This window comes from Phaseolus vulgaris, chromosome 8 (genome assembly GCF_051622355.1).
Source record: "Phaseolus vulgaris cultivar YP4 chromosome 8, ASM5162235v1, whole genome shotgun sequence".
NCBI lineage: Eukaryota > Viridiplantae > Streptophyta > Magnoliopsida > Fabales > Fabaceae > Phaseolus > Phaseolus vulgaris.
Genome location: NC_143505.1, coordinates 60,183,075 through 60,242,835, shown reverse-complemented (window position 1 = coordinate 60,242,835; position 59,761 = coordinate 60,183,075). Strand labels below are relative to the sequence as shown.

Below are 59,761 nucleotides of genomic sequence, written 5' to 3'. Positions count from 1 at the left end.
ATTCTCTGATGCTGACGTCATCGACTACCGATGACCAATCGGATCAGCTTTCACAAATAAAAAGATGCTTGTTACATTTTTTACAGAAAAACATCTTTGAGTTTAGGTAAACTGCCTTAGTACAAATGCAAGCAGTACCAAGAATTATAAATGTGTCACCTGTTTCAACACTATAAGACTAGTAAATCAAACTCCCAAGACAGATAATCAGATGAAAACATGTTATCATATTTACTTCTTTACAAGCCCTTGTATAGTGTTTCTGGCAGCCGTGTGAAGGAACTCATCTTCAGGACTCTGTTTTTCAGATTCAAACAGTTGGCTTCACCCTTAGGAAGGCGAATTCATACTAGCTAACATCATGTACAATATAAACTACATTATATTCACTTCAAAATGTGTTTTCACTACACAAATTAATGTCATCTGTCAAAGTATATCTTCTTTAAAAGTATTTTTCAGAAAATGAAAAAAACTTCGAGTTTTGGAATGGAAATGGGAAATTAAGACGAGGGTGCGAGTGATAAACAGAGACACTAGCCGCTAAGGTCTCTTTCATGGTGATATGGTGTTTGCAGCCATTGTACATGAACAAGAGCTTCAGAGAGAGACATAGAGGTTACGCAGAAGGATAATGTTGAAGTTTGGAAGAAGAAATATCATGCAGCGAAGGCTAATATGAGGAGAGAGAGGGAGGAAGAAGAGAAAGAGTGTGACGGATGAACATAAAAGGAGAACCAGGAAGGGTATATTAGGAAATTCCTGTCACCCAGCCGTGTATAAAAGCTTGGGCCTAGAAATTTCTGCGAATTGGGCCAATCATTTACGGACTAGAAATTTCTTAGTGGGCCTAATGATTTATGGACCGAGAATTTCTTCTTCCTTCTCTGTACATTTATCCTGTATCACATTAGTATGAAAATTATCACTTTCTTCTTTTTCAGATAAGTGTTTTTCGAGTAATAAAATTTGAAAAAGTTTTTTTATTGCAAAAGTTTAAATATTATTTTTAATTTTTGGATTACAAAATTTAAAACTTATTCTTTTATTTAAAAAATATATATTTAAATTTCACAATTTTAAAATCATTTTATGTTTCTAAAGTGTATAATTTAGAATTATACAATTCAAAGATAAAAAAGGATTTTTATATTTTATAATTCAAAAGTAAAAATAACTTTTAGATTGTGAAATTTGGAAGTTATAACTCCTTATTTTCATAAAGGAACTTGGAATTTAATTATGGTAAAGAGTCAAAATTAATAATTTTTATCAAGACAAAGGTGTATAAAAATGATTTAAAGAATTTAATTATTTGAAATTTATCTCCAAAAGTATTACATTCTTTATTCTAGCTATTTTAACTTAATCTTGCTGTTTATACCTTGTTTTTATTAAATAAAACTGAAATTAACATGCATGCCTACAAATTTCTTAGATTTACATATTTATGACTTACATCTCAAATATACATATATATATATATATAAATAAATAAAAGTTACACAATACCATCAAAGTTTGTGTAGATTTTACCATCTTATTTATCATTGTTAATTGCCCACATTCAATAACAATATATTTACCATTAAAAAGTACATAAAAAAGTAAACTAATGCCAAAAGACAATGAATGTGATTAAACACATTTAATATCCAATTCCTTGTGGCCTAAACAAGTATATAGATTTTGTAAACATTCCCATAGTTGAAGCAAAATTGTTCTCTTAATTATTAATAGAAACCTAAGAAACAATCAACAAACTTACAAAATTAGAGCCTTTGCATTTAAAATCAAATTTTAGATGACCATTAACTTTTTCATCTCCTTGGCATATGGATCACATGAAATATATCTATATTTAAATAATACTATGATATTTTTAGCATGATTCAACAAATTCAACAAATAGCTTACTAAATTCATTTTCAATACAACATGTGACTTTACACAAAAACTCTTCCTATTTGCAAAGCAAGTTTAGTTCTATTTCACACACGACAAAAAAAAAAATCTTCTTATTTTGTTTATTCTAAAAATAATAATATTTTTAAAAAAAATTTCAAATGGATAGAGCTATTTAAAATCATTCAAACACCAAAAAATCAACGACATATATAGCTAAAACAATAATTCAAATGACATTCATATATCAAGAAAAAGTGATAATTTAATAGTATTTTTTTAAAATATGTGTTTCGTTTTCGTATGAAAACTTAAAATTAACTTTTTATCTTTAATTCAAACTTTTAAACTTTGTAGATAAATTATTAAATTATTAGAATAGATTCTATCAGGGTTTTTTTACCTAACAAAAGAATGTTCAATGTGTGTAACGTGAAAAAAAAACTAATAATAACTCATTCTAAAAAAATTTAAAATTTGAATCGTGAAATTTTTTTTTTTTTACATAAATGTATAAGAAAAAAAACATATTTAATATTAATTTCTTTTACTTCTTTTCACTTTAAAAAATGATATACAAACGAAAAACATTGATTAAGTGAGACCTACATGACACTAGAAGATGAGAAATGAATATGCTAATTGGATAATTCTAATTACAATAATGCTATTAATTCATAATCATTCTCGTTCCTTAATAATAATTTAAAATATTACTAAATATCCCTTAAATTGTTTAAGAATTTATTTAATATAAATAAATTTATTCTCATACAACTTATGAGCGTATTCTTATAATTTTTATTTTATTTTATTAAATAATAAAGAAAATTTATAATTAAAACTTCATTTTTTCTTCAATTTTCAGGATATGTAATATTATACATGTAGATTGTATTTTGAGTCCACTCTTAATAATTAGCCTCACTTTTGTTGATTAATTCGTAATTAAGCTTAAGAGAGTTTACAGAGTGAACATTGAAAACATCAATTTGTAAAGTAGTTTGAATCAAAACACACAATCATGGAAACTTGTGAGTTGTCCTTTTTATATTCGTTACGTGCTTAGTTGCTTTTTGTTTACTTCGATTGCTCCTGCACCTCTTTCATTTCAATCATTAATGCCTCATAAATGACAAATGTAAGGATATCTTTCACATACTTCAAAAATTACTTTGATTTTTAAAAAATAATAACAAACCAAAAATGTATTATTATTTCATTATTTTATACATTTTGGTTTTACAAAAATTAAATGTATCTTAATAAGCTTTCTTTTATTTTAAGAAGCCAAAGGAAAATGAAAAATTTACTAGTGTTTCATTTTAGGTTCGTAACCTTATTTTGAAAAAAAAAAGTGATTTTTTTTTTATCAAACATCACTACAAGAAAATTAATAAATAGAAACTAATTTTAGAGACAAAAATAATTAGTCACTTTATTAATTAAATTAGAAACCATTTTATAAATTAAAAAATTATTGATATCTAAAATAATTTTTATTATTATACAAATTTATAAAGTAGTTTCTAAATTGATATATTAACTATTAAGATTTTAGCTACGGACTACTTATGTTCTAAATTAGTCTCTATTAGTTATTTAGACTAATTTGAATATAAAATATTAATAACTAAAATTTTGGTAACTAATTTAGATATAAATTTATAAATTATTTTATAATGTTTGATTAAGAATAGAAATCAAATTATATATCAATAATTTTTTAATCTCTAAATTAATATATAATTTAGTTTAGTGACTAATTATTTTTTATCTCTAAATTTAATTTATTTAATTATTTCTTGTGGTGTATTAGCGATTTTATGAAAGTATAATGCTTTTTTTTTCTAGATTGTTTATCCTTATCTTTTTAGTATATCTCTTAGAAAAGTTTCAACCATAGTATCAAAATCAATGAATAATAAGATATTGATATTACATATATATGAATCTATTCTATTTAGATTTAAAAGACAAAATAAAAACTAAAAGTAGAGAAAACATTACGTGATCCTTAATGTTATCGTGTGATTTTTAACAACATGAATTTGAAAAAAGAGTAAAAACACGTTTATTTAACCTAGGTTATATAGTTAAATACGTATTATTATGTTTTTAGTTTAGTGAGAGAATGAAGTAAGAAAGTAATGGATAAGGTTGAAGGTTTGTGAAGTTGAGTCGTGCGGCATGTTTGATGGAAGTGGGGACGACTCATTAATATTTGATACAGAAAGCACACCAACCACAGAACCTCCATTCTCAAATTCCTCTTCCATCTTTTCAAACATGCAATGTATCAACAATTATATATCTAATTCATCTTGCAGTTACACTTCAATTTATCATAATGGATTTCATAGTAAAACTAAATACTTATCCATTTTATCCATTTTAGGTTCACAATTATTCTATGACATATTTGGTGGGTGAGGTAACTGTATTTGTTGGGTTTTTTATCTTGTCTGAAATTTTATCTTTGATCTGTAGTGCAATGTTTGTCGGATTCCTAATTGGCAGGCTACTAGGAAACTTGATTTTGGGGTTTTGTATAAGGGTTGGGACACCCCTGAAGTGTCTCATTTTATTTGATCTGGAGTGCAATGTTTGTCGGATTCCTAGTTGACAGGGTACTAGAAAACTTGGTTTTAAGATTTTGTATAAGGGTTGGAACACCCCTAAAGTGTTTTATTTTATTTTATTTATTCTTTGCTGATAAAAAAAAAATTCACAATTATTCAATACTATATTTTCACTGCTTAGGACAATCCATTTTTAAAAAAATAATATATTTCAAGTTTGGAGAAAATAGGATCTGTTAGAGTAAGACAGTGTTATTATATTATGTAAAATGTTTTTGATAACTATATCAGTTTATAATATAATATGATAGAATGTAATTTCAAAATTGTTGAGTATTACAAGATAATTATTAAATAAAAATTAATTTTAGAGATTAAAATAATTAGTTATTATTTGATTAAACTAAAGAATAATTTATAAACTAAAAATTTTTTAGTATTTATATTATTAATAAAAAATATTAAATGATTTATAAATTGGTATCCAACCATTAACTACAAAAGTTTTAACTACTAATTATTTTAGATTCTAAATTAGTCTCTATTAGTCTTTTAAAGACTAATTTAAAATTTAAAATATTAGTATCTAAAACCTTGTTAACTGATTTAGATATCAATTTAGAAATCATTATATAATTTTTTATTAATAATAAAAACCATTTTAGATAGTAATATTTTTTTTTCTAAAATAGTATATAATTTAGTTAATATAATGACTAGTTATTTTTATCTCTAAATTTAGTTGTTATTTAATGATTTTCTTGTAGTGATCTTTTGAAGTGAAACTAGTTTCTCTTTTTCCAGCTATAATTTGGTGTATTATAGATATACCTGTAAATAATTTTTTTATTAATTAATATACTAAAATATTTTTATAACTATTAATTAAACTCTTCTGATAGTTATTTAAAAACCATGTTTAAGATAATTTTTTTAACTAATTGAATTCTTAAATGTAACATTGATGATTTATTAATAGCAGTGACTTATATTTCCTATGTATATTTCTGAATGTGTTCGAATTTGTACCTTGATTATAATATATTTTTATTTTACATTTAACTTGTTCTGTATTTTTTTTTGTCAAAACTTTGATTTTCTTAAGTGGTTTTATGAAACACTTTTAATTTTTTCTTTTGATTCCTAAATTTTTATTATATATTTTTCACTGGTAGTGTAGCAATAGAGATCAAATACTAGGTAATTTTTTGAAGTTAAAAGAAAAACAAAAGTGATTAAAAGTCAAAAGGAAAATTTAAACATATTTTAGGAATGAAAACATATATTTTAAAGTCTATTTTTAATAAAATAATTTATTTTTGAGCTCTTTAATTATTGCCAAAGAATAGTGAGTAATAAACAATTTTTGTATAACAATATTTCGTTGTTATGTGATGGTGAAATCCAATAATTAGTTGATATTGTAAAATAATAGTAAAAGTTTCGTTGTCTTCAATTATATAGGCAATAAATAAGTTGATCTTGGCCAAGATTCCAAAATATGTTCACTTGTTACTATCAATCACTTGTGAAAGCTCACTCACCTTATTGTTGGTGAATGATGAAATCAAATGAATACATGAAATTTCAATTCTCTTTTCATTTCCTCTAGCACAGATTTAGATGCTCACAACAACAAAAGAACTACATAAATGAGAGCATGAAGCACAAAAAGAGAAGGATAAAGAAAATTTTACAAGTTTTCTTAGGATCTTTTGTGTAGTTTGGTAGGTTGTTAACATCACAACCTAGGTGCCTAATTCAGGTTGGCCAAAAGTTGTTCTTAACAAGAAATGAAAGGGTTGCTCTAAGTGAACTTCAACTGTGGAAATTTGCACCCTCAAAAACTGTGTTTTTGGTGGAAAACTTAGCTCTTTTTCTATTATTGGATGTGATCATAAGGTCAATGAAGACCAGACATTCATCTACTTCCATGTTCCTAGTTTATTATGAACATGCCCCACTTGGAAAATTGAAGTCGGTTCAATTACCCTACCCTAAGATATCATAATTATATTTTCATTATTCCCACAAGTTTCTCTAAAGAAAATATTTCACTTTAATGTCTCTTAAATGTTCTAAATTGCAGTTTGGAGGAAAAGAAAAGGAGTAAAAATTCATTTCTAATATGGGTTTTAAGCTTCAAACAATTAGAAACAATTTAAACCTAACTTCAAAATAATTATAAAAAAATTAACAAGTTTCCTGTGTTTAACAATTTATGACTAAATAATATTACAATATTTTATACTATTTCGTTATTGTCGATATGTAGCTTTACATCGCTTAAGTTAAATGAAGTTAAGAACAATTTAGATACATCTTTCGTCCTTAATCCATTAAAACGTATTTTAAAGATAAAAAAAACTGTGACGAAACTCAAAAACTTCAAAGTGAACAATATCTCATATGTGATAATTTAATCTAGTAATGTTATCTCAAGATAGACTTTCATATTTTATTTGTTTCTATAAACATTATATAACTAATAACGATCTTAATTGACAAATAAAAAAAATGGCCACTCTTTTTCTTTAAAACTCCACTACCAAACATTGACTAAGTAATCTTTCTAGCTCAAACAATTGACAAAACTGGGTGGTAATAAATTTACCTTTGACAATTTTTTTACCAATGGATGGTTTCTTCAAATGTTATGTTCTTGAGTTTTCAGTTCTAATTTTGTGCAGGAAAATAATAATGAAGAATTAGCTCTTCATATAGTGAATTTTTCTTCTGAAAAAATATTATTTATTGTAAGGAATATCCGTTATGTGAAAAAAAAATGTTAGATGGTTGTCTGTTATACATATATTTTAAGAATCGTTCCCAATTCTATTTTACTGACATCATAGGCTGAAACTATACCACTTATATGAAACCATAGATTACAATTATGAAATGAAAATGCCAGTTACTTGAAACATGGAAAGAGACATGTACCAAATCACAAAACCTATGAGCATCTTATACCAAAAAATACCTATAAGTACCCAACATTAGAGCTAACTATTGAATTTCTGTTCATGGTTGAAGATTTAGGAAAGATATTTATATTTGTTAGTTAGGATTAGAAACTAAGCTCAAGATAGATACTGCAAGAATGGTCATTTTAAAAAAATAAAGTAATGTAGATATATAAGACTATTTACATTTGTTTATAAGACAGTAAATCACTTCAATATTAACTGAATTCGTCTACATCTACACTGGATGTGAAAAATACTACTGATAGTTAGTATTTGAAGGGAAAAAAAGTTGTTTACCATTCATTTTGATTTTGAGGGGTGTGGGGAAGGTGTTAGGTTGGTTAATAAGTCCACCATGAGAGAGTAAAAGAGCATTGAATGCATTTTGCAACTTCTTTGGACACACACACCACTTGCCTTTCTACTACTTCACTTCTTCTACTGTTCATTTCCTGTATTCTCCTTCCTTTATTTCTATATATTATTCTCTGTCTTGTCATAACTGACCTCATCTTTGCTTCTGAATCATCATCCCCACTTTTCCTTCTCTTTCAGCCATGAACCCATCTGAACAATTTGTGGAACATGGAATGTCTGAGCAGGTACTCTTTTCTTAATTTTGTTCAGTCTATAAGCTGAAGGAACTGCCACCCTTCAATATTTTCATGGTCTCTATTAAGCTTTTTTAATCACTGATCCATTTCTACATGGTCATTATTCAGTGAATGTCTTCATTTTGCCATGTTTTCTAAATTGTTTTTTGAGCTAAATGGGGTTTTGTTACTTTTGTCTGTTGTGTTGAAAACTATGAGATGTTACTTGCATTCATAGTGTTCCCCTAAGGTGTATAAGAAGGACATTGCCATGTTCTGCTTCAGATTTTAAAGCCAGTGTCCTTTTCTTGATGTCTCCTTTTAATTATTTACTGGTTTTTGGCATTGCATGTTACTCATTTTAAACATTACATTGGATCCTCATCTTGCTATTTGTACTTTATGGCTGAGCTTATCGAGGTTGATGCCATCCAACCAAGTTTTTCTGGGCATCTGATTTTGATGAGCTGCTTCTTATCTCTCTATTTATTTCACTCCTTCAATTTTTCACATTTGATTAATGTTTGTGTTTTGAATTATGGAGAATGTTGGTCGGAGCAGGGCTTAATTAGGGAGGAATTCTCAATTTTAACATTTCCCTTTTGAAATTTGAAAGATAATAAACTGGAATGTTCATGATGATACTCAGAAGTTCATAGAATGCTTGAATAGAAATTTGATTTACTTTGTCATATTGGCTATTATGGTACCTGGCTAGAACACTGTATATTACTAATTTCTTATGCTTGACTTCATGTATCAGAATTTAAAGAGAACGTCTTGTGCAACTGTGCTCACTCTAGCTTACCAAAGTCTTGGAATAGTTTATGGTGATCTCAGTACTTCTCCTCTTTATGTTTACAAGACCACATTTTCAGGGAAGTTGAGACTCAAAGAAAATGATGAGGAGATTTTTGGTGTGCTTTCGTTTATCTTCTGGACATTTACCCTTACTGCTCTCTTCAAATATGTTTTCATCGTGATGTCTGCCGATGACAGTGGGGAAGGTAAAGTCTTGAATCATGATCATGGTGCTCATCTCATCATGTGTCTCTGTCCATTTTCTCAGGCTTACAAGCTACAAACTTTTTCCTCAAATAGCACTATTTCCACATCATGGTGTTCAACACCTTTTTGTTTTTATTTCCCTATCTAGCACTATGCCAATTATAACTTCTTAGGAAAGTTATATAATTTTATATTCGTATTCTTTTAAACCAAAAGTTACACCACTGCTGAACCTTGTGCTTTACCAAATGGAAAAAAGAGAAGCAAAGTCTAGAAATATAATCACGAATAACACAATTTATTAATTAGCAGAGTATATTTCAGGATTAATTTACTTCCTGACTTAACATTGTATGTTGAACAGTTAGCTAAATGAGTCATTATTTTGTCTCAGTTGTAGACAGCAAGAAAACCTCTTGCTCCATGAGCATCTAAGAATCTCTCATGTTATTGAGGATGATTAGTGAAATGTTTTTAGAATGAGTGGTTGACTTGTGCAGGAGGTACCTTTGCATTATACTCACTTCTCTGCCGGCATGCAAGACTAAGCATTTTACCTAATCAGCAAGCCACGGATGAGAAATTATCTGCTTATACCACCCAAGATTCTAAAGACACATGGCTTTCTTCTCATTTGAAGTTGTTCTTTGAAAAGCACCAGAGGTTCCAAAAAGGACTGTTGATCTTTGTTCTGCTAGGAACCTGTATGACAATTGGTGATGGTGTGATTACACCTGCAATATCAGGTAGTTGATCAAGAGCAGCCCATGAGCTTCTATAAGAACACATGAAGTATGTGATCCATCATTCACTTTGTTATAGTTACATGACTGCATCCCTTAAATGGCAGCTTTAGGTCATTATACCCATTTCTAAAATTGTTATTCTTGTTAATTTTGTCATCACATGTTTCAGATTAAATATTGTATTGTTTACAGAAACTGTACCATGAGTCACTGTGGACAAACTTCTCAACAAATACTTATAGGAGACAAACTTAATGAATGAAGGAGGTAAAATGAATCAATTTTTTTACACAAGTTCAAACTAACTTACGTATTCCAAGCTACATGAAGTTGGATAAGAAAGCTTTTGAAAAGTTGAATTGCATAAGTTCATTTTAATTTGAGAGAAATTGATTCATTTTATCTCCCTAATTTTTTTATTATCTTCTTATTCAAGTACTTATTGAGAACTTTATCCAAATTAACTCTAATCATGGATATGCATCTCAAACATTACTTCACAATAGTTGTGCATTTCATAATGTATGATGTAGTAAAGTCTAAGTTCATATTATCCTGGAAAGGAGTACAAGTTACTGAAGGTTATTGACATTTTATGCTTTCTGATTAATATGTTTGGTAGAAAGGGTAAGTGCTATTCTTCTTTCAAGGAAGATTTGTTGTATGAAAAATGTGTTGCTTAGGGTTCTCTTGCACCAGAACATTATATATTTCAAATGGCATTATATATTATTTGTTTCTCCTTTGAATCTGTGAACATTCCTTGTGTCTCCTTTCAGTTTTTTCAGCAGTTTCAGGAGTTCAAGTTAAGATCAAAGAACTCCATGACAGTAAGCCCACCAAACATCTTTCAAAAACCTTTATATCTATTCACACTTTTTAAAGCTCTACATTATTTATGCAGATTATGTTGTCATAATCTCGTGTGTCATTTTAGTGGTCCTTTTCTCCATTCAACATCATGGGACACATAGAGTTGCTTTCATGTTTGCCCCAGTAGTTGCTGCATGGCTTTTGTGTATAAGTGGTATTGGTATATACAACATATTCCACTGGAACCGGCAAATATACCGTGCACTTTCTCCATTCTACATGTTGAAGTTCCTCAAAGCCACTGGCATTGAAGGTTGGATGTCATTAGGTGGAATTGTGCTTTCAATCACAGGTACATATGATATAGTATTTTGTATTTTTTTTTCATGAGCATCTATAATATAACAGCTAGAGTAGTGGGATTAATTTTCCTGTGATACTGTCTCAGGAGTGGAGGCAATGTATGCTGCTTTGGGTCATTTTTCTGCACTCTCAATAAAGGTAAATATACATTTTTGAGAGTATAGTTAAATAAATGATTAACTAAGTTGAAAATGATACATTGCTTTAACAGATGCCCTTAAATCTCAGGTAGCTTTCACATGTCTAGTGTATCCCTGCCTGATTTTTGCATATATGGGAGAGGCTGCATTTCTCTCCAAGCATCATCATGCTATTCAGGACAGTTTCTACAAAGCCATACCAGGCAAGAAATTATTTCGTTGGGACATCCATGAATTGTCTCATTTTATTTTATTTATTTTTTGCTGATAAAAAAAAGAGTCAAGAAATTATTTCAAGAAGCAACAGGCTGTCAATGTTATTTATGGCCTCTAGTGTAATTGGGCTACTGTTTTCTGCAGAAACTGTATTTTGGCCAGTTTTCATAGTGGCAACTTTCGCAGCCATTGTTGGAAGTCAAGCAGTGATTTCTGCCACCTTTTCCATTGTAAGCCAGTGTTGCGCGTTAAATTGTTTTCCTCCGGTTAAGATTGTTCATACTTCAAGCAGAATATATGGACAGATTTATGTCCCAGAAGTGAATTGGATATTAATGTGTCTTTGTTTAGCTGTCACGATTGGCCTTAGGGATATAGACATGATGGGTCATGCTTATGGTACACTTCTCTTCCACTATGTTTGCTTATGATGTTTGAAGTATGACATGTAAGTTCTAACCATTTTGCTTGGTCTGCAGGGCTGGCTATAACCACTGTAATGTTTGTGACAACATGCTTGATGACACTAGTTATGGTCATTGTTTGGAAGCAGGGAATGATAAAAGCCATCTTATTTTTGGCATTGTTTGGATCAATTGAACTGCTTTACATCTCAGCCTCAATTTACAAAGTCCCTGAAGGAGGATGGATCCCCCTTGTGCTATCTTTTATCTTTATGAGTATAATGTTCATTTGGAACTATGGAACAATGAAGAAACATGAATTTGATGTGGAGAACAAGGTTTCAATGAGCAAGATTCTGTCCTTGGGACCTTGTTTAGGCATGGTCCGTGTCCCAGGAATAGGAATCATTTTCAGTAATCTGGCTTCAGGTGTTCCTGCTATATTTGGTCACTTTGTCACAAACTTGCCAGCATTTCATCAAGTGTTAGTTTTTGTATGTGTCAAATCAGTTCAAGTCCCTTGTGTCAGTGACAATGAACGGTTGGTGATCAGCAGGATTGGGCCAAAGGAGTACCGAATGTTTTGTTGCATTGTGAGGTATGGTTACAAGGATCTGCAACAAGAGAACTACAACTTTGAGAATAAATTGGTAAGTGCAATAATACAATTTGTGGAAATAGAGGAGAGTGATCCAGCACCAACACCAGAAGAATTGTGTATAGATGGTGGAAACTTGAATATGGAACACTTTGCCTTTTCACCACACACTTTGAATAATTCATGTTACATAGAGAAAAGCTTCCCATTTTCACGTGTAAAGAAGAATGACATTGACCATCTTCAAGAGTCTCCCTATAAAGATGAATCTGTACAGATTTTAAGAGCCAAGGAGTCTGGTGTTACCTATATACTTGGACATTCCTATGCAGAGGCAAAGAAATCATCCTCTCTTCTAAAGAAATTTGCCATAAATGTTGTTTACGCTTTTCTAAGCCAAAATTGCAGAGACCCTGATGTTTTCTTGAACGTAGCACATACTTCTCTGCTAGAAGTTGGTATGGTTTACCATGTCTAACTCTAACAATTTCACAAAGGCATTTGCGTTGCATAGAACAAAATAATCAGTTTGTAAATGTTGGTTAAAAAAACATTGACAGTGACTTACTTTTGCAAAGAAGTTATCAAGACCAATCAGTTGTAGATTTACACCATTGAGCTCAAGGTGTTCATGATTCTGTATCTAAGAAAGTAATTTAAACATTTGTTTCGTACAAGAAAGTAGAACACACAGATGTACATATTTATGAAATATTATTCTACATTCTTGAGGCATATTCTGTGTAACTGTATATGTAAAACGAGCTTAGATAGTATCTTGAACTGATTGTACAATTGTTGATGTGCCTTTAGTTTTCTTGTTCCTTCCTTCAAGTCTCCTCCTTTTGTTATCGGTGCTCGGTTGGTGGATTCGGAAAAGGTACTCTGACACTCAAGTAAGTACTCTGTGTAAAGAGAGTGTATATTGTAAAGCTGATAAAAGCATACCTTACACATTTTTTTACAGAGTTTATTTATAGTGTTTAGTCATGAACCCTTGTTGTGATGAACCGAATGATTTATAGCATTATCTCGGATTTATAAAGAAGATATATTGGTACATTGATGTCACTTGGATTGGGTAGAACATAATCAGAATTCATAGACAATTTTCATAATTGTCGTTGTTTTTTTTGTTAAATGTCTTTAATATATATTAATGCAGTCGATCATCGAGACTTATTAACATGACTTGTCCGGTAGCGACATATACGGTAGCGACATATAGCTCAAAATGCACGGTAGCGACATATAGCTCAAAATGCACACCGAGCCTCACAATTCTAAGCATGTGTTATTGAACAGCATGAAATTGAAAATGTTGAGATGGCTTTGTAAGATTATTGTATAATTACTGAGGAAAGAGGGTAATCTCTTTTTTCTAAAATACTTTTTCGTGCTTCATCTTATTAGTGAAATTCATTAATCCTTTATCTATTAAATTTTTCACTCTAGTCCTTTATTTAAGGTTAATGTCATTTATGACATAAAAGGCCAAAATCGAAATGTATAAAGAACATTAATCAAAATGAGATTTACTAAAGTATGTACTAAAACAAATTTTTTTCTTAGTTTTGGAAGCCTCATCTTAAAATGGTTTCTTATTATTACTTCCACACCTCTCACTTTTGGAGTCTATAATGTACCAATGAACCGGGTCACCCAACATGAAAATAAAAATAAAATTCTTGAATTATTCTTCATTCTGAATTTCAAAATTATTCTTCATTCTGAATTTGAAAATTTAGAATTTAAAAAATACATTTAAAAGAATAAATCCAGAATAGATTATTGTGTTTTGAAAATGAAATTTCACAATAAAGTTCGAAAATCAAAATCTCATTTTAAAAAGCAAATTTAGAATACAAAATATACGTTATGAAAAAAAAATTTAAAAATGGTATGAAAATCCAGAAGAAAGGTTCCGACAACATTTTTTATTCACACCCCTCTTTTATTTAAGTATACTTTTATCATTTCACATGTAAATTGGGTGCATAAATTAATTGAAAAAAAAAATTGGAAGGAAAAGGAGGCTCCTTCTTCTTACAGTCCTAATATTTTTTTTTCTCTCACTTTCATAATATAAAAAAAAATATTAATGTGTCTACTATAACACTACATAGTTAATTAAAACTATATTTTAAATTAAATAATCTAATATAAAATACAATTCCACGTCATAATTTGAAAGGAACCTATTCCTTTTCGACCTATTTTTAAAAAAAGTGTTTTTTATTTCAATAATATATATATATATATATATATATATATATATATATATATAGTATTTTAGTAAATGCATTATTGTTATGGGTGAGAAAAAAATATATAGAGGTGAAGGAAGAAAATGTGAATAATAAAGTAAATAACTCAATCCACCAACTCATAATTTTGTTAAAAGATGGAAATATATATTTGTTATCATTGTTAGGTTGTTTTATAAACTTAAATCCTCTCATTTGGCTTCTTGAGTTGTTTTGGTGAAATAAGAAAATGAAACTTTTTTTTTTCATTTATAGTATTTTATCCTCCCTGGAACATGCATTATTTTTATTTCATTAATTCACAGATTTACCTACCAATCTATTTGTAGTGGTAGACACCTAACGAGGCACACCAACAAAGGGCAAAAACACGTGTAATTCTTTTCCAAAGTTACTACTTATGTGACTGTCAGAAAAATTGTAATTAACATACTCGTACACACAACTTCAACTTTATTAACTTTTATAAAATATTGTTTTTTATAAAAAAAATAGAATTATTTATTAAATTATAAAAATATTAAAATTTGATAATTTTTTTAAAGAATTTTTCTAAATGGTCATAACTTCTAATATATAAAAGTTCAGATTGAGACCCTAAAAGTTACTCGAATTAAATAAGAAATTCAAATTTATTTTTAATTTATAATCTAAATAATTGGTAGTTAAAACCTTAACAGTTAATTAGATATCAATTTAAAAATTATTTAACAATAATATAAATTAATTTAAAAACTATTTTTTTATCTTTAAAATAATCTTTAATTTAGTCACTATAACAATTAATCATTTTTTATTTCTAAAATTAATTTCTACTTTAATATTTTCTTGTTAGTGTTAAACTAACATCAATTACATTTATATTTACCACATTGCTAGTCAGGACTTTTTTCTATCAACTTTTTATTTTTTGTCGACCAAAAAGTTTTCATAGCTGACATTGGGAAAACAATTTTAGTTAATATTGGTTTTTCTAGTCAATATTAGAAAAAATTCTAACAAATTTTTGAAAAAAAAAACATTGATGATGTTGATAAAAACTAATTATTATAAATATCGACAAAAATAAATAACCATATTGTAAATGGCGGTGGATTGCCCAAAAAATCAAACAATATAAATAAAAAAAAATAACTTCTATTAACATCAATAAAAATCCTATATAATTAACATCAACAAACAAATAGTAGTTGTCCTAATATTGGCCTGAAAGTTTTAATTAATATTGATTAAGATAATTGTAACCTATATCATCCAAAAAAATAATAATTATAATTGATATTGTTTAAAAAAAAATGATATGATTCGAAATAACCTGAATTGACCTAAATTGAAAAAAAAATGTGTTTTATATTAGTCAAGATCAAGAAAGTTTTACGTGACATTGATTATGAAACAACTCTAACCTAGAATGAATTATGATACTCAAATCTCAATCAAACCAACAATGTCTTAATCTTAGTCAAATGGATGACTCTCCGACAAAAAATGAATTGAGAATAGATTATGATACACTCTGATACTATGTTAAAAAATGAAATTTAAGTTGAACTCAATTTCTAAGTGAGATTTATATTTAACTTTATATATGTCCAATATATTAAAATATAAAAATTGAATTATTTTCATTATCATATAAAATAGACTTATTAATATGTCATTCATTTAGACTAAGGCAGAATTTAATAAGGCAAAATTTCTTAAGAAAAGTTTTATAACCCAATTTTTGTGAATGAAAAAAAAAATAGAAGGAGAAATGACATGAAAAGTTATCAACTAAGTTTTCCAAAAATATTATTTCACATGAATGTCACAATAACAAAAATAAACAATAACTTTTTTTTTTCTATATATCTTTGTTTCATCAGGAATGGTATATGCACATATTTTTTTGTGGATAAGAAAAATATAGTAAGGTTTGGATATAAAAGATGCAAGGCTGGAAAGTGGGGCTACATAGAAACATTGTTGAAAGTTTCATTATTTTATATCTTAGTCTTCCATGTGTTGACCTAATATTCAACTTCAATGCGTACATGCTAGCCAACTATACACCTCCAACCGCTCAATAAATGTTTACAGAAAATTATAGCTGTTATGGGATCTTCTCAACAATTCCCAAATGCTTCAACACTTCTTCCCTCCTTTTAAGGCTATCTACATATCCACTTTTCATTATTTCTTCTTTCTCCAACTTTCTCTAAGTTCATACTAAATTTTAAATAATGCAACTTTTGTAATGTGTAATGCTGGTGGGAAAATCAGAACAAATTCTCTATCTTTAGTGTAGATACAAAATGAACACTTGTGTAGATAAAAGAAAAATAGAGTAAATAAAATAATGACATTGAAGATTTTTAACGTGAAAAACTTTCTCAACTTGAAAAGTAAAATGTAAAACTCAGAGATCTAATACAGAAAATGTATCCACTATGAAAGAAAATTACAATGTTTGTTTCTTTCAGGATAACACTCAATCTCACCCGACAAAGATGAAATACAATATCTCTCTACCATCTCACTAGGATTTATAATTTTACACTATGGTGGATATCTATTATCTCATTTCTCTTTATGTTGCTCTTCTCCCTTGCTTGTCTTTCTTTTTCCTCACAAGTTTCTTTATATAAAGAATGAGAGGAAGATTTATCACATAAAGAGATAGTGGATAATTAAAGTTTATCACATTTTCAAAAAAGATATAATTCTCAGTCTTTTGAAATGTCCACCATTAAATATATTCAATGGATCAGTTATGAAGATTTATGTTCCCATTGAAAAGAGATTTCTAACATGAGCTACCAACCCCAATAGAAAAAAACACATACGTTGTTTCCTAGAAGTTGGTAGTTTGATGATGAAGAGAAAGGGCATAATTTAATATCTGAATTCTAAGGTTTTGAACGAATACTTTAAGAACAATGTTTCTGATTACTTCCACGTTCTTCACCTAAAGCATAGGACCATGGACTCAGCAGTACCAATCTACATCAATTTCACACTTTCGGTTGTGGAATGGGTAGAAGGTGTGGTGATTTTAAGACCATGGAAGGAGTAGAAAGTAAGAAAAAGAGGCAAGGAGTTCTGAAGGGGCTTTGTGACAACATAATTATTTGAGAAAAAAAAATGTAGATATCATAGGGATCTTATTTGGTATGCTGTAGTTATCACCACCTTTCCTTGTGAACATTTTCACCCTTCCATGAACTTGTCTATAATGGGATACATTTTCCTACCTCCTTTGTCCTCTTTTTTCATTGCTTCACAAGCAAAGAAATAGCCAAATGCCATTCAACTAGAAGAAGGGCACTTCTCAAATGATGAAAACAAGGCAACCATGACCATGGAGCTTGCATCATTCCCCAATGAGATGTAAATATGAAAGAGTTCCATGTAGATAGATAGGTATGTTAGGACTTCAAAACCAGTTTGGTAAATAATAAATCTGAATTGAATAAGAGTCAAGAGTGGAGATGATTCAAAAGTAGAAGTTTATGAGACAAGACAAGCATATACTCACCAAGGCCAAATAACCTCACTCAGCATAGGTGTATGTATCAGTAACCCTCAAAGATATGACACTATAACAAATTAGAAAGCAAGAAATCTCACCCCGAAAAAGATTAATCTAAAATCAAAAGCATTAAAGTAGAGTAAATTTGACCAAAGAGTTTAAGGTTGTACCTAACATGGCACTCTAAGTGCAGCTATCACATACTAGAGCTGCCATCAAGCCCAAGTAATCTCCCATCCCCCATAAAATTTGATACAAAGAAATCATAATGAGTCTTTATAACAAAGTGCATTAAAGTAGTGTGAAATGTCCTAAGCATCCTTATCAAGAACATTGTCCCCCTCATGTCCATAAGGCCATTGGAAGCATTTTCAGGGGCATTCTTGCAGATTTAACTCCTGCATACCAACCTTACTTCAAAAGCAAGACCAAATTTAGAAGAATAACAAGCCATCAAATTGGTAACCATATTATAGCTATCTTTCTGATGAGGGAAGCAGAGACAATGCTACAGGAAGAGAATGAGTCTGAGATCACTTCTCTCAGGAAAAAACTTGAAGTCCACATGGCAAGAGAAGAGTTACTACAGAAGGAAAACCAGGAACTCAGAGAAGAAGTTGGGCGCTTAAAGTCACAGGTAATTTCACTTAAAGCACACAACTTGGAGAGGAAATCAGTTCTATGGAAGAAGATACAGAAATCCATGGATGGCAACAACAATTCAGAGCCAATTCAACTTAAAGCGTCACCAGTTCAGGTAATCACATGTGAAAAGAGTTCATCAGAAAATGCAAATATACATACAAATCCAGATTTTCAAGACTCAGCACTTAGAAAAGACAAACCAGCAATAGCAATAGTACCAGCTCCTCCACCAAGACCTTCTGCAGCCCTCCTTCTTCCTCTGCATAAAAAAGAGAAAGTACTTAAAGTGCAGCCAATAGCACCACCACCACCTCCAACACCACCAAAATTATCACTAGTTGGGCTGAAAGCAGTGCGCCGTGTGCCTGAAGTAACAGAGTTGTATCGTTCCCTTACACGAAAGGATGCTACCATGGAAAACAAAATACATTCCAATGGAATTCCCACAGTTGCTTTCAGCAGAAACATGATTGAGGAAATTGAAAACCGCTCAACATATCTCTCAGCTGTAAGTTTAACCCCAAATTTCTCAATACTCATTTTCATTGGTCAAATTTTTAATGTTGATTAATCTTCATATGTATTTTCATTGATACTATGCACATTCCTGGACAGATAAAATCAGAAGTTCAAAGACAAGGGGAGTTCATCAGTTTCTTAATCAAGGAGGTAGAGTCTGCCTCATTTCCAGATGTTTCTGAGGTGGAAGCATTTGTGAAATGGCTGGATGGGGAACTATCTTCATTGGTGGATGAGAGGTCAGTGCTAAAACATTTTCCTCAGTGGCCAGAACAGAAAGTGGATGCACTGAGGGAAGCAGCTTGCAACTACAGAGATCTGAAGAATCTTGAATCTGAAGTTTCATCCTATGAGGACAATCCCAAGGAGCCATTGTCTCAGACTCTCAGAAAGATACAAGCACTGCAAGACAGGCGAGCATGTACAAAATTTAGAATTTTCATACTAAAACTTTTGAGTAATACATAAAATCAATTGAAAGTGCCACTTTCAAATATGCAGGTTGGAGAGAAGTGTGAGTGCTAAAGAGAGGATGAGGGAAGCTATTAGCAAACGATACAGGAATTTCCATATCCCTTGGGAGTGGATGTTGGACTCAGGCCTTATTGGTCAGGTAGACAGTTGTTTATGCCTTGAGACCATAATATAACACAACTTTTTAAGCTTCAGCCAGAATAGTATGATTTCAATGACCCAAAAAATTCATACCCTCTATGTTATATTAGCATCAAAATGAATTGAAAGTTGAAAGGCTTTATCTTGTTATTGAGTGCAGATGAAGCTAAGTTCATTGAGACTGGCAAAGGAATACATGAAACGGATAAGCAAGGAACTAGAGTCAAATGAAGTTTTGCAGGAAGGTAACCTCTTTGTACAAGGAGTTAAGTTTGCATTCAGAGTACACCAGGTAGAGTAGAGTACAATCCTCATGAAACACCCTTAAGTTAACATTTCCTCTTCTCCAACTCATCAACCACTATGCCTTTCAGTTTGCAGGTGGCTTTGATCCTGAGACCATACAATCATTTCAAGAACTGAAGAAGATTGGTTGTGCTATACCAAGCTATAGTATTCTGATTAAATGCCCCAAACTTGTTAAAACTTGCCACAAACCTCTATCTTAACTTCCATTCTTTTCCCTTAATTATTTGATGTACACACATCAGCAGCGGAATTAAGAAATTGTATATGCTCCTCTCTATGTAATTTCCTACATGCTTTCTTAATTATGCAAGAGATAAATTCTCATTAGAGTCTTCGTGCTTCAGAAAGCAAACCATTCCCTGCATGAACACCATATAATACTCAATATATAGGCTGCACTGCATGATATATATATATATATATATATATATATATATATATATATATATGTGTGTGTGTGTGTGTGTGTATTATACCTATCTGCATCTGCATCTGCATTACAATCAATCATTTTAAGGCACCAAAATAAACTCTATAGCAAGCATATTTTAGATTTGAGTATTTAAGTGTATAGTTAAACATAGAAAGAATGTTAACAATTAATGTAAGATACTGATATGTTAACACCACACAGTAAAATACAGACACTTCATATATTAATAAACTAATGTTTTAATAATATTTTATTTATTTTTTAATGTAAAATATTATTATATTATTAAGAATATTTATTTTTCTGGAGGGCAGTTCTGAGGTAGCTTATCCAAACATCTAAAGAATGTGGTTATTGTTTGTTTGACGTCATCTCGGAACTAGGACACCACGTTTTCTTCGGACATCTTTATGATTTCTTTTCATACGTAAGACGAAAATATTATTTAATTTTTAAAACATATAGTTCGGAATATATAATTTAGAAGATATTTTTTAAATTTAAAAATATTCTTTAATTTAAAATGTATTTTTTAAGAGACATATTTCACATTATAGAATTTGGGAAGGTATTTTTTTATTTATAATTTGAAATGTAATATAAAAAAAAATACATTCTGAAATTCTACAATTTTTAAAAGATATTTTTTTTTATAAAAAGGTATTCTGAATTTTACAATCTAATTTTTTTTTTCAAAATATATATATTTTGAGTTATAGAATAAAAATGTATTTTTGGAAAAATAATATTAATAGAATATAAAGTAAAATTGAGGAAGAAAACAGCATAGGCCATTTATAACATCTGAGAGGGTACTTCATCCAATAAAATAGAAACTTGAGTTTTGTGAAGATCATAAAAGAAGCAACAACCACTTGGATAAATCTCTTGGCTAGTTAATATAAAAGTGTAAAAAAAAAGGTGAGTTGAAGGATCTTGGTGAAATGCCTTATAAATCACTAGAATGCTTGCACCAACTATTTGGATGAATCATTCTTTTAAACTTTATTAATTTAATCCCATTTCTTTATAAACAAGCTAATATAATATAATATTATCTATCAAATTGTATTAACCATGTTACCAGAATGATATATAACATAATCAATGAAACATTAAAATAGTTCCACGTATTTCCTTTAGCAAGATACAAATACGATTCATAAAAATGAAATAACTCACTATTTGCATTATAGATAATTATAGATAGACATTGTTATAACTTACTTGATGGTCGAATTTTTTTTTACAAATTTAGTTTTGACATAGTACTGAGAGTGATTAAAAAAAATGAGAAACAAGTGAAAAAGTGAAATAATGGTTTAAGATTGTAAGATTATAATAATTATGAATTTTTTATTTTATTGTCTACTTAAATTTTGTTTACATGACATTCCATAATATGTCCATACTAATTACTCAATGTAATAAAACCATGTTACCATATAATTCAATTAAAACATCATCAATAAAATTTAATAAATACCAGTGAAAATACAGGCTTGGTATTGTGAATGTTTGATTTTTTTTATAATAATAAATACAATTAAAATTTGTCACATTATTATTATAATAAAAAGTAATTGCTAACATATAAAAGTAAAGTTATACTAAAATATGTATAAGAAATAATTATTTGTTTTTATTATCTATTTATAACAAATATTCATTAAACTACTTGAAAGTGTATATCTTTTTCTTATCTGTCCGATTTTTAAATTTTTTAAACAAATATATATACATAATGCTAAATAAAATTAGTGTTTAGTTTTCATAATTACTTGAAAAATTAATTAAAAATTATTATTAATAACCATTATTATTATTTGTTTATTTTGTAACAAGTAAAAATATTTATCACAATTTTGAAGGTAAAATAATAAGAAAATGTGTAAAATTACTTTGTTATTATTATTCCTTGAGTCTATGAATGTTCAAAACAATGAAGATCAGTTTTTGCAATTGAAAATATGGAGGTAAAAAGTTGTAGAATTTCATTATTTAAAAGACATGCAATTAAAACTAACAAAATTAAACCAATTAACTAAGAAAATGTTAGTTTCCTTCTTAATAGTAATATATTAAAAACCAGCATTATTTATATAATGAATTAAATTAATTTACTGTTTAAAATGTTATTTATTAATTTAAAGGCTAGTATGGTTGTTAATAATATATATTAAATGGGTTTTCAAATCCTCAATTTTTAATTGAATATATATTAAATGTAATAGCATTGGTGACAAAATGTTGTAGGTCCTGTGACACTGCAAAGAAGGCTTGGATAAGGATTTTTTAACACACACATCACCATCTATTCTGTTTTGGTTGCTCCAGCTACGGTTAACAAACTGTCACAAACTCTGAAGAATCAATGGCGGGTGAAAACGAAGAAGAACGAGATGGCCTTAACCATACGCCGTTACGAATCCCCGGATTGCTTTATGTTTCGGTGAAAATGGAGAATCCCAATCTCACTCTCTCCGGAGACCTTCTCCCTCACGTATCAGGCTCTTTCCATTTAGGCCCTTCTTGGGATCCTTCCAAAGCTGTAATTTTAACTCTCACCCATTTCATCATTTCATTCCTTTTATTCTGGGTCTCTCTTAGTTCTTCTTATTCTTGTTGTTTTTGGAGCCAAAATTTCAGCTTTCTATGGAGCGGGAATCCGCGACTGTGTGGGAGTTGAGCTTTGTTGTTCCACCTAATCATGGTAATGTTTCTCACCGGCTTGGTGTTTGCTTTTCATTTTAAATTAGTTGTATACTTGTATGAAGAACTGAGGAAAAGAATAAAAAGTGCAATTTTTTACTCTGAGCATTTGAATGATAGCTTCACTTAGATGGTATTAAGGTATCTCGAAGTTCAGTTTTGGTGATTGTCTTGCTATCGTGAAAGGGTTGCATGAACTGCATTCTGACCTGAAGTGTTGGTTTGGGATTTTCAGAAGCTTTAGAGTTTAAGTTCGTTTTGAAGCCCAAGTGCATCGATAATCCTTGTTTTGTTGAGGAGGGTTCAAGCCGAGTTCTAGTTGGGGGAGCATGGCAAGATGGTGACAGGCTGGCTTTGTTTAGACTTGATAATGATCAAGTTCTTGAGTATCGAGTATTTGTGGAAGCAAAAAGGATATCTCCCTTTGATCTTGCAGCTAGTTGGAGGGCTTATCAGGAGAATTTCCGTCTATCGTCTGTACGCGGGATACCTGATGTCAGCATAAATTCAGAACATCAGACAGGCAGTGAGGTAAGACTCCAATTATCAGTTTTCTTTATGTTTGTGACATTAAGAATCAGGTAGTCTTTAAGAGTCACCTTTTTCTTCATCTTTATTTTGAAATTTAGATGCTAACTTGTAAAAAAATCATTTAATTTCTACTTTACATTAATGAGATCTAATGGAGCGGTGGATGAAATGGAGGAGTGCCTCGAGTTACTTGTGACAAAAAAGGCAATACTCAAGCTTAAAGGAACGCTATAAGACTTGTGATGTCATATGGAACTGAATTATGGGCCATTAGAAGCCAACAGGAAAATAAACTCAGTGGGATAGAGATGAGAAGGTTAGGCTAGATGTGTGGACGTACTAGACAAGATAGGATTAACAATGAATGCATTGGAAATAAAGTTGGGGTAGCACCTGTAGTAGAAACAAATTGGTAGAATCTCATCTTAGGTGGTTTGGCTGTGTGTGGAGATGACTTATAGAAGAAGCCCTAGTAAGGAAAGTAGATTATATGATGGAGGGCAGCTTATGGCTCTTATCACTGGAGGTAGAGGGAAACCAAGAAAAACTATATGTGAAACCATTAAGATGGATGTAGAGGTTTGTAGATTTAGTTCAGTATTGAGCATCATGGTGCTGTTTGATGCGTGTAGCTAACCCCATGTAGTGGGGAAATGCTTGATTTGTTGTTGTTGTAGTATAAATGAGGTCTTAAATCTTGGCTTTGATTTACTGTCTGTTCAGTGTACTTCACTACATTGTAGGTAATTAACTCCCTGCTATAAGGAAGAGTTATTTGAATGTTGTGTCTCTAATGCAGACCACACTGTATGTATTTATACTGATTTACAGAATCAAATACATTAAATTCTTTCCTAATAATCAAGGATCAATGATCCTAATTTCTTAGAATCTGTAATAGCTAATGATTAACAAACTGTGACAGCTAATGACTAATTACATTCTCACAGTAACTAACAGAGAATTCCTTCTCCACTTCTATACCAGAAGTCCTATTTATACAAGGTTGGGGAACTGTCTTCTGTTATAGATTAACGTCCACTAACTCAAAACAGAAAACCTAATTAACAGGCCAAAAGATAGAAAAGGTTTAAATCTCATTTTGCCCCTTCTCCTATATAAAATTTGAAAAGTTTAATTGTATTCAATGGTTCTTGATATCTAACAGTTTCTAACCTTGGTTTGTGTAATAGTCCAACTAATTTCTCCTCTTTTTGATGCGCAATCAATTAATTTCTCATTTTAGCTGAGAGCACACTAGTTATTTATGACTCGGGATTTTTCTTTAATCTCAGCCAATTTTAGTTGTCATTCCCTTCACGGACAGGTAATTTGTTCTGTATAATTTTTCTAATGTGATAGTGCAAAATGGTTATCTCACATTACCAATGTACCATAACTTGTCTGATCATGTATCTCAACTGATGCCCTTTATATGCTACCCTCTTTTCTCTTATTCCAACTCTTGGTTAATACTGTGTATGAAACAACTTTTTTCAAACAATTACCATGTACCTTATGCTTAATTTTTATGTTTTATTCAGAACATCTCATCTGCGAATTTAGAACTTGATCTTGAGCATTATATTGTTCCATCTCCCTCAACTTCTCCAAGTTCAGCACTTGTTTATGCTGCTAACATTACAGAGAATCCCAGATCACTAGGTGGTGGGTCTGCCAGCTTTTCATCTTCCATGGGAGATGACGGTGTTCCTATGATCAATCAACCAGAAACAGTAAAGGCTTAGCTTTCAAATTCACATTTCAAATTCATAATTATACTTTCTAGAATGAATTGTTATTAAAACATGTTAAGATCAGTCCAGAGATATTTTGATGTTACTTTGTTGAATGTTGGTGGTTATTTTGCTATATATTCAGAAGTCTTTTTCCAGATCCAGAAGCTGTGATCGATTTATAGTTGTATTTGCCTTAAAAGACTTTCATTGGTTGAGGATGTAGATTATTTTGTTTTATATATATATATATATATATATATATATGTGTGTGTGTGTGTGTGTTTTCCTTTAATAAGAAGAACTAAAGCTTTTTTTTAAAACTGTTGGAAAGTATATCTCCAGTTTAGAGGAAATATATCCTATTTTTGTGCCAGCTTCTTTGTTGCTAATAATTAGAATTTCATTTGTATATTTTCTGAATTATTTTCCTGTATTACTTGTTTCATGAGTTACAGATTGTAGATCATTATATAACCAACTGGTAACTGCACAAATGATGTTTAAACTACAAAATGTCTCTTGAGGTTATGAGAAAAATAAAAAAGAATCTAGTGGATTATATGGATTCCTGATCATGCAATATATCACATCTAATAGGCTATCTTGATGTTCCAACTAGGTGGAGGAGGTTCATGCATCTGATCAATCTAAGGTGTACCAAAGTCCTGGAATGGTTAAATCGCAGTCTGTGGGAACAATTTCGCATCCGCAAGTTGACAGGGGTGTAGGATTTCCCAGACTTGTAAAATCTTCTAGTTCTAATTCGTTCACTACAAATTTTAATTTGGATCCTGGTACTGAGGTTTGTATAAATGATTTAAAATATTTGTTTTTTTATTTCCATTCCACTAGATTAATGTATGTTGCATCATGCTTTTCAATTGAGGTTATTATTAACAAATAGTTGCTTCTGCTCCCCCACCATTCTGGCTTTATAATAGAATTCAATTCCAGCCGCTGCTGGAGCTGTTGCAGCTGCTGCGATTGCTGATCAGATGCTAGGTCCCAAGGAGCATAGGCATTTGGCGATTGTCATGGTAATTCTTGCTTGAGTATTAATTGCTTGTAAACCTTTTTAGCAACACTTTGTTATCAATTTGCTTTGGGATTTGAGTTGAAGTTTTGAGTGTGATTCAAAATGAGACTATTAACTTGTTGGGATAAACTACTTCATAAGTATATAACTCGAGAAGTTAGTATTTAAGGAATAAAATGCCATGTTCCCATTTTCATCTGATTACAAAAATAAAATATTCGAAAATGAATAATTTCTTACCAGCTTCTTTTTCATAGGTGAGTTTGCCAGCTCGAGGCAAGACTTACACTGCAGCTAAACTTACAAGATATCTTCGATGGTTAGGTCATAATACAAAACACTTCAATGTTGGTAAGGTTGTTCACATTCTTGACTCATCGTCCTTAGTAATCAATAGTCTTGTTGTATCTAATGGAATACAGGAAATATTTTAAGTGTGAATTTAACACACTTATGTTTCATTTGTGCAGTATCGTCGCCTTAAGCATGGTTCCAGTCAGGTAAACTTAATGTAGTAGAATTAATTGAAAAGTTTATGCTTTATCATGTATTGTTTATCTACATTATATTGAGTGTGAAATAGTTTAGACCTAATTCAATCCTACAAAATTGGCTTGTAAGAGGAGGATTGTCCTCATTTATATATTGTATTTTGGTAGTAGCCATGGAGGAAGAACCCTTGAAAGAAGAGTTTTTCTCCTATAAGTGTGTGTCTCAAGTGTAGAAATAGCTGAAAATTTGGTTTTAAAGTTTTTCTTTTGTAGGAATTGGGCCTTTCCAACGATGGAGTGTAGAAAGAGACTCTTAAGCTCTCAAATAAATGAACGCTTAAGCATTCATTGAAACTTGTTCATTTTCTTCTCAGGTTTGGCTTGAGCTGCCCCAAATGGGTAACCTTAAGCCCAAACAACAAACTTCATTTTCTCTATTTTGATGTCCATGAAAGCTCTATCGTCCTTTGAAATTTGATCCATCAAAACTAACAAAAAATAACAAAGATCAAGTACAAGAGGAAATCTAAATTAAATTTGAACTTAAAGAACAATTTATTCAAAACTGAATCAAGATGAGTCTAGTTCAGTTGTTGAGCAGAGTACGTGAGTTGTTGTAAGCTCCTTGACATGTTTTCAATTCTTGTATGTAAAAAACGATTAAAAGAAGGACAATTAAAGTTCAAAAGCATAAGAGATGTCAAATAATTGCATCCAAAGTACTCTAAAAAGTATGTATAGATGACAACTATCACCACATTGCAATCAAAACAGTTTACTTGATATTTTTCTTTGGCCTCAATTGGTTGCTGTATCTACATTTCTTTTTGCTTCAGTTCACAGCATGCGGGTAAAAATTTGTGTAATTGTTTTTATTAATGTTACATGTATTTTTTATTACATAATGTATTGTACTGATTGTTATAAAAATTTATATGGTTTATGTTAGTATAGATTGTAGAGGATTTGGAAGTGGAAAATAATTCCAGTTTGTAAGAATTCTTTATCTAGAGATTGTTATTTTTCTGAATTTTAACGAGTGACATGTATGGGTTCTGATAGTTGATTTTGAGGATGCGATAATTTAAGTTTAACTAAGATGAAGGTACGTAGTTGGTTAAGTTCAACTGGCAGCATGTTTATTCTCTGAACTATGACAGTATGACAGCTAATGACAGCCGAGGATATTTACAATTTACTATACTTAATAATCTCTCTAAATACCCATAACTATTTGTTAAGCACTTAAGAACTTGGGAAACTCACCCTTAAAAGTTAGATATTAAGGGAAATAACCAAACACTTAAATACTCCATCTAGCATGTCATACTTCTCCACATGGGACTTAGACACCCATATGCACTACAAGAAAATTATTAAATTAAAAACAATTTTAGAGACAAAAAATAATTAGTCACTATGTTGACTAAATTAGATATTATTTAAAGATTAAAAAAATTATTGGTATCTAAAGTAGTTTCTATTATTAATAAATAGTTTCTAAATTGTTATCCAATTAGCTACCAAGGTTTTAGGTACCAATTTAATAATAGTTAAAACCTTGGTAGCTAATTAAATATCAATTTAGAAACTATTTATTAATAATAAAAATTATTTTAGATACCAATAATTTTTTTAGTCTCTAAAATAATATCTAATTTAGTGATTAATTATTTTTTTTCTCTCAAATTGATTTCTATTTAATGATTTTCTTGTAGTGATGTAAAGTGAAATAAATAGGGAGTTGGAAGGGGATAAGGCAGCTTTGAATGGATGATGGTTTGAATATTGTGAATGAGAGGTCAACACAAGCATTCTCCTCTTCTTGGCTGTTGGTTTTCTCCAAAAATAAAAGGAAATAAAACTAACGTACCCAGTGTCAAAAGGCTCCTCGCTCATGTATGGGAGAGAGCATTGTATGCATCCTTACCCTTGCATATGCAAAGAGGTTGTTTCTCGATTTGAATCCATGACCAGTTGGTCACCAAGGCACAACATTACTGCTAAGTTAGGTCTTGCTGTCAAACAAAGTTACTTCAAAGAAAAAAAGATGGAAGACTGGAGGATGACATGGTTGATTTTTAACCAAGATTAATGAAGAAACTAGAATTTTAGGATGAAATAAATCTCAGTTCTACGATAATTTATTTAGGGAATGCTTTGATTATAAAAATTAATGAAATAAATAAGAATAGAAATGATCAAGGTTCATTTGCTTTGAACACAACTGTAGTGTAAAATTTTCAGGTTGTTACACCATAAGAGGAGATTCCAAACAGACATAGTTATTTAGGGCTTTTGGTGTTCTGTAATGTGATCAGTGATTGGGCTGAAACAACTGTAATATCATGATATGTAATGTTGCCAACACTATGGCTTCTCAGTGGCAGAAAATGAACCTGACTTAGATCATTGGGAAAATGTGACCAAAACGTAGGGTTACTGTTTCCTTGTGCTAAACTTAAAAATACTGCACACTGAACTGTAAAAATTAAAGATGGGGAAGGGGGTTAGCACTGGCCTATATTCTGGTAAAATAATATTGGGGCATTACCCTAAAAATAGTTGTCAAATCTAGCATCAGCGTTTCTGTGATATAATATAATCTCTCATACATTGCAATGCCACATCTTTTAAATTGTGAACATCACATGATCACTATGGGGTGCTCGATTTTCTCTTTTATGTTAGTTTCATTCTTGGAATTATGATGTTACTGCATTACTTTCCAGGAAAATTTACAATTCACATCATATTCTTCTGTGCAGTTTGCTGATTTCTTTCGAGCTGACAATCCTGAAGGTGTGGAGGCACGCAATGAGGTAACTTCTGGCCAACAAAATTTTTATTTGAATATGTGAAAGAGTACTTTATACTGATTGTTTATACTTAGATTGTAATTAGGGTGCATTTGGAAGAGCTTATTTACCGTTAAACTACAGGAATAACAGATGAATTGGGTAATACAAAGGTTTTATCAGTGACATATCTGGAAGATTGAAATCATGAAAGAGAATGAACAACATGAGTCCTGACACTTGAATCAATGGTCCATCTACCTTTAAACAAATTATTGATAGAAATAGTAGAAAAACTAAACCATTGAAAAAGTGATTACCATCTAGAGTAGACATAATCATACCACTAGGAACAGTCAACCGCGAGACATTACAGTTTCATTCATGATATCCATGGGAGAAAACCAAAAAAATTATTGGAATGAATGCAGAAAAATCACTTCTTATACCATATCAAGGGAAAAATAATTCATTGAATCAAGATGATATTACATATAAGAGAGAGCTATATATAATAGCAATGTAGTAACAAAATAAGATATAATATCTATTATATCTAGAAAACAAAATAACTGATAACATATAATATCTATTATATCTAATTATATTTAATTCTAATAGATAGAGATGCATATGCTTAAAATAGTGCCTCAACTATACCATGTACTCCATGTTTAAATACAACAATATGTTTTTATTATACTAAATGTTGAGATATGTACACTGAACCTACCAATTTGTCATATAGATGATTCTGGTATTGTTAGCTCCTTGTAATCCTTTCTCTATGTACATAGTTTTAATATATCATGTACTACTAGGTAGCGAAGCTGGCATTTGAAGATATGATATCTTGGATGCAAGAAGGGGGCCAGGTATATTCATTATTTTTTAGATAACTTTGTTACTTTAAGCCTTCTTTCAAGGTTTTTTTTTTTTTTTTTTTTCTTTCAAGGTTTGCTTTTTTTGGCTTAAGTTTTAGTTTGGATTTAGGTTGGGATATTTGATGCCACAAACAGTAGCAAGCAGCGAAGAAACATGCTGATGAGACTGGCTGAAGGCAGATGCAAGGTAGATGGGTACAGCCATACATACAATATGAAAATAATTTAGTTTTGAACTCTTCTTATATATCCTTGCATTTTTTGTCACAGATCATTTTTTTGGAAACAATATGCAATGATGTAGATGTAATTGAGAGGAATATACGCTTTAAAATTCAGCAAAGCCCTGACTATGCCGAAGTGTAATGTTTCGTATAAAACTAGTGACATCTTATCTTAATGAGTATGTGGAATTGTAGTTACATACACAATTAGCTTTTCTTTTGCAGACCAGATTTTGAGGCAGGGTTGCGAGACTTCAAAGAACGTGTAGCCAATTATGAGAAGGTAAGTGTTTCATATTTACTTTAAATTTTAATGGCTATTTAAGGTGAGCTTTTTGTTTTAAGTAATGTTGATTTCATGTACTAGGTTTATGAGACAGTAGAAGAAGGATCTTACATAAAAATGATTGACATGGCCAGTGGACATGGAGGGCAAATACAAGTAAGTTTTACATTTAGTTGTCATTCTATGTGGCAAAACTGAACCATTTTACACATGCCATTGTCTAGTTTGCTAGTATTGCTAGTTTGATAATTGATGATATGCATCATGCATGTTTATTGTCCATATAGTAGCTTTTGTTTGGGTTAGTAATAAATAGATTCCAATAGTTTAACTAGATGTAAAACCTTGGTGTGGAAAAAGGCATGGTTTCACTTTCACCTCCAGATTTAAATAGCTTATAACTATTTTATCCTTGAGTCCACTTTGTGCTTTTCGTAATTATTATTTAATCGTTCCCTCCAAGTGTATAATTGAAGGTGTGATTGTTCTTCAAAGAATCAGTGTTAGAAAAGCATGTTACTACCATATGGATGCATTATGTTTATATAGATCACTTATTTGTAGTATCTGAATTATACTATCGGTAAACTAGAAAAGATTCATTACTCACCTCTAAACTGTGTTGAGTGACAAACTCACATTAGAAACGGACAGAGTTAGGCTCTAAAATATGTATTGAACCCTGGGCATCTTGGTTGACCAGTCTGTGATACCATGTCAAGGAACCACCCAATCTAAAAGTTATGCCAAGTAGTAAGGTGTGTATATAAACTGTGTTGTAAATTAAATTATACCATGAGTTCAAATTGCTGGGAGTGGAACTTGAAGGGAGGAACAAAATGTGGCATATTACCATAGCCATATACTTTATGATAAAATGTAAGTCACTTGTCTGTTGTTTAAGGACAGATGATAGTAAAAAACTTGCTCTGTTGAAAAAACTATTGGGAGGCTGCTCTAATATTCTAGAATTTCCTGTTGCAAGTATTTGTGCATCTCCTTGAATTTTTCCATAACCATTTACAAACATGGTTTACAGTGTGACTTTAATTTGTTAATGATCCACAAATTCTATCTTTTTGTTTTAGGTGAACAATATCAGTGGCTACCTACCTGGTCGGATAGTCTTTTTCTTGGTAAGTTTCTTAGAAGAAAGTAGTTAATAACAGTCAAAGCTTTTAACACACTGAAAAGTAAAACAAATGATCAAGTTAATTATAATACTTAACCCAGTAAGACAATATTGAAAAATGTCATAGACCAACTTTTGCTAATGGTTTTTTCTTGAACATTAAGCATATGCCTTCAGCAAATGCTTCTGCAAATCGCTTGTTAGCTTTCTATTAATGATTTGTTATTATCATGCAGGTTAATACACATCTTACACCCCGCCCAATATTACTTACCCGGCATGGAGAAAGTCGGTTTAATGTGAGAGGCAGAATTGGAGGAGACTCTGCATTAAGGTATATTCTAATATTTGGGTTCTATCTCTATTTAGTGTAGTGTTTATATTAATGAGGACACAGGCTTAGAAAAAGGTAGTGTAGGAATGAAAATATTAGTTCTCATTTCTGTTCTGTTTATAAGAGGAACTGTTAGAATACTAAGAATCTAAATTATTTTTCTGTTACCAGTCTTGTTTTGATAAATCTTATTTTGGCTTCTTGTTGTAGTAGATGTACTACACTTGTACATGAACTAGAATATTAGTTTAAAGAGGAGTATAAGGTCAAATTTTTTATTTCACATCGCAATTATTCAAAGTCTTATTATTTAATACCCTCTTTTCTACTTTGCATAAGACCCCCAAAGTTATGGAAGGAACCTTTATGTTCCTTTTAGTAATATTTTTCCTACTCTCAATTGTTGAAATTAATATTGATCCCCTCCTTCCATTTGGTGGCTTTCTAAGAAGCCAAAACTGGGATATATTATAGCTTATTTGCCACTGGTGGGTCAGGTTGGGTTAAAGATGATCCTGATTGTTCTTGGTAACTTCTTTTTAGTATTGTGGAAGTCGCACCATGATATTTATCTTAGTGTTTAGGGTTTAGGGTTTATCTTGGTGTAAATGATTGTTGGCACAAATGGTTCTAATGGAAAATATAAGAAATAGGAGAGAAACAACTATGTTATGGTTCATCTGAGATGTCTTGACAGTGTAGTTGACAGTACCTCAAAAAATAGATTGATAATGATTGGAGATGTTTTTGTATTGGAAAGGAATGAAGCTGAAAAGATGTTCTGACAAGATAGATGACCAATTGGAAAGAATAAAAGTCCTTAGATGATTATTGTCGTAAAGTTCTTGTTTATTTCTCTGGCATTGTTAGGCAATGTCCTTATTGTTTATGACTGATTAAGCACAGTTTGGCCTTGTGTATTAGTGAAAACGAAAGGCTTGGTTGTGAGCATTTGTTCAGACAAAAAATGATTTTTAATTAAAAAATATTTAGAAAAAACGTGATAATAATTATATAAGCTTTTCCCGAATGAAAAACTCTGAACTTGGTGCTGTTATCTAAAGCTAAACAGTTCTGAAAAAGCTCTATAAAAAGCTATTTTACACAATTGTTTTTAAAAGCTGCAACTAAAGGGCCATAATTCTTGGCTTTTTTTTGTCTTGCTATGGCATATCTTTTTGGTACTTAAGGATACATCTCATCTTTAAAAAGTATTAGCTTTTCGGTATTACGTTGTTTCTTTCTTCTTGGTAGGGGTTCTCTTTGTAGTACTACTATGTTTGGGTTAACAAGAATTGCTATGAATTTCTTGTGCCTAACTGGAACACAATGCAATTTGTTTCAACAGTGAGGCTGGAGAACTTTATAAGAAGAAGCTTGCTAAATTTGTAGAAAAGCGTCTGAAATCAGAACGAGCTGCTTGTGTAAGCTTGTAATAAATATATGTGCAAATATTAAAATGATAAATGATTTGTGATGTTTGTGACTGGTGTCTAGATATGGACTAGTACGCTGCAGAGAACAATTTTAACAGCAGGACCAATTGTTGGATTTCCCAAGGTTAGTCTCATCCTTAAGTCAGAAAACATGAATTCACAGAAGTATATATTACTAAATGCTCCCGCACTTTCTAATTTTATCTATATGTTAGATACAATGGCGTGCACTTGATGAGATAAATGCTGGTGTGTGTGATGGCATGACATACGAAGAGATCAAGAAGAACATGCCAGGGGAGTACGAGTATGTTGCAAACTGTAATCTTTCTATTTTCCAGTTGAAAAAGCCTTTGCTTGGTGAGATGGCAATGCTGTTTAAAAATGTTTTCATGTGACCATTGTTATTTATTTTATTTTGCTTTTTCTGCTACAGATCACGCAGTAAGGACAAGCTTAGGTATCGTTATCCTCGTGGGGAATCTTACTTGGATGTTATTCAAAGGTTGATGCATTACTTCTTTTATCATTATTTAGTTCCAAACCAAACTAGTACTGTTTTGTGTAAATAACTTGTATTTATAATAATGCAGGTTAGAACCTGTAATTATTGAGCTTGAGCGGCAAAGGGCACCTGTTGTTGTGATATCTCACCAGGTTTTTCATATAACTTTGATGTAAACTTGCCCATTTATATGCTCTATGGTTGATTGGTTTTAACTCTTGAGTTTCTCATTACAGGCAGTTCTGAGGGCATTATATGCTTATTTTACTGACAGGCCTTTGAAAGAAATTCCAGAAATTGTGGTAATATATTCATACTTAGCTGAAAGTGAAAGATGGAGTTGATGCAAAAGCTCCATCGAGTTCATGACTAATATTGAAGAAATGAACTCTAGTAATTTTGTGTTAGAAGAAAAGAATTTGTGTTAGGTTCACCATCTCATTTTGTGAAAAGTTTGTGTGGATCATGAATTTGCATAAGATATCTAACATATCTGAGGTTTGCTCATTTGCAGGTGCCCCTCCATACAATAATAGAGATACACTTGGGAGTTACAGGTGTGGAAGAGAAAAGATACAAACTAATGGACTGAAAGAATAACTGGAGGAGAGAAGAATCTGGAGAGATAGAATAGATTTAAGTGAACATTTTTGGTTTTATATGATAAAAAATAACTATTATCATGTATATTGTTAAATTCTGAAACCCCTTTTAATAATTTTGATGAGCATCCTTAGTTTCCAGTTTGGAGAATTATAAACAATAATTCCTCAAACAAATCCTGTTGTTTGGTTACATTCTGCATATCCCTTGCATGGCTGAAATTGAAATGCTAAAATTATTACAATCGGGTTCTGAATGAATTTAAGAAGCTGGAACATTTGAAAACATATCATTGAGTGATTAATAATAATAAAATATTCATTTGAGGGAAGAAAAATAGAGCAGGTGCTATGATTTCCAAGTCCAAAAATCCTGTGAATTATTGGTAATGCAGTATGGCAAGAGGACCTTTTGCATGCCTATACTGTAACCACTCTAAAAACTGAAAAAGGGATCTCCATTGCTGGAAACATGCAACAAAATATGGTGGAATCTAAGCAAAGATCTTCTACTGCTATCAACAGCTGACTGCTAGCTGTGGTAGGGTGGTCAAAGAAAAAGAAAAAAAAAGGAGCCCCTATAGAGTGTATGGTTCCATTCACATGGGACCCCTGAACTCTGGTTGATCTCTTTAAAACAGTAGTTGGGGTCCCGCAATATACCCTACCAAACCCAAACAACACAGCGCCCCCTCTAATATTGTCAAAGTTCTAATAAATGCATGAAAGCCCCTATAAAGAAAATGAGTAATGTGAAAGTGAAGAAATTGTGGAGGGGGGTGCCTCTTTTTCATGATTGACTTAGGCTTGATGCAGTTTACAAGAACTAAGAATTTCTTATTTTATTTCTTGGTCATTCATGAGTCATAAGGCCTTTGCCTGAGGAGTTAGGATCCTTTATTGCACCAATTTAACCAATTAACACCACAAATAAATAAACAAAAACCTGCCACATGAATCCAATAAAACCCACCTACCCTCCTCCATTGCCGTTGCCTTCACGAGTGCTTCATTTGTGCCCTATTTTTCTCTTCACCCCTCCACCCCATTCCCATGCATTCCTCATTAATCCCTTAGATATAGGGATTCTCCTTTGACTTCATCTGCATATCCCTCCCCACATAGCCTGACAAATACATTTGCTTACAAGAGGCAGCAACACCAAACACCCCCTTAATTATCACTCCCTTCATTTTCACGTAAACATTTTCACAACTAGTTACAAAGAAACCTCGCTGAGTAGAACAAACCAAATTTTTATTCAACACTGCACAAACTGGCTCTTGACTTGCTGGGTCCCCTCCTCCCAAAATCTCATTTTAAGTTCAAAGCCCTGACCTTTTCCACAAAAATAACCTACCCTTTTGCCCATTCAAGCAAACAACACCGACTTCACCCTCATCCTTCACTCCCCTCACAATGCCGACTCAATCCGAGTCACCCAGTAACTCACTGAGTCAACTCGCTCAGAACCTGTTCTCCGACAGCAACAGCAGCATCATGCTCGCAGCCATTCTTTCCTTGCTCCTAGTCATCCTCTTTGTCCTCCTACTCCACGTGTATGCCAAGTGGTTCTTATCTCAGTCGCAATTACATTCTCACACTCGCCGGTGGCGAACTCCGGTGACCGTCTCCGGCGTTCTGGAACCTTCTCATTTCAACAGCATCAACATAGAAGCGTCACCCACCTGCACCAAGGGCCTGGATTCAGCGACAGTTTCAGCAATTCCCATGTTTGAGCACAAAACAGAAAAAACAGAGGAATTGGAATGTGTGGTTTGTTTGAGCGTAATTGAGGAGGGTGAGATGGGAAGGAGATTGCCAAAGTGTGGCCACGCTTTTCACGTGGAGTGCATTGACATGTGGTTCACTTCACATTGCAATTGTCCCATTTGTAGAGCTCCTATTCTGGTGAACGATGATTCTCAATCGGGTTCTGATGACGTGTTTGAGATTGTGGTTGTTACTCCTGGTTATGAGATTAGTGAGAGTGAGAGTGGTTCTGTTCCAGAAAATTCTTCTTCTTTGTTGGGTTTCTCTCTGAAGAGATTGCTGAGTAAGGTTTTTCTGTCACCTGATCATGTAACTGAGTTGGATGCTTCACACTGAAATATGAACTCATCTCAAAGTTTACACATTTTTTGTTCTCTTCAAATTGGTTGGTTTTCTTTTGGAGATGTACCTAGTTTCTTTCTTTTTCTCAGAAAATTATGCAAAAGCAAGATTATTCATTAGCCTCTTTGACACATTTGAATGATTATCATAAAAGCAGTGTTGATTTCCCTTTTACTGTGCTAATATATTCATTCTTCTTTCAATCATTAAAGCAAATCAGTAGTAGAGACTACTAATTTATTTATCAACTCAGAATTTGTATATCAACAGTTGTATATCTAATACTGAAATAAGTGTTTGCTAAGAGTAGTTAATAGTGTTCAAAAGAAAAGACAAAAGAGAGTACTTGATGGGTTATAAATGTTGCGTTGGTTACTCATGTGTCCCAATTGATAACACTTTCTAACTGTAATTGATTGTTCTGATATCTGAGCTCGTGTTGTTTCAGTCATGATGAAGTAGTGACATGAATGGTGCATGTGGGTAGAAGACAACGCTGGTATGGTATGCCACAGTGAAAGGACAACTTTATGTACATATTTGTTTACTGCCAAATGTTTTTTAAGGTCTTGTTCGATGGATCAGAGTTCACTTCTGCAGATGGGGTGCTCAGAAATATTGGAAAAAGTTCAATCCAATATAATAATGAAACGATTTCACCAAAAGTAAATTGGTCCATATATTACAACGTTACAAAGATAAATAATTATTTACAGAAAAAGTTTGAAAGATGTCAACTTGTGTTTCTATTTAGTGAAAAAGTTTGAAAGGTTCTGAACTGATGTTTTTGGCTACTTGATTATGTCTTTCACTTGGCATTGTGAAAAAGTAGGATAATGAAACACAATAAAAAAACTATTGATATTTGAAATATGTTTGAAAATGATTAAATAATTACTAATCACCTATCAAGTAATTAATTTGATTAATAAATAAATAAATTGGTAGTCAAATTGTTTTTCCATGGCTATATTTTAATATAATTACGTAGATGCATTGTGATAGCTTCTTCCCCTTTTCTTATGCTACTTCTTCTCCCATTGAGAATTTGACCTTGTGAACATGTCATGTCACGTTTGAAAGTAGCTATCTAAAGCAAAAGTGAGATATTACAATAAAAATAATTAGTTGTTTTATCAATAAAAATAATTAGTTATTTTATTGACAAAGTATATAATTTTGTTAATATAGTAACTAATTATTTTTATTTTTAAAATTATTTTTTATTTATTGATTTTCTTTTTAATGATGTCTCTTCAAATTTTCATTCTTTTAGTGTCACTAGTTTAAACAAAATATTTTTCTAAGAGACATTTTACACATCTCCTATCACAAATATATGTTGATTTGGTTTGGATAGATACTCAACTAATATATATGATTATTACAGAAAAATATCAACTAATATATATATATATATATATATATGATTATTACAGAAAAATATTTTGAGATGTGGTTTAAATTTTCAAAACTTATACTCAGAGGTTTCGGCAGAAAAAATAATTTGCCTGTCGAAAAAAATTATAGAAATTTAGTATATTGAAATAGGTTTGGAATCCATTACTATTGTTGTTGACGTTTTACTTAATAACTTACTTTAAAAATCTCTAAATAAATGTAATTTTAGCTTCGATATATTAAATTTAGAAAATTTCTAACTATATATAATTTTTTAAAGCAGTAAGAACATCTTTAACCTTCTTTTCTTCTTGATTTTTAAGTTGAAGAATCATTTCTTCAAAAACTCTTCCACTAGAATCAATCTATATGACATTCTCTTTTTTTTTCATAAAACTTGTTTCTTATTCTTATACAAGAAATAGCTTCTATAGAATAAAAAAATATATCTTTCAGAACAACCAATAATAATAGAATATAATAGACTCTACAAATCAATTTTTTTAAGAATTGGTTGAGGTTTTGTCATTTTTTTTGTATTGGGTAAAAAATTGAATACAATTTGTTTAAGGTTTGCTGCAATAAGAATCACAAATCATAATTTTCAATATATGAAACAATCCGTATTTGAGATGTTCCAACTAAATATTATTTCATAATTAAAATCATATAATTTATTGTTTTGATTAATATAAAAATGAAATATTACGAAAGTCTTTCTTTTGTAGAAGTTGGGAAACTATGTTTGTCATGGTATTTTTGTGTTGTGAAACTATTATTTATTTTCAGACTTCTTGATAATTTTTTTTTTATTTGAATGGTTTCTATGAAAAAGTATATACATCATAATTAAAGTAAATAATAATATTATTTAATTAGCGTCCATACCAATTATAAATAATTTACACGTATTCATGATATCATTGCATGAGCTGCTATTAAGAAAATTGCGATTTAGAACAGTAGAAAAAAGAGCTTTGGGTCTCATAAGAAGTTGGATCGAACCTCACTCTGTCACACTCACTTTTTGGGCCCCATAAATTATTTCTGCACCCCTCATTAATTTCAAAATTTCAACTTTAACCTTTTTTTTATGGAAACTTAATCTCTTATTGCAAATTTTGCATTGCAGAGAGAGAGAGATTATTGGGGGTAGCCATGCTCTAGTCTCTTATCTTATCGTGATTTTCTTTATTTTTGATATTTTAAATAAAAATATTATGTTTTTCGAATTAAAATTGTGGATATTAATATTTTATATAAAACTTTATTTATATTGATTTCATTATTCATAATTTAATCATAATGTTTATATTTGTTTTGATAGGAGTTTATTTAATTTTATTGTTTTTTTTACATTTTTATTATCTAAAAAATATATTAAAATTAGAACCAAATAAATAGATTAAAATAAAAAAATTACAAAAAAATATTTTAAAAACTAAAAAGTAGAATTAATTTGTTAACTTATTTTATAATATGACGGGTTACTAATTTCAACTTGTATAACTTATTAAGATCAACCCGACTAACTCATTTTACTTCTTCAAAATATATTTGGGTTGACTTCCTATCAAATATACTCATTTATTTATAAAAATTAATTTATAAATTTTACTTTAAATACGAATAATTTTTTTAATATATAAAATAATATCTAATTTAGTTTAATATAATAATTATTTTTTTAAGACGTTATTAGTTAAAATATATAACTCTCTAATGAGATGTTAATATCTAAGTAATGTAAAACATAAATTTATTATAATTATGTTTCACAAATCTTAATGTAAAATGTAATACGGAAACCTTTAATTTTGTATAATAGCACCCACTCTCAGACATTCAGACACATTGCCTAACAATCTGCCATTTTTATTGTCTTTTACTGCTCCAACTATTTTTATTAATTGTCCAAAGTAATTTCTCTTAAGCCACTTCAATGACCTTCAACAAAGAGACGTGTAATGTTTTTCTTCCATGCACTGTGGCTTTTCTCTTTGATTCTACAGTTTAGCATTTTGGTAGAAGATGAAGGTTATTGGATATGAAGATAATTAAAGAGAAAAAGAACAACGTAACTTTATGAAAGATAAAGATGTGCAGCACTAGGAATCAAAATCATAGGATCCCAAATTCCACCAAAATTTAAAAACACTTAGTGGAAAATAAAACTTAGTGGAATCTGTGTATATACTTTCAACTAAATTAGGAAAGAAACAATATTTCAATATAATAATAAATTGATTTGATACTTGAAGTTTCGCGACCAAATAGTTGTACCCGCATTACTCCACTAAGCTTGCATGGCATCAAATAACCTTTTCAATTTGCCCTAATTAATCTTCATCTTAGCTTTATGCAATTTTTTTACTAATTTGAGAAACAATTCTAATCGCACGCACATAATATGTCATCATGGGACGATAATTTGCATAGGATTGATTGTTCAGGATGATAATATTTTGTTGATGGGACGATAATTTGCATAAAATTGATCATTCAGGATGATAATATTTTGTTGATAGCATAATCAGATAATAATTTATTTGAATCATTTGGGAGATAATATTTAACTGATTGTGCGATAATATTTTGTACCTATTATTCGAGATGATAATATTTTGTAGCTATTATTCGGAGTGATAATATTTTGTTAATTGTATATGATAATAATTTTGATCGCACAAGTCAATAATAATAATTTGAGCGATAATCTCTTTGATATAATGATTTGTATGATTGTAGTGCAAGTTTGTTTTGTACATTATAAGTTGCACACTAAATGGAAGGTTGAAGGTACAAAATTTTCAAGCCCACAGGGCAAGGATAGACATTGCAGCAGAACCAAGGGTCAAAGCAAGAAAAGATATTTTCTTCAAGGGAGGGGTAGAGTTCATAAGCTTGTTGTGAAAAAAGTCAACGGCTATGAGATCAACAAGGGCCATGTAAATCAGTATTCCTGATGAAACTGAACCCAGTAACCCTTCCAAGATTAAGGCATTTGGATTGCTATCATCGTAACCTGTAAGTGAGAACAATGCCATCCCCAAAATTATCCCCATTGGTGTTGTCACTGCAAACATCAAGCACATGTATGCAATTGTTCCAAAGCTAAATCCTGCCTGTAATAATCACCACAAAAATCTATATCAATTGGATTAACAAAAGTACAAATAATTCTATTCATTGTAAATTTGTTCATGAATACACTACTTTTCATTCACATCTTGTAGTCTGAAGAAAGGAAAAGTAATCAAGAGCACACTTCAAAAAATCTCTGCATAGATTTCATACTGAACAATGTTGTTACGCTGGTTAATAACAAAAATTCACTGGAAATGAAAATCAAACATTAACATTTTATTCTGATTAGAATGACTTTGTAAACACTTGAAACATTGTTATTATGTAAACGCTTATTCAAAATATTTATTATGTAAACGGTTTTTCCTTTTTTTATTATTAACCGTCACAGGGTGAAGCTATGGTCTCAAAAACTTATAAATCACGGTTTCGAATTGCGCAATCCTCGTGACTACACAAGCCACATAGCACACATAAATTAAAATATAATATTCCTCAGTTGTCTCTTTTCTAGAATTTGCATCATTACTCATCTCATACACATTTTATCTTTGCAAAATTATATGTAACCTATCTCTTAATTAATAGATAAGATAAGATAATCTGGACAGGTTATTAGTAATAAAATAAAAGGATCACAATATATTATTATATTTTCAAGTTCTATAAATTTTACACTAAAACGGTCTGAATAGAAATCCATACTTATCCACAAAACTACTTAAATTAGTCCCAACTAAGCGTTAATTTGGGAAGTTAGGAGTCTTTATCCCGATAATTATGATTATGATTTATAATTATAACCTTAAACACTCTAAGCCCCCTTAATTAAACAATACAACCCCGGTTTCAGACACCAAAAATTAAAAAAAACAAATAGAAAACTGAGGAATTCTCCAACCGCAACAATAAACAATGTTTTAGAAACTCCCAAACACAATATCCGTTACTAATTTCCTTCCTAAAGGTGTAAAGATATTAATTTTGAATACACACAAGAAAAAATGTAGAGGCAATTAACATAATCTAGTTGCTTAGCAATTTTTTCAGTTAAAAATTTAATATACAATCTACAGATTATAATTATAATCCAGAGACTATCTAAGAACCTGCATTTATTTATTTATTTATCGTGTAGAAGACAGAAAGGTTAGAATGGAAGTTTCTGGTTGAATCTCAGAAACCCAATTAAAAACATCATAATTGGAACAAAATCTGATAAATTAATGAAAGAAGAAGAAGAAGAAGAAAGAAACCTGAGCGACGCAACCACCGAGACCCATGCCTTCAAAGATTTGATGAAAGGCTAAAGCAGCAACGAGAGGTCGAATAGTGCAAACGTTCTGAGACATTCCCATGGTAACTCCGATTATCACAGAGTGAAAAATTATCCCAATCTCAAGCACCTGCGAAACCAACCTCTGTTTCAATTTCGCCAACTCTTCACCTCTTTCACCGTCGCCGCCAGACCCATGGCACCCTCCGCCGAGCTCCAACTCCTTCTCCTGCCCCACCACCGGCGCGTACTGCGCGTGCTCCACGTGCGAGCTCGCCGCGAGGTCCACCAGGAGCGCCAGAAGAGCGCCCACAAGCGTCACCAGCCCCGAGAAGGGGAAGTCCTTCCAGGGATGGCGGGACGCCACCTGGCAGTCGGCGAGTGCGGCGTACGCGTCTGGGAGCACGTGGACCAGCGAGGTCGAGAGAATCACCCCCGCCGCGAAACACTTTATCACGACTATGGCCTTGTCGTAGAGCGGCTTCCCGCGGAATACCCCGGCGAGGAGCACCGGCAACGACATCCCCGCCACGCTCGTCACGAAGATAACGAAGATTGAGACCACTTTTAGGTGCGCCGCCGCCGCACCGTCCCTGCACGCCGCCGCGCGAGCCATGTCCGTGACGCACGCCGACGACGCCATGCACGAACGAAGAGAGAGATTGTGAGAAAAAGAAAAGTATGGGTTTGGGAAAAAGAGAGTTTGAAGAAATGAAGTTGGAAGAGTGTGAAGAGAGAGTGATAAATGATGTGGAGTGGACCAGGTTATGGTGGGGTTCACTTTGCCGTCAATGACTCATTTTTTCACTGTTACCTCTTTTCATTGCAATTTTTATCTTTCACGCTTTCTTCCTCTTTCTCATAAATTTCTCTTTCTTTATTTCTCTTTCTTTATTAACAAATAAAAGAACAAAAAAATATTTCCCATTATTTTTAAAAAAAAATCTATCTGTGTTTGCTTGCTTTGGTTAATAGACAAGAGTTATGTTTGGATTTAATGTTTAATTTTTTTTTTAAACTTCAATTAGTAGATAAAAAATTATTAATTATTAATTATTAATTTCACGTCTCATGTTATGAGTGTAAGACCCGTTTACTAATAAATTGCAGTCACTTGTTCCGTACCCATGTGGGTGTCATTAAATGAACATCCAAAAATTTAATCACTATTTTTCTTCAACCACAAATATTTATAAATATTTCTTATTATATATATATATATATATATATATATATAATCTAAGGTAAGATATACTACAGTTTAATTCATTAATTCATTGAGGCGTGCTTTTTTTATTTTATCGTAAGGTCTATAATAGCTCTGATTGCACTGGAGAACTGATCGCGCGATAATAATTTATGTGGATGGTTTAGGTGATAACATTTTGTTGATTGTGGGGGCAATAATAATTAACTGATCGCATCGTGCGATAATAGCATGATAGTAAGCTGATGATAATATTTAACTGATAGTGTGAGATGATAATATTTAACTGATTAGATAGAACGATAATAATTTTGATTGGATTGTGCGATAATATTTCTAATTATATGTCACAATAATATTTTGATATCATAAGGTGATAATAATTCTAATCATATGGAATGATAATAATTTGGGGCGATAATAATTTGCTGATCGCTTGGAATGATAATATTAATCGTTCATGCCATAATATTTTGTTGATCCCTTGGAACAATAATATTTTGTTGATCGTTCGGGCGATAATATTTTGCTAATCGTCTGGTTGATAATAATTTTTGGGAATTGCTTAGAGCAATAACATTTTGCTGACACACGGGCGGCGATAATATTTAATTGATCGCATGAAGCGATAATAATCCTGGTCGCACGAGGCGATGATATTTCTAATCGCACGGGACAATAATAATTATGAACGCACGAGACTATAATAATTCTGATCGCACAAGGTGATAATAATATGGGACAATAATGTTTTGTTAATCACTGAGGATGATAATAATTTATGCGGATCGCGGTGTGCGATAATAATTTATGCGAATTGCTTGGGGCGATAACAATTTTCTGATCGTGCAGAGCGCTAACATTTTGCTGATCACGCGGGGCGATAATATTTAACTCATTGCGTGAAGCGATAATAATTTATGCGGACCGCTTGAGGCGATAACATTTTGCTTATCGTGCGGAGCAATAATATTTAACAGATCTCGTGGGGCGATAGTATTTAACTGATCGCGCGGGGCGATAATGTTTAATTGGTTGCGTTGGGATAATAATTTATGTGGATCACGCAGGGTGATAACATTTTGTTTATCTCTCAGGGCGATAATAATTTATGTGGATCGTGGAGGACGATAACATGTTGTTGATCGCTATGGGCGATATCATTTTGTTGATTGCTCGGGGCGATAAAATTTTGCTTATCGCGCGATGCGATAATAATTTATGCGTATCATGGAAGACGATAACATGTTGTTGATTGCTCAGGGCGATAACATTTTGTTGATCGCTAAGGGCGATAATATTTTGTTAATCGTGCGATGCGATAATAATTTATGCGGATCGCTTGTGTCGATGATATTTTGTTGATTGTCCGGGACGATAACATTTTGATGATTGCATGACGATAATAATTTATGCGAATCGCACGGGACGGTAATATTTTGTTGATTGCGTTGAGAAATAATAATTTATTCTGATTAGGCGGGACGATATTATGGTTGGTAGGATATTCATGTTCAACCGTATCAATAAACAAGAATATAATATATAAGTAACTCGTTAAAACTTTTTTGGTTGAGACGATAATAACTTTGAATAATAATATATTTGAATAATTAATTATAATATATTTTCAATAATAAATATTTAAATAATTAAATATAATATATTTTTTCAATAATAAATATTTAAATAATTAATTATAATATATTTTTTATAAATTTTAATTAATTAAATTTTTGTAAATTATTTCTAATACCATTCCACCATATAAAATACTTAACACTAGTTTCAATCCTGCGAGCATTTGAGCTAAAAGATTAACCATAAATAAATTATATAAGAAATTAAGATGAAAAATTTAACTCAAAAGCTTAAAATTATAAATTATAGATCTTTTTCTAGTACGTTGATCAACCTTTTGATTTATACTCAATGTGTACTCAAACTATAGTTCCATTTCTAATAAGTGAATATGTGAACTACCTTAATTTCGTGGAAATACAAAGTCTTATAAAAGACGGGAATGTGACTAAGAATTTTAATATTTTATAACAATGTTAAATAAGACTAAAGTGTGTGTAAAAAAGAATACCTTCATATTATTGAAAGTTCAACAATATAACTAATTATTTAAGTTGTTATATGTCATAATGATAATATATATATATATATATAATTATTTGCTATAATTATTCATGAATAAAAACAGATAAAGTTAGAGGTGGTATCACATGACTACCTATTAAAAATGTACATGTATATATATTTTTATAGTATTTTCTGATATTTGTTTCTTGATAACTAAATATCCAAAAGTTATAGTATATGATGTTTTTTTAAGAGAACAAATTAACATATGTTTCTATATTTAACAAAAAAAAAATTACTTTTAGTCTTCATCTTAATACATCAGGCTGAACATCTTCAAAAACTTGGTCAAGGAGATGTGTTCATATGGAAGGCATGAGTTAACTAACCAGCAAAAAGTTGAGTGAAAATATTAGGATCTTGTGTCAAATGCCAACAAGAATGACCTAACTAAAGGACCAAGCAATCAAAAAGTTTGGGTGATTTTCCTTCTTTACCTTTCTTTCTTGCACCCCCAACTTACTTTCTGCACTTCAATAATTTCAAAATACCAAACACACTCTTTTATTTGGATTATTTGATAAAAAGAAAAAAAAATCATTATGGAATGAATTTAAACAGTTCTGAAAAAACAAATTTTATAATAATTTAGGTGTTTTAAAACGTGTCATTTAGAATAGTTGAACATTAGTTCATATTATCTGTTCCAAAAAAAAAATATTCCAATTTTATCACTTTTTTTAATGTATTTTTTTTTTATCCTTTGCATCGTTTGTAAACTATGAGTATATTCAAAATTTGGGGCTACAGAATGATTTTTAGCTGGTGTAGGAAGAAAAAGCCCTCACTATCACTGTTCAGGTTGGATCCATTTTCGAAGAACCCAATACTTTTTGTTAAGTGATAATTAAACAAAGTTTTTTTTTTTTATGGTTCAAGATGGAGTCTGTATCTTTTCTCTTACCATTAGATTTAGGCTAGAATTAATGTTCATTGTCCAGTGTGTTTCTGACTCTAATAATTATTTATTTATTTTATTCAGTTATTAATTTATACTCGAATAATAATAATAATAATATTATTATTTATACTCTATTTGTTTTTATTTGATATTAGAGTCCCTTATTACAATACAAAAAAATTGAATTGTAAATGATAATTTGAATATTTTATTTACTTTAAAAAAAAAATTTAATAACGCACAATTTTTCAAATACATACAAAATGTTTTGATTTTAGAAAAAAACGACCGATTTAATATGACATTCTATTAATCATAAAAATGACTGTCTATTATATATTTCTTGAATATTCTTCTAAATATTTAGATTGTTTTGTTTAAAAAAAGGTATTATTTTCGAGGATATGGCTGACCAGTCCCAAATATTTCCTTAAATTTCAATAAGTATTGTTTTAATAATAGAAACAAAGTGATTAAGCAAGCTATTTTGAGAGACTGATCGAATGTAATCACATTTTGATGCATTCAAAATTTAATATTATCTATAGTTGTTAAAGTAGTTTAATAAATTTTATCATACGAACACGTAAGGTGACTGTTTCTTATTTTAATGTTTTAAAAGAGAGACATTAAAGAAAATTATTTTAAATATTAATATGTGAAATTATTTCTAAAATCCATTAACTAAATTAAACACCCACTCTATGAAATTTAACATTTAAATGAATCCTCATCGAAAATATTAATACTAAGAGGTAATTTCATGGTTTATATTTTATCAAAATAGAGTAATTTTTTCCCTTTTTCTTTATCGAATTGGGGTCAATTCTAAAACAATTACGAATTCTAGTAAGTTATGCCTATGTTTATGGTTAATTGGTATATCATCCATAAGAAGAAAGTGGATTGAAAAAAAAGTGAATATATGTTTATATTTATGAGTAGATAGTTTAAACCTCTCGTGGGTCTACAAAGAGTGTTATTGATGATTGAGTGTTGCTCAATTCATGAAACTTGTTAGTTCCTTCATTGTTCAAAGCCTTTATGCACCACAAGTCCTGGCATGAGAGCAATTTCCAATGTGGAATATGATGAATCAGATCATCTCTTCCTCCAATTTCTGTCACAATGATCTTGCTCTGTTCACTCCTAGAAGCCATGTTGTGCACAAACTGGCACAATGCCCTAACCAACTTTCCAGAGAATGGCCCTTCTTGGTACACACCATACATGAAGTAGAACCCAAAAGGACTAAAGAAATTGGGCAAGGTTGGCAATTTCATGCATGGGAACATTCTACCAATCAAGCTCCAACTCTTTGTGAATAACATGCAAGACAAAGGTGCTTTCCCTAGCCTTAGCTTGAAGATTTCCCCACAGTTCCAAACACTAAGCATAGCCCAACTATCGGGAACTTCTCCATCTAAACCAAAATCACTATCCCCTTTGAAATAAGCCACCCAAGTTCCCAAGCTTAGCTTGTTCCTTAGTATATTCTCTATGTCACTAGGGAAGAACTCAGTGGATCCCATGAACCTTCTATAGAGGGATTCAGCCTTTTCAACCTTCACCATAGCTATCTCTATGTTGGATGAGATTTGAAACAGATGATGATTCACTGGGTTTATGAGTATAGTTGGAGTCCTAAACTTGGTGTAGCAATACTTCTCCATGAAGAGGTTGATTGAGGCGTGGTTTTCTTTCTCTGTGGCCATGTATGCATATTCCACATCATTGGAAGTGAACCACTCTTCTAACCTTTGCACTAGACTTGATCCAATGCCTTTTCTTCTACTATGAGGAGAAACTCTGAGGCCTAAGACATACCCCACCTTTGCCATATCCTCTGGAGGATGAGTGTGAACTTTCACCATTTTTATTAAGCCTTGAATGACACCGACCAATTCATTGTCCATCTCTGCCACCTAGCACCAAATTAACCAATAAGTAGTATAGTGCACACAATTCTAGTACTACTTGACTAAATTAGATCACTTAACTAACATAACCAAAACTAAAGGATCAACACACCAGTTAGGTTAGAGTAAGTAAGAGGAAAAGAAGATTATAAATTGTGATCCATGTAAATAAAGGCTGAAGGATGAGGGAGATGATGAAGATTATTAAGTATAGTTACTTTAATGGTGTGGTATTGTATAGTATATATACCAGCATTATGTACATGGGACTGTTTCTGATCCTACACATGGGGTCCCCCATAGTGTCTAGCACGCTTTCTGATGGCCCTACCTTGCATCTTCTCTCAAGATCTTCTACCTGAGCTCTATCAGAGTGACCCTCGTAGCTTCGGATTATGAACTTCTTCAATGCCATATTCAATGAAACTTAATTTGTGTTGAAGGAAATGTTTGAGTTATTCATGGAGCAATAAAGAGAAAAAAAGAAGAAGGGAGAAGCTCAAGCCTAAGCAGATAATCCAAATACATTTTGCCAGTTAAATAATACAAGTACTACAACAGAAACAATGGTTGGAGAAAGACTTCATACAGATAGAAATTTATATGCACCCAAAAGAGAGCTATTAATACATGTATTTTATATATATATATATATATATATATATATATATAAATACTTGGTTTTATGCCCTAGTACCTTGGTTCGTTATCGAATGATGAAAAGATGTGCAAAAGCAGGTGCATGAATCTGAGAAATAAATATAGAATGGACTTGGTAGACAATTAAATATAATTCATCTAACTACAAGTACAATCCACAATTAATAAACATTTTCATCCAATAATGGATTAATCACAACTGTTGAAGGATTAATTACCCAATATACGTGTTAATTGAAACATGTTTGTACCTATTTCTTACTATTAAAAGATTCATTTATACTAATATATATATATATATATATATATATATATATATATATATATATATATATATTGTTTCGCGGCGGGTGGGCCATCTTTAGACAGAAGATTGAAAAGTAAAAATTAAATTAAAGCAAATTAAGTTAAATTAAACCCCACTCACCCTTCCCTTTCTGCAAATTAAAAGTTTTATAATTTATGATAAAATGGCCTTAAATTCCAAAAACAAGGACACGAGTAATACCACTAACGAGGAATCACTATATGACAATTGTAAAAGCAACTTTTAATTGGAATCATGGACAGATTAATGGAGTTATAATACGTGAAAAAAATAATATTATTTTTCATTACAAAAAGTTGAAGAATTCCATAATTGATTAGAAACCAGTATTGTTTTTTAAAGAATAGAATTCTTAATTAGTAGTAGTGTTAAAAACAAGACAATTATGAATTATGATATTGTTTAATCAAATATGGAAACAAACAAAGGGGAGTGGCACAACTTGTTCTTACCAAGCCTAGCTAAATAGAAACAAAGCAATGATTTGGTTAAGTATGTGAAGAATAGAACCTAAGCAACTCATAGATAAACACCTTCTATTGTAATCAGTAATGTTTTAAAAATTCAACTTTTTGTCGGAAACTTTTGAGTTTTGGTATTCTATTAATTTAACTGATGCTATAATCGTGGTTGAAATATAATTAATTATAATACTAAATAATAATTAAATCTAAAACATTGTTCATGATCCAATAACAGTTAAATTAGAATGAAAATTCAGGTAACTGTTATCCCTAATAAAAAATGTAAGGCCCAAGGATAGTTATAGGTCTATCTTACATAATTTGTCGCTCTTGTGGGTCAACTATTTCCTCCCACAGTCTATATAATTTTCTTCTTTTTAATTTTTCAGTGTTGTATATTACTATTTGAATATTAAATATGACGAAATATTTTTATTAATATTATATTATTGGATTTTATACGTTGATGGTTGAAAATTAGTTATAGTAAAAAAATAATCATTTCATAAGCTACTTTATCAAACCAGACTTAGATCAATTTTTAGAGTTTTGTTATTATACAAATTTTAAATAATTTTTCTGAAAAGAATTGTAAAATACCTTCATAAAAAAAATTATTAAATAAAAACTAATTTTAAAGACCAAAATAATTAGTTCCTATTTCAATAATATAGTCTATTTTATAAACTAAAAAATTATTGATATCTAAATTAGTTTATATTACTAATAAAAAATTATAAAATAATTTTTAAATTGTTACTAATCTTTAGCTAAAACCTAGTTTGTTAATTTAGATATTCAATTTAGAAACTATTTTATAAATTTTTATTAATAATAGAAATTACTTTAAATACTAATAATATTTTAGTCTTTAAATTATTATTTAAATTAGTATTGATTTAGTTATTTTCTTTTAAATTGGATTGCTACTTATTGAATTTTTTTGTGTTTCTTAAAAAAACTGTTAATCTTTTATAATAAAAAATGTTCAAATAGAGAGGTATATTTTGAATTATTTTTGCATGATAACTATTATATTTATTATTTAAACTATATGTCATATTTATAAACAAATTACATAATTTTATTGTTGGAGATCCTATTTCATCTAAAAATACATATATGAAACAATTTAAGAATTGAGCACTCATATTTTGTAGCTTTTTGTGATTATAAAAAAGAAAAAGGGTGAGGCAGAGGAATGTATAAGCCAAAAGAAGAGGGTGGATGAGAATAAAGATACAAAATATTTTGATTAGTTCATCACTTTTAGGAAAGTGAAGGTGAAAAATTATAGTGGAAGGAGATTATTTGCAAAAGAGATCCAGATTTGGTAGCAAAGTATAGATAATGATACATTGATAAGTATAGAGAAGGGTATAAGGGAGGCTTATCTTTCAAATTAATGGATCTTTTGGACAAATAAATAAAGCTCCAATCTATGGTGGAAACATTGTTGAAGATGACCAAAATTGAGTTACATGAAATGGTACAAAAACATCTTTAAATGGGTCAAAAACATTAATGTGATTAACAATCTATTTAGTTGGTGATATTAATTCAAGACACTTTTTTTGTATAAAATATTTAAAAAAAATAGAAGGTTTTTGTTTTATTTTTGTGCATTTATTTCAGCTTTTTAAAATAATAAAAATGAAGAAGACTAATTAATTCCAATGGATTATTTCATGGGTGGGTTAAGTTGAGTTGATTTATGAGTCACAGTCCATTTGATGATTCTATATAATTATTTAATTAACATAAATTAAGTAGAAAAGTGTGAAACTACTCTTACATCATTATAGAGAAGTTAAATAATGTTGTTAGATTCTTCTTCCAAGTTCCACCTACCTTTTATACACTAAATAATTATAATCCTCATTATTAATTTAAAAGACATCCACCACTAATGAAAATGTACACGCGTGGTTAAAAGAAGAAGCACTGTAGTGGTTTTCTCTCATATTTTTATGATTTTATCCCACACAATAAATTTCTACTAATCCAATAACAATTAATATGTTCTTCTCCTATGCATAGCCTTTTTGGATGGATATTTTATATGTTAATTCCTTTGTTTATTTCTTTGATACACATCTTTAAAATATATTTTATTACTATTATATGTTAACTAATATTTTAATCTATAAGTATAGAATAGTGATAAACTACTTTCTTCAATTTTTTACGTATTCATTTAATTTAAATTTCATACTGTAACTTTCACTGTATTTTTCATAGAATATGAAATATTTAAAAACTCACCAACATTTACCAAAGTTCACAATACATATGTTAGATGAAGCATTTATTATTAAATTAAAACTTGTAATTAATAATTAGTGGTTCTCTATTCATGGATGTAAGATTGAATTCAACTTATTTTAAATTGTGTTAAAAATCATAATTATCTTTATGAAGCTTTGCATTGCATGTTATTAAGATTAGTGGTATCATTATCATTCAAATTAAGAATATTGGTATTGTTCCTTTCATTTCATCCATGTTATTTAGTGTGTACTGAGCATGAGGAATAATCAGAGATTTGGAGAACCAATTATTATTAATTCTGCTAAAAATTATATTGTTATGGGTTTAAGCATGATCGATAACTTTTTAAAAAAAATTATAGATAATAATATTGGATATTTCCCTATGTTGAAATATTTTAATGTCAATAATTATCTTTGTAAAATATCCAAAATATCTATAGTTGTTTAACAGTCTCTTCGATTTGGTTATTGATGATGTTGTTCGATGAAATTTTGTATTTTTTTTTTTTGTGTTGGTATTTTTTAATAAAAGTATTGATAAATATATGGAGATATTTATCTTTTATATTGGTATTGATATTGCTTTGAAGATTGATGGGTTTCATATTAGTCATTGAATTGTCAATAGTTCAAGGTTGATATATATTTGGAGTGATTTTATATTGGTAGTGCAAGCCAACTATGTCTAGAATTTTAAATTTTTACGTTTATCACATTTTTAAAGAATGGATTAAATGTGTTCATAGTCTTAAAGTCTAATCATTTGGTTTGATATTTTGTCTTCTTCTATTAGTAAAGTCTTTTTAAGAAATTGGTTTAGATTATGAGAATATATTTTACTAATTAAATAAAAATAGCATTTCAGATATACTTCAACTTTATACAAAGAAAAACAGTAAACACAACCAAAACATCTATCAACATTGCAATAACATCCACCTAGCACAAACGGCTTACTTACCTATCAGATATTTTTTTTTTTACAGAAACAAACCACTAAAAAAAATCATAAAATAAAAACTAATTTTATAAATAAAAATAATTAATTTTTATAGTGACTAAATTAGAGATCATTTTAAAAACTATAAAAAAATAGTTTTTAAATTAGTTTCTGTTAAATGATTTTTAAATTAGTAACTAATTAGTTAACAAGTTTTTTTTACCAAATTTAAAATTCAAATAATTGGTATTTAAAACCTTGGTAGCTAATTAGATACCAATTTAGAAACTATTTAACAATAATAGAAACTGATTTAGAAACCAAAATTTTTGTTAGTCTCTAAAATTATCTATAATTTAGTCACTATAACAACTAACTAATTTTGATCTCTAAAATTAATTTTTATTTTATGATTTTCTTGTAGTGAATTAACTAACCTTACTTATAATTACAATACTTTACTTATAATTACAAAACTTCTCTTATAGAGAGTATAGTTTTTTTCTTAAATATAAGTTTTGGAAAGTATAGTTTTTCTTAAATATAAATTTTGGTTTGGTTCCTATTGTTATTGAATTTTGTTTTCATTGTAATATACACATTCATTCTAGAGAGAGTATGATTGTTTAAGTATAAAATATGAACCTAATCTAATTGAGATGTTATATTCTCGTAGTGATACTTTTTTATATTGGGTGTATTATTATTCATCTTAGATTATATCTTTAAATTCCAAAAAGAAATATCATACTTTTAAGAAGACATCATACTTTTATTATATTAAGTTATTCATATAATGATTAAAAAAACTATTGTAACATAAAAATATCGTAAAACTAATATCAAACTTATCATATATAATTATCAATATCTTATCTAATAAAAAATGTAAAAATAAAAATATTTTATTTTATGTAAAACTATAATCAAATTCTACCTTACCAGTTATATATATATATGTATGTATGTATAATGACACTTGCCTAATTCACTTTTTGATATAGAAAATGGGGGAGCATGCATGAATTTGATAGCAAAGTGTTAATGAAACAAAGACATTCATCACTGCCATTTTGGAATCTTCCTAACATCGAGGAAGCATAATTGCAAATGATTTTGCAATCTTTTGGTTTATTGTCCATTATTGTTAGCATACCTTAACTTTTTTTCTTTTTAGATAAAGACTTTGCCAGCTTTATTCATTATTGGACAATATCTCTTTGATTTTCAACACTCCTATTATTTAAGCATCTTGAAGAAATCTGGAATATAAGCATGTTTTTATGATGCTTAAATCTAGTATATTAAGAATGTGTAATTGTTTGTGAAAGCATTAATCTTACTATTATTAATATTTTGCATTGGATGATCATGTGTGTGTTTTCATAAGCTCTTAATTCTTTTAAATTATTGTTAAATTTACTGAATTTGAAAAAAAAAACAATTGATTATATTAAATCATAATCAATTATTCTATAATATAAAAAACAAGTATTTGTATGTAATTAATTATTTTAGTGTGTAATTGAGTGAATTGATTATGTATATTTAGATTGAAATATAAGATGATGAGAATCGATTATTATTAAAAAGTACTCTATTTAGATTGAAATATAAGATGAAGAGAATCGATTATTGTTAAAAGGTACTCTACTATATTGTTTTGGTGAATTTTCAAATTCATCTAACAAAATAATTAATTATCACTCATGTAACTAATAGATTAACTTTGTTTTTAAAAAATATAAGTGAGTTTTTTCTTAGTTTAGAAATACACTATTTTAAAACTTACATAATCTTTCTTTCCTCCAAACAAATATAATTTATAATATTTCTCCAATATCAATAGTGTGATATTGAGTAAAATTTATCGAAGAGCTTGTGAATTGAATATTCTCTTATAAACTATAATTTTTTTTCTATCTTCTTAGTTTTTCATATTTTAGAAAAATTAAAGGTAATATATTTCATATTTTCTGGATATCTAGGTTTGGTGTAGTTTGTGTAGTAACTTTCTACACTTATATTATATTTTATTTTATTTTATTTTTATACGTTTTCAAGTATACATTCTTGAATGTGTTGTATGATGCATTTATAATGTATATCTAATTTTGTTTTTTCAAGACTATTGAGCATATTGGAACAAGTTTCACAATCGAGATTTAAAATGAACAAATTCTTCTTAGTTGAGCGCTAAGGGAACTAGGATTTGTTTGTGGAATCTCGTTTCATTCCTACAAAGGACATTAATGTTCCAACCTCAAGTTCGTTGAAATAACATTATTAGGGTCAATCATCACATATGAAGAAAAAGATATTCAAACAAATAAGAGAATAATGAGTTTAAAAATATTCATGAATGAGTAAACAAAATATACTTTGTAAGGAAAAAAAATAAAATAATATATATATATATATATAATATAGTGAGATATTAACTGATGTAGTTTAAAGATAATAGATGCTAAAGTTCCATGCATGATTCTAAATTATTGTAGACTATTTTTTATTGAAAATTATGATCCTTAAATGAATGATATGAAAAAAAAAGATGACTAATAATATATAAATAGCCCTTGTTGTTTGCTTTCTAAAAACCAAGAATAACATGTTTTAGTTTTGTTAAGGGTTTTTCTATCCTTAAAAAGCATACGTCATAAATAATTTATAAATTTCTCCACTCATAATTAAAGATGGTATAGAACGGAATGTGCAGATGAATTTGCAACCCGATAGCAAAAACAATGTAAGATATATTAACTATTTTAATCTACTAGTTCGCTTAGATCCATCTGAGATATAAACTACAATTCATGTGGTTCAAGTACGAGATGCGACAAAACAACCCACATGATATATACTTAAAATTAACATACGAACAGACCAGTCAACCCTAAACATCATTCATCCTCCTACGTACAACAACTCTTAAAAAATGGTTAGAACAAGTACTACATGAATTTTTGAGAAAGCTAGTAAAGATAATACAATTATTCAACAACATATGCAGAATAGATGAATAAAATTAACCAACATTGATTGTCGTTTCTACATACCCTAAACAGCAAAAGAAAGATATTAAACTCTAAAAGCAACAATATTTAAATATGAGAAAATATTATCTTAAAGCATTTTAGATTGAACATGTAATTGTTCTCAAATATAGTATCTGTACGATTAAGAAAACTTGTCACTTTCCATCAGTAGCCTCAAGTCAAATGCTTTATCCGTGGATGACAACTCATTCACACAACAAAACCCAATATCCAAAACATAAGGACAAATATGCAAGGGGTAAATATGTAAATATTTTATCTTTAAAAAATAAACAAAAATAAAAATAGCTGATGGAAAAGGTTACCTGGAAGAACTCATCTCAACCCTTAAATAATCTCAAGTCAAGTGGTTCTAGTTGGAATCCCAATTTGGATATTTGGGCCCATGTTTCACAATGTCATTGTTTTCTGGGCTGCTTCTTCCTGCACCTCCATACCTTCTTCTCTCACCTCCATAGATTTTCGTATTTCCAAAAATGCCCCTCTGTAATATTCCGGATTACATAATCCGGAAGTCATTTTTCAAATTTGTAATTAGCTTCCGGATTATATAATCCAGAAGTCTTTTTTCAGATGCATTATTACTTTCCGGATACATAACCTGGAAGTCTTTTTTAACTTCCAGATTATGTAATTCGGAAGTCTTTTTTCAAATGCGTTTTCGGATTACATAATCCGGAAGTTACTCTATGGGGGTGGCACAAAAAGAACAAAAATGTATTTTCATTTTGTGTATGGAGGTGCCAGAAGAAGATATGGAGGTGCAGGAAGAAACAGTCTGTTTTCTGTACCCCATAGTTTTCATTTGCATTGGGCTGGTTAAAAAATTAAACTGCTCCTTTTTACTGTTATCACCCCCTTTTTTAATCACTTTTTATATTCTTCAAAAGATATTTCTGAATTACACAATTCAAAAGTATTTTTATTAAAAAATAATTTTAATCTAAAAATAATTCATGAATTTTTTATTTTTTTTAAAATAAAAAATAATTTTCATATTACATAATCTGAAATTTAATTTTTTAAAATTATATAATTTTGAAAGTCAATAAGGTAAAGAAGGAAACATTCGAGTACAAAAAAAAATCCGCTTCACAATATGGATAATTTTGGATTAGCCCAATTCAATTCTGAATGAGCCCAACACTTCTATCTCTCTCTTCAACTGTTTCAAATTATTTTAAGTGAATTACATAAAATTCAATAAAACATATAAAAGAAATGAATGAATAAAAGTAAAGTTTAAGCAACAATCGGTTCTATTTACTAAAAAATAAAAGTTAATTACTAGATGGAGAATCAAAATTAATATATATTATCTTTCATATATAATCTACTTGTGAAGAAACACTATTTACTTTAAATTCTATATTATATTAATCATATTTACATATTGTGCTTAAAACCATTATATGGTCAATGAAATGAGACGGGTATTTGTTATAACCTAATATGATGTTAAACATAAATAAAGCGATAACCGTAATAAAATGTTAAAACACTATATTCTTTATTATTACCGATTAATCTCTTTTTTTAATAAGAATTTTCGGTTCAATAAAGACTTAACTGGAGAGGAGAACATATATATATATATATATATATATATATATATATATATATATATATATATATATATATATATATAAAGAGAGAGAAAAATGATTATATAGAAAATAATTATTTAAGATTATTCGCAATCAATCTAAAATTGTTATTTTAATATTATGAAAATGTTCTCGTCTCATACATATACTTTTGTAATCTATATATAACTTTTGATATTATTTTTTCAATAAAACTATTTTATCCTTTATTAAATTTATATAAAGGAGACAAGTTCTTCTTTATGATGTTTTTTTCAATATTTTTTTTTACTCTTTATTAAATTAAAACAATTTCATTATGTGGTAATATCATTTTATAATTATTATATAAATATAATCCTCAACTGAAAAAATAAATATTTAATTCTCATTATTTTTCTTATAAATACTTTTATTTTTAAATTATATTGTTTTAATGGAAATGCGGATACACATAAAAAGCACATGTGTTTACTTTTTAAATAATAATAATAATAATAATAATAATTTATTATTATTATTATTATTATTATTATTATTATGTGATGTGAAAGAGAATTTTTTTTATAATGTCTGTAGATAAAAATATATTTAAGTTATTTTTAATACAAAGCTATTTTCATAGTATTTTAACTATAGAAAATCAGTTAATCTTAAAAAAAAGACAATTCCTAAACTTAAGTCAAAGTTTTTTTTATTAGAAAAACATATTCATAAGTTTTATACACATTGTTATGCCTGTCCCATTTTCATACATTGCAAAATATTCCCTATAAATTAAATTTGTAATTTTCTATCTGGCTTAAATGAATCCGAACTTTAATAAAACATTTTGCATAACTTTTAAAAATTATTACATTTTTTGGAATTCATAAATAGTATTAAAGAAGAAATGTGTGAATTAATCTATCTTTCTTTGGAGTTCAATCCAGTCATTTAAATTAAATAATTTTTATGTATCTTTATTACATCACTTATTTGTGTAATGTTTTTTACTTTTCTTTTTATCACTCTTTTGGTTATAAATAATTTTATAACAGTTTTCGTG

The 59,761-nt window shown here is 29.9% G+C and overlaps 6 protein-coding genes and 1 long non-coding RNA gene across 23 annotated transcripts; 4 read left to right on the top strand and 3 right to left on the bottom strand.

The window, feature by feature from the left end:
- The first annotated feature begins 7,500 nt into the window (after positions 1-7,500).
- On the top strand, positions 7,501-13,310 carry KT1 (potassium transporter 1). 8 transcript variants are annotated; one of them, XM_068630003.2, is made up of 9 exons: positions 7,501-8,058; positions 8,813-9,056; positions 9,558-9,803; positions 10,583-10,633; positions 10,708-10,968; positions 11,065-11,117; positions 11,208-11,322; positions 11,480-11,734; positions 11,815-13,310. In XM_068630003.2, exons 1-9 carry the CDS (start codon positions 8,014-8,016, stop codon positions 12,813-12,815), a joined length of 2,271 nt encoding a protein of 756 aa, XP_068486104.2. In that variant the 5' UTR covers positions 7,501-8,013; the 3' UTR covers positions 12,816-13,310. The 8 variants fall into 8 exon arrangements, with proteins under 8 accessions (XP_068486104.2, XP_090150361.1, XP_090150356.1 ...); XM_090294235.1 differs by having other exon boundaries at positions 7,502-8,058; positions 11,480-11,565; XM_090294230.1 differs by having other exon boundaries at positions 7,510-8,058; positions 9,558-9,849.
- Positions 13,311-18,120: 4,810 nt separating this feature from the next.
- Positions 18,121-20,767, bottom strand: LOC137826528 (uncharacterized). The gene is made up of 2 exons (XR_016515252.1): positions 20,683-20,767; positions 18,121-20,565 (listed from the first exon to the last, which is right to left on the bottom strand). It is a non-coding gene; the product is annotated as an uncharacterized LOC137826528 (long non-coding RNA).
- On the top strand, positions 18,233-20,530 carry LOC137826526 (CHUP1-like protein). 2 transcript variants are annotated; one of them, XM_068632517.2, is made up of 5 exons: positions 18,233-19,271; positions 19,379-19,695; positions 19,784-19,895; positions 20,058-20,142; positions 20,272-20,530. In XM_068632517.2, the coding sequence occupies exons 1-5, from the start codon at positions 18,606-18,608 to the stop codon at positions 20,286-20,288; spliced, it is 1,197 nt and encodes a 398-aa protein (XP_068488618.1). In that variant the 5' UTR covers positions 18,233-18,605; the 3' UTR covers positions 20,289-20,530. The 2 variants fall into 2 exon arrangements, with proteins under 2 accessions (XP_068488618.1, XP_068488617.1); XM_068632516.2 differs by having other exon boundaries at positions 20,058-20,189.
- A 2,117-nt stretch (positions 20,768-22,884) lies between the features above and the next one.
- On the top strand, positions 22,885-35,526 carry LOC137823858 (6-phosphofructo-2-kinase/fructose-2,6-bisphosphatase). Of its 8 annotated transcripts, none has more exons than XM_068629163.1 (23): positions 22,885-23,190; positions 23,289-23,352; positions 23,587-23,882; positions 25,427-25,618; positions 26,241-26,423; positions 26,563-26,658; positions 26,915-27,013; positions 27,128-27,157; positions 29,917-29,970; positions 30,768-30,821; positions 30,940-31,017; positions 31,101-31,192; positions 31,280-31,337; positions 31,422-31,496; positions 32,429-32,476; positions 32,709-32,806; positions 34,155-34,230; positions 34,304-34,366; positions 34,458-34,549; positions 34,679-34,747; positions 34,836-34,899; positions 34,984-35,049; positions 35,262-35,526. In XM_068629163.1, the coding sequence occupies exons 1-23, from the start codon at positions 23,014-23,016 to the stop codon at positions 35,337-35,339; spliced, it is 2,202 nt and encodes a 733-aa protein (XP_068485264.1). In that variant the 5' UTR covers positions 22,885-23,013; the 3' UTR covers positions 35,340-35,526. The 8 variants fall into 8 exon arrangements, 6 of the variants coding, with proteins under 6 accessions (XP_068485264.1, XP_090149854.1, XP_068485265.1 ...); XM_090293728.1 differs by having other exon boundaries at positions 22,889-23,190; positions 26,915-27,008; XM_068629164.2 differs by lacking the exon at positions 25,427-25,618 and having other exon boundaries at positions 22,893-23,190.
- A 932-nt stretch (positions 35,527-36,458) lies between these two features.
- On the top strand, positions 36,459-38,124 carry LOC137823859 (RING-H2 finger protein ATL2). 2 transcript variants are annotated; one of them, XM_068629166.2, is made up of 2 exons: positions 36,459-37,405; positions 37,913-38,124. In XM_068629166.2, the coding sequence occupies exons 1-2, from the start codon at positions 36,769-36,771 to the stop codon at positions 37,924-37,926; spliced, it is 651 nt and encodes a 216-aa protein (XP_068485267.1). In that variant the 5' UTR covers positions 36,459-36,768; the 3' UTR covers positions 37,927-38,124. The 2 variants fall into 2 exon arrangements, with proteins under 2 accessions (XP_068485267.1, XP_068485266.1); XM_068629165.2 differs by lacking the exon at positions 37,913-38,124 and having other exon boundaries at positions 36,618-37,633.
- Positions 38,125-41,560: 3,436 nt separating this feature from the next.
- Positions 41,561-43,963, bottom strand: ZIP6 (ZIP metal ion transporter family). The gene is made up of 2 exons (XM_068631874.1): positions 43,209-43,963; positions 41,561-41,990 (listed from the first exon to the last, which is right to left on the bottom strand). Exons 1-2 carry the CDS (start codon positions 43,869-43,871, stop codon positions 41,676-41,678), a joined length of 978 nt encoding a protein of 325 aa, XP_068487975.1. The 5' UTR covers positions 43,872-43,963; the 3' UTR covers positions 41,561-41,675.
- Positions 43,964-48,393: 4,430 nt separating this feature from the next.
- Positions 48,394-50,004, bottom strand: LOC137825052 (putative N-acetyltransferase HLS1). Its single transcript, XM_068630726.2, has 2 exons — positions 49,654-50,004; positions 48,394-49,409 (listed from the first exon to the last, which is right to left on the bottom strand). Exons 1-2 carry the CDS (start codon positions 49,816-49,818, stop codon positions 48,435-48,437), a joined length of 1,140 nt encoding a protein of 379 aa, XP_068486827.2. The 5' UTR covers positions 49,819-50,004; the 3' UTR covers positions 48,394-48,434.
- Between the last annotated feature and the right edge of the window lie 9,757 nt (positions 50,005-59,761).

What these genes read in the sequence shown, in the direction of transcription:
- KT1 (XM_068630003.2), top strand. Translation starts at nt 8,014, where the DNA reads ATGAACCCATCTGAACAATTTGTGGAACATGGAATGTCTGAGCAG. An exon ending in TTTCTACAAAGCCATACCAG is followed by an intron (nt 11,323 to 11,479) that starts GCAAGAAATTAT and finishes TGTTTTCTGCAG; the next exon opens with AAACTGTATTTTGGCCAGTT. An exon ending in CATGATGGGTCATGCTTATG is followed by an intron (nt 11,735 to 11,814) that starts GTACACTTCTCT and finishes CTTGGTCTGCAG; the next exon opens with GGCTGGCTATAACCACTGTA.
- LOC137826526 (XM_068632516.2), top strand. Translation starts at nt 18,606, where the DNA reads ATGAGGGAAGCAGAGACAATGCTACAGGAAGAGAATGAGTCTGAGATC. An exon ending in ATACAAGCACTGCAAGACAG is followed by an intron (nt 19,696 to 19,783) that starts GCGAGCATGTAC and finishes TCAAATATGCAG; the next exon opens with GTTGGAGAGAAGTGTGAGTG. An exon ending in TTGCATTCAGAGTACACCAG is followed by an intron (nt 20,190 to 20,271) that starts GTAGAGTAGAGT and finishes TATGCCTTTCAG; the next exon opens with TTTGCAGGTGGCTTTGATCC.
- LOC137823858 (XM_068629163.1), top strand. Translation starts at nt 23,014, where the DNA reads ATGGCGGGTGAAAACGAAGAAGAACGAGATGGCCTTAACCATACGCCG. An exon ending in TTGTTGTGATATCTCACCAG is followed by an intron (nt 34,900 to 34,983) that starts GTTTTTCATATA and finishes TTCTCATTACAG; the next exon opens with GCAGTTCTGAGGGCATTATA. An exon ending in AAGAAATTCCAGAAATTGTG is followed by an intron (nt 35,050 to 35,261) that starts GTAATATATTCA and finishes GCTCATTTGCAG; the next exon opens with GTGCCCCTCCATACAATAAT.
- LOC137823859 (XM_068629165.2), top strand. Translation starts at nt 36,769, where the DNA reads ATGCCGACTCAATCCGAGTCACCCAGTAACTCACTGAGTCAACTCGCT.
- ZIP6 (XM_068631874.1), bottom strand. Translation starts at nt 43,871, where the DNA reads ATGGCGTCGTCGGCGTGCGTCACGGACATGGCTCGCGCGGCGGCGTGC. An exon ending in TCGGTGGTTGCGTCGCTCAG is followed by an intron (nt 41,991 to 43,208) that starts GTTTCTTTCTTC and finishes TGATTATTACAG; the next exon opens with GCAGGATTTAGCTTTGGAAC.
- LOC137825052 (XM_068630726.2), bottom strand. Translation starts at nt 49,818, where the DNA reads ATGGCATTGAAGAAGTTCATAATCCGAAGCTACGAGGGTCACTCTGAT. An exon ending in GTCCCATGTACATAATGCTG is followed by an intron (nt 49,410 to 49,653) that starts GTATATATACTA and finishes ATTTGGTGCTAG; the next exon opens with GTGGCAGAGATGGACAATGA.